The sequence below is a fragment of the Lagenorhynchus albirostris genome, chromosome 15 (genome assembly GCF_949774975.1).
Source record: "Lagenorhynchus albirostris chromosome 15, mLagAlb1.1, whole genome shotgun sequence".
NCBI classification, from domain to species: Eukaryota; Metazoa; Chordata; class Mammalia; order Artiodactyla; family Delphinidae; genus Lagenorhynchus; species Lagenorhynchus albirostris.
In genome coordinates, this window is record NC_083109.1 from 15078482 (window position 1) to 15148401 (window position 69920).

The window sequence follows — 69920 nt, forward strand, 5'->3', positions numbered from 1 at the left end:
GCTAAACCAGCATAATTAATCTCAATTTATAGATGAGAAAACTGAGGTTCAGAGAGGTTAAATGACTTGCCCACATCAGGAACACCTGAACTCAAAGGTACAACCTCAGACTTTGAACCTGAGGCTCACTAAAATCCCACCAAAGCAGACTGGCTTTGTCTTCCAAAAGATCGGATCTCTGGAGGATCCGAGAAAGCAGGTCGGTGGGGAATGTGCTGGACCCTGGTGATTGGGGTGATTCTCTAGACAGAATGATTCTCTAAACCAAAAAAAGTTGGGTCCTCCTTCTACACAGTAATGTGTGTGTTGTTCCCACAATTCTTTGGGAGCCCCCAGATGCCGGGGAGGCAGCATCTAAGACTATGCCTGGCATGCTGTGGGAACTCGGTAAGTGTTTGTTGAATGAATGAGTGACACAAGTTTATTGGAGCTGAACAGACAAGGGTCCCAGTCCTGGTTCTGAAATTCACTATCCATGTGATAATGGTCAAGGTAGCTTAAACTCTCCTCACTTACAAAATGGGGGTTCTAAGCCTTGCAGGGATCCTGTGTGGATTCAAGTGAGGTAATGAATGAAGAGTATTTTAAATGGTGCTTGGAAAGGTAGAGGCACTCAACAAATGGTAGCTGCTGTTTTATTATTGTTTAACGGGCTCACACCATGAAGTGTAGTAAAGTGGCCTTTGATAAATTCAGATCAGATAAGGCCAAAGGAGGAAGACAGAGCTGTGCTTTGGATGGACATTCTGTTCCAGGGGTAGATCAGCCTCATGAACAGCAGAAGTTAGGGATGAAAGAGCTGGATGTGGGATCAGGCTCCTCCTCCTTGGTCCCATTTCTCCCTAAAATGCCAACCCAGGCTGGGCCACTTGCTGGGTGGCACCATGCAGCTCTGGGTCTCTCCCTCGCTTCTCCTGCTCTTCACCTTCTGCCAAGAACTTCGATCAGAATTAAGACAAGGTTGGTATGGAACATGGGAGCTCCAAAAATAGCCTGGGAATAGGGCCAGGGGCCCAGCAGCCCAAAGAAATTCTTGACCCAACACCTTCTAGCATGACATTAGGAAAGGCATTTCACTTCTCTGACCTTAGTTTCTTCATGTAAAGTTGGCAGTCCTAATATCTACTTTGAAGAGTAATTGCAAGGATAAAGCTATTCACATAACAGGAACATAAAAGGAGAGTTCAAGAAACTTGTAATCCTGCCTCAGAGGATCTCGTGGCATTTTTTTCTCCCCATTAACAAATATTTACTGAGAACTCAGAGCCAGGCCTGTGTTAGGTATTTAGACTGCGGAAAAGAGTATGATGAGATTCCTGTTCTCAGTCTTCTTGGTGAAGGAAGGGAAGGAGTGATTGAGAGCAGCTCCTGTTTATTGATGCTTTTCTATTTATCAGGCTTTTCATTGGTTACCTCTCACCCTTCAGTAAGCCTAAAATGTGCATATTACACGCCCATTTACAGTGAAGGAAACTGAGTGCCAAAGATATAGGTGATTTGTCCAGGCTCACACCGCTAGAAAATGATGGAGTCAAGTTTCAACCCTGCTCTCAGATTGAAGTCAGTTCTCCTCTCACTATCGGATATCTACTCCAGAATGACAGTGAGACAGGGGATGGAAGCCTGAGAGACCTTACTCATCAAATCCTAGGCAATCAGATCTGGAATTGTGCTCAGAGATGGTGGAGTTCAGCTCCCTAATTTTACATATGAAAAGATGGGAATTTGGAGAAGTTAAGTCGATACAACATCACACAGTAGTATGTGGCAGGGCTAGGATTTGTATCCACTTGAATTGGAGTCTCAAGTCTCGGGTTTTCACCACATCAGGTTACTCCCAGGAGTGAAAATCTCAACTTCTGTGCAGATGGAGAAGGCCCTGGCTGGGTGGGCCAGGTGGTCTGGATGGGAAGAAATACACAGCTCAGCTAATATTATGGACAGCCTCGCATTTGTGGTCAGGGCCATCCCAGCCCCCTAGCATATGGGACCAACAAGCGGAAGGTGATGCGGCCTCTCTCAAACCACTTTGTCTCTTTAGGCAAAGCTGTCTCCGCAAATGTATGCAAACTTCGTATGGAGAATGGCCTTTGTCGAGGCTCCATCCTGTGCTGATTCTACAACTGGAGAACTTATGAATGTGAGGTTTTTTATTATGGAGGTTGTAATGGCAATGGCAACAACTTTTTGAGGAAAGAAGCATGTGAGAAAGGCTGCAAGAACACCTGATTTTCTAGTAAGAACACAGCCCTCCCTGGAGTCAGAGTTGCTCTAGGGCAATAGAAGTTATTTTTGTGAACAAGAGATGCATTCCTCCACTTCAAATTTATTCTCCCTGCCTTGTTCTTTAAATCACCCACCTCTGTGCCCGAAATTCTACAACTATCACCAACATGTTTAAAATCTCAAGACTTTATTTTTAAAATACGTACATACATACAAATATACTGGGGGAATTAAGAGTTAAGAGTCATTCACACTTAGTATGAATTACTGCTTAGTGAATTGAAGGATAGAGGTTTTGGAGGAGGGAGGGTGAATTTGAAAACTTGGGGCATGGTATTGGAAGGGCCCACATTGAACAAGGAAGTAGACCTTTGCGGGTAAAAATTCAATTAAATTTTATCCATAGGGATAAGATTCAATTATCATCTCAAAATAACATTCCTCTGCATATGCCTTCATTTACTTTCTCCCTCCCTCTCTCTCTATGTGTGTGTGTGTGTGTGTGTGTGTGTGTGTGTAAATTGTATAGTATTTTCTATCAGGATTTTTATGTAGCATTTCATTATAAACATTTAAACGTTTTCCCAGATCAGTGAATATTCTTCAGTGTCATTGTTAATGGCTATATAATATTCTAAACTATTTACAAAGCACTGTAATTTACTTAGCCAACCATCTGTTGTTGAATGTGTGCTTCCAATTTTTCATCATTGTAAAATAACACAAGGTTAAACGTAAGCATGGTTTTTAAACACCTTTGAAAAATAACATCCTGAGTGCCATCAGAAAGGCGGGGCTGAATAAGATGTCCCTCTGCCTGATCATTTGGCATCCATCCATGGGCAAAAATGCCTTTGTGGCAGCTTTGAGGTCCAGCTAGGAGACTGTGAAATCCAGTGCAGTCCAAGACCCAGGAGAGCCATTTGAGAAGGCAGGCCCGCACCCAGGTGGTTGACTCACCTATCATGGTCCCAACTATAGACCCAGAAACAGCTCCATACCCCTGAGGACTTGGCTACAGCCCCATTTAGCTTGGTCCTCTCCCCAGCACCATGTGCCCGGGGATGCATATGCATGACCATACGTCATGCTCCCCCAGGCATCAGGTTAACAGGCATGGAGGAGTCAGTGAGTGCTGAAATGGCTTGTGAACAGCCTCCAGCCCCTCTCTGCCACTGCCTAGGAGCCCCTGCACGTAAGCCCACCAAACTAGCTCAGACTGTAGATTCTGAAAGTGCCCTGAAATGGGGTCTAGCTCATCCCACCCACAGGCCCCAGACAGCCCCACTGGCACAGGGACCCAGCAGAAGGCGCTCCCATCTGTGCCCCCGGGGATCCTGAAAGGCCTTAGACTGAGTTCCTGCCCCTTCCAGCCACAGATTTTGAGCAGTCTTGCCGGCACAGGGACCTGGCGGGAGACACATCTGTACCTTGGGAGATACAGAAAGGGCCCTAGACTTCACTCCAGCCCTTCCAGCCACGGTCAGGGAGCAGCGCAGCCCAGCCAGGGACCTGGCAGGAGACACACTCATCCGTGCCTGTGGAACCAGGGCTACAAACCTCAATCTTGGCTGTTGAAACTGAAATAGCCCTGGGGCTTCGTTCCAGTCCCTCTCGGCCACCGTCCAGGGCCAGTCTCGCCCACCCAGGGACTCATCCTGTGACCAGGCAGCGGTCCTCCCAGGGACCTGGTGGGAGCCACACCTATCTCGCACCTGGTAATAGGCTCACTGACTGAGGACCTGACCTTGGACCCTGAAGCAGACCCCTGTCCCAGCACCTCCCTACTGAACAAGGTAGTAGAGGCAGTCCCACCCACCCAGGGACCAGACGGAACCCATGCCCACCTGAGCCCCTGATAACAAGCATGTCAATCACAGACCCCATGGCAGACCCAGCAACAGCCTCAAAACCGGTTCCAATCCAGCACAACTGTGATTCTGGCGGTAGTCCTAGTAGGCTGGGGAAGTTGTAGAAAGTTCTTACATGCCAAAACAAGTCTTTCAAGACTGGAAGAGGAGTTTGCTCCTTCAAACGCACAGACACCAACACAGGGCCACACGAATCACAGAGAATCAGAGAAACATGGCACGACCGAAAGAACTAATGAAGCTCCAGTAACCGGCTCCAAGGAAATGGAGATCTACAATCTGCCTGCCAAAGATTTCAAAACAATCATCTTAAAGAAACTCATAGAAACACAAGAGGATATAGGTAGAAAAGTAACCAAAATCAGGGTCTTTTACAAGGATGCAATCTAGGTGTTGTCAACCGGCTGAAGCTGCATTGTCATCTGAGGTTCGACTGGGGAAGGATCCACTTCCAAGCTCACTCACTTGGTTGTTGGCAGGATTTAGTTCCTCGAAGGCTATTGGCCAGGGGCCACCTTCAGTTCCTTGACAAGTGGGCCTCTCCAGGGGGCAGCTCACCACATGACAATGGGCTTCATCAGAGCAAGCAGTGGGAAGAACCAGGATGAGTGCTGGCAAGGTAGAAGTCACAGTCTTAATCTTGGAAGTGACGCCCCATCACTTTTCGTTACATCACTGCTCATTAGAGACAAGTCACTAGGTCCAGTCCACACTCAAGGAAGGGACTACACAAGGACATGAATCCTAGGAAGTGGGGATCACTGGGCCACCTTAGCAGTCTGACTGCCCCAGGGAGGAGCTTGGCCAGAGTCACACAGCAGTGACTGCTTAAAGGCTCGGTTCTTGGGTCTCCTTCCTCTCCCTCCTTCTTCCCTGATATTTGTTCACAGGTGAAAGCTGAAAGCTCATAGTGCCTGGTCCCTATGAGTACAAATACGCAAGAGGTCTTATATCACCAAATCTGGATTCTGAGAAATGTTGTGTTATAAAAGTTGCTTAGGCGAAAAGATAAACAGAAACTACCAGAAAGAAGAAACTACCAGAAGGCCATTCGGTGCCAGATAAGCTACAGAAGCACAGGAAATACCACTGTTGACATAGTGTTGAGAGCTCATTAAATTTCTTAATCCACATATGCTGGAGGAAAATCTTCCAAATAAGCAAGCTCCTCAGGCCTTTAAAAAACTTTCTGGGAATAATGGAAGTGAACAACTTAGGAGCATACATTAATACAGATTTATAACCTGCTTTTACCAGTTAACAATATTGGGTGAAGATTTTCCTATATCGTTAAATATTCTGCAATGTAATTCTAAAAGGGGTAGAGCTTTCTGGGTATCGCTGGATCATAATTTATTTAAACAAGTCTTCTCTGATTAAATGTTGAGAGTATTTATGCTTTCTCAATATAATTAATGTTGCAAGTACATCAGTGTGAGCATTTCTGACTGTTTAGTGAGGATAGATGATAAGAAGGGGAACCTCTAGGTCAAAGAGGACATGCATTTGAAAAGCTTTCAATACATAATACCTTCTATTAAAATTCTCATAATTGCCACTTATGGAACACTTATGATACGCCAGGAACCAAGTTACCTGCTTTACATACATGATCTCATTTAATATTTCCAACAGCCTAAAGAGGAAGATTCTATTAATATCTGTATCTTACAAATGAGGAAGTTGAAAGTCAGGAAGATAAATTACTGGCCCCAAATAGCAAACCGGCAAGGAGTGAAGCTGGTGTTTGAATCAAAGTGTGACTCTAGGACCCATATTCTTAATCAGTTTGCAATCATTAAAGTTCAGCTCTACTGAGCAGCCCAGTCTTAGCTTACCTCTCCATCCTATAAAGCCCCCTGACATCTCCATATGGACTACACAGAGATATTCTGGGCCTGCCTGCTTCTACCTTTTCATGGTCATATTTTGTGGGCCCTTGAAAGTTGGGATCTTGCCTTACACATTTCTACCTCGAGCCAAGAAAAGTGATGTGTACAAAGTAAATACTCCACAAGTACCTGTTGATTAGTTTTGTAGAAATTACACCATGGAGGAAAGGAGGGACCCAGGATTTATTGGGTTGGCGAAAAAGTTCGTTCGGGTTATTATGTCTGATTACAGAAAACCCGAACGAACTTTTTAGCCAACCAATATTTTTCAGGTTTTTTTGTTTTCTGTTTTAAATTTTATTTATTTATTTATCTATCTATCTATCTATCTATTTATTCTTGGCTGTGCTGGGTCTTCATTGCTGTGCGCGGGCTTTCTCTAGTTGTGGTGAGTGGGGGCTACTCTTCGTTGCAGAGCACGGGTTCTAGGCGAGTGGGCTTCAGTAGTTGTGGCACTCGGGCTCAGTAGTTGTGCCTCGCGGGCTCTAGAGCGCAGGCTCAGTAATTGTGGCGCACAGGTTTAGTTGCTTCGAGGCATGTGGGATCTTCCCGAACCAGGGCTCGAACCTGTGTCCCCTGCATTGGCAGGTAGATTCTTAACCACTGCGCCACCAGCGAAGTCCTGCGCTACTGTTTCTGGGCTGCTCCTCCCTTGTCTCTGCATCCCCTCCCTTCCCTGATTAGCAACTGTTTGAACCTGCCCTTTGGGTCTCAGGGAAGGTCATGGAGGCTGGAGTCTGTCCCCTACAAACAAGGAACGGGGGACACAGAGAGGCTTCCATGCCCAAGAGCCCCTACAGGGTCCTGCTCCGTTTCATTACATGTGCACTCCCTATGGCATTTCAGGGAAGGCCATGGCAGCCACGTGGCACCCACATTTTCATTTAGCCCTGTGCCTCATAAATTAGGTAGCTGGTCCTGTCTGTAGATTAGATAATAGCACAGTGTCAATGTTAATTTACTGAATTTGATTATTGTGCTGTGGTTATTTAAGAGAATGCCTTTATTTCAGGAACTTCACTGAAGTACTTAGGATGTCTGCAACACACTTTCACATGCTTTAGAAAAACATAATATGTGGTGTGTGTGTGTGGAGAGAGAGAGAGAGAAAGAAAGATGAAAGTAAATGTAAAATGTAAGCATTTGATGAATATGGGTAAAGAGGATGCAGGAAATCTTGGCACTATTCTTGCAACTTTTCTTTAAGTCTGAAGTCATGTCAAAATTAAAAGTTGGGGCTTCCCTGGTGGCGCAGTGGTTGAGAGTCCACCTGCCGATGCAGGGGACACGGGTTCGTGCCCTGGTCCGGGAGGATCCCACATGCCGCGGAGTGGCTGGGCCCGTGAGCCATGGCCGCTGAGGCTGTGCGTCCGGAGCCTGTGCTCCGCAACGGGAGAGGCCACAACAGTGAGAGGCCCGCGTACAGCTAAAAAAAAAAAAAAAAAAAAAAAAAAAGTTGAAAGAATAAATCAAGCATAAAAAAGGAAAAAGTCAAGGAGAAATCACTGCAACCACATCAGAGCTACTAGGAGAGTGGGATATGGTGTCCCATAGGCAAATGGAAGAGATAACAGGGAAACCTTACAAGTGTACCACAGCTGAACCGGATGAGACCAATGGAGAACTGTCCTTGTGATAAGCATGAACGTGCCTAATTTGTACATTAATATGTTGAGAGGTTAATGCTATTTCAAACCAGAGCCTCTGGCCCTACAACAGAGATCATGAGTGAGCCAATCTAGAAAATTCTATGCTCCAAATCACTCAGCCCGCCCAGGCACTCTGCCCCAGAGTCTGTGTATATTGCTACCTGGAGGGTGGTTAAAGGGGGTCCTGTGGGCACCATCCAGGCCACTTGGAGCTCTGCCTGTGGAGTGAGGTACCAACCTTCCATCAGTGAGGGGCTGTTGTTTTCAGATTGATCGCAAAGGTCGGCTGCCTTCCATTGTCTATTCCCCTGGTAGTGCCAAGAGTCTAACCATAGTCCTAAGCCTAACCCTAGCCCATAATATAAACCACAGGCTTTGGGTCGTTCATCTGGTGAAGAATCCCCAGAGGGCTGTCCAAGACTGAGGGCTGCAAATAATGGGGTTTCAGTAGGTCTAGAGGGTCCCATCTTTTTATGTAATGAACTCACCCCAGTAAACCTGGTTCGGCTGGGCCCTGGGCTTCTTTGGGGTTGATATCCCAGCCGTGGGGGGTATGCAGAGACTTCTGGGTCTAGGGCCTCTATGCTCTGCAGGCAGGGCCTACTAATGCTATGCTGTTCTGTGGCTCAGGGGGGCGCTGCAGCTCCCACCAAGTACCATCTTTAAGGGCTAAACAAACCAGACCCTCACCAACAGATTGCAGCACTGAATGGAGAGCTAAAGAGTTGTCAGCCATCACTCTGTTTTCCTCACCCTCACAGTTTTGCCATCAACTTGTAGTAGAATGATCAACTGGGTAAACGTGATCATGGGGCAAGAAGGGGAGTGTTTGTTGTGTTTGCAATATGATTATTTCACGAGTTAGTTTTTGGAAGCTGCATCAATGGACAGGACAAATGGAACCACAGAGCAGTCACAGGAGCCCTCATAGCTGGTGCAGCCCTAGCTCCCGGGGCATTAGGGCTGGCAGTTTGGGGGTCTCATACAGATTAGTAGATGAAGAGGCAAAAAAAAGTCGTTTCTCCTATGTCCTGTTGGGCAGCCTAACTGCTCTTCCTGCTTCACATTGCCCCCAGAGTCTATTCTTCATATAACAGCCAGAAGGATCTTTTCCAAACATAGGTAAGATGACATCATCGCTCGCTCAAACCCCTCCTATGGCTCCTAAATTCCTCAGAATAAAAGGCAAAGTCCTGTAGTGACCACAGGGCCCTCCATGATCTGAGCCCGCACTACTTCTCTGACTGCATCTCCCTTCATCCTCCTGAGCCCTCAGCACGCCAGCCATGATCCTCAAGCATCTGAACTCAGGTCCTTAGCCCTAGAAGCTTCCTTGGTCTGGACAGCTCTTCCCATGGGTTCCGTGTGGCTCATGTCCTTCACTCAGCTCATGACTTGAATGACACCCTGAATACCCTCTGCAAAGCAACAACCCCCTACCTCTTACCCCATCCCCTGGACCCACTAGTCCTCTTACCCAACTTTATAGTTCGCCATAATCTTTCTACCACCTGACATGTTAAACCTGTGTTGGTTCATTCATTTAGTGACTGTTTCCCTCACCCCACACGCGCGCGTGCGCACACACACACACACACACACACACACCCCTCACCTCCTTGATGTCAAATCCCCACCACCTAGAACAGAACCCATAGTAAGTGCTCAAAAAAGGTTTCCTGAATGAGGAATACCTCTGCTTACGCTGTTCCTCAGGCAGGGCTGTCCTCTACTGGTCTGGCTTTAGAACTTCATTTTTCAAGCTCCGGCTCCCTCATGTGTAACTAACTTCCTATTATGTCTCCAATCACCAACCTGCACCTTGCTGGAGAACAGATGTTTGTTTCTACAGGGTTTTACCGTACACAGCCGTCTGGACTGGAGATGGGGTTTAGAGGCAACAGCGAAGCAGCGTGTTGCCAGAGATGGGAGAAAGTAAGCGCAGGAAGAGACCCTGCCCTGAGCTCCGGAAAGGCAGCAGTTTACCAAGTTTCTGGCCCTGGGAGCCGTCCTTCTAGCTCAAACTAGCATGGCTGTGGTCTGGCTACAGAAAACATAGCCCATCAGGATGCCGTCCACACACAGGCTCCTGGAAAGGAGGAGAGCAATTTGTGGCATGGTGCCGATGGAAGAAATAATGGCGTGCATACAAAGGCATACCTCTGCCATCCCTGAGTTAAACAAGGCCCTGCCCAGGGCTCTCTTTCAGAAGGCAGAGCCGGGGAAAGCAAGGAGAAAGTGGAAGGGGTGGTACCCACACATTTAGTCCCTAACGACTCTACCCAGCCTATCACTTTGTTTTTGCTTAGAAGGGTTGGGGAGACTGGAGCCTGGACAGGGATAGAGATTGGAAAAGGGAAAGCTAGGAGAAAAGCGATACTGCCACCCACCTACCTCCAAAGGCAGCCTTATGCAGTGAGCACCCCCATTCTCATACAGGAGACGCGTTCCCACATACCCCCAGGGGGATGGATGGACAGCCAGGTTCTTTGCTGGCTCATGGCCTGGGGCAGAGACCCACAGGAGGATGAGAAAGATAAGGCTGGCCAAACACCAAGCTCCCAGCTTTCTGTCTCCACACAAACGCACTCAAGCTGCCTTGACCTCTCACGTTCCACGGTGGGTGGAGGAGCAGGGAAGGACATAAACCATGTCCTGGGGGCTGAGTCTCTGCCATGACTTCGTTGCTTTACCCCCTCCTCACCCCAAAAGGCTAGGCATCGCCTCCCCACCCCACCTCAGGGATTAACGTGAAAAATCACTGCAGTAGAGTCAGCATGGGACTCTGGTGTCATCAGATGACTCAGGTTCAAATCTAAGCCTGTAAAAGGTTGAAAGCAACCTAAATAGTCACCAGTGTAAGTGTGGTTAAATAAACTTCGTACATCCCAACAATGGAATACTATACGGGCAGAGAAATGAACGAAGAAACCTTTTATGCTGTGAGTGATCTTCAAGATATACGAAGTGAAAAAAGCCAAGTACAACACAATGTGTATAGTGTACTACAATTCTGTAAAAAGGTGGGATAGATGAGAATTTTTTCCCCCCCCGCGGTATGCGGGCCTCTCACTGCCGCGCCCCCCCCCCCCGCAGAGCACAGGCTCCGACGCGCAGCCTCAGCGGCCATGGCTCTCGGGCCCAGCCGCTCTGCAGCATGTGGGATCCTCCCAGACCGGGGCACGAACCCGTGTCCCCTGCATCGGCAGGCGGACTCTCAACCACTGCACCACCAGGGAAGCCCTAGATGAGAATTTTATATCTACATGTCCCTGGAGAGATAGATGATAGAAGAGGAATAGAGAGGAAGAGGGGAGGTGAGAAGGAGAGGGAGAGAAAAAGTAGGCATAGAAAGAAGGGAGAGAAGGGGGGAATAAAGAGAGGGGCTACAGAGAGAAGAAAGGATAGAGGGAGTGAGCTGGAGCTCTCTCTTGGGAAGAAGACACAAGAAACTGATGGCATTCGTTTCCTCTGTAGAAAACAACTGAGTGGCTGCAGGTGCAGGAAGAGGGTCACGGGTGAGAGATGTTTCACTGCGTATTTTTACCTTTTGAATATTGATCCATGTGAATATTATTTATGTAAAATAACGGTTTGATTTTTAAAAAGCAGCTACAACGAACGACCCTGGCTTTGCCACCTTCTTTCTGTGTGGCCCCAAGCAGGTAACTTGGTGGAGTCCCAGTCTGTAACACAGGACGTCATCAACTAATTTGAGGGTTGTTTTGGGGATCCAGAAGATCTCACAAGTGAATCTCCCAGCCCTGTGTCTGGCACACAGTACATGCTGCTGCTGTTCTCAGAACCCCCAGCAACGAATCCCAGTGGCTTTGGAAGGATTCCAGCATCTCTCTGAGCCCCAGTTCTCTCCTCCAAAAGCCTGGGAGAATAACGGACAACTACACAGGGCTGGTGGGCGGATTCACCCAGGGAAGCGCCAGCGCACACAGAGGAGCCCTGAGTTTATGCTCATCGTGTCAGAGCTGATCTCAGACTTTGCGCCTGGATGATCTCGTTGCACCCTGCACCCCCATGCCCGCACCTCCACCCAGAGCCGTGGGACGAATGAGCCAGAATAATAAGAACAGAGGCCACAGCCCCATCGGTGCTGGAAGTGGTCACTTTATTGGTTGGAAAAGAAGCAGCTGTGGCCGCTCAGGAGGGGAGCACAGAGGCCAGGAAGGGAGGAGGGCAGCTGGGCTGGAGCCAGACGGGGCCAGGCAGACACTTCCACTCCCCCACTCCTCAGGCTGGTGGCTGGAGGTGGAGGAAGAAAATCACAATAATACCGTCAACAACAGTATCCATGATACTGGACAAGAATGCCTGCAGCTTAAATTCTGGGCCAAAGCTCCCCCTACCCCACCACATCCCCCCTTAGCTCCGTACCCCCGCCCCCAGGAAAGCCTCACCGTCTTGAGGCCCTGGGGCTCTGCCTGCACTTTTCGGAAAGTCCTAGACTCATCTCTTCTGCTTCTGACCATCCCCGGACACACCTGGGTATACCATGGTCCCCACTGACCATTGTGACATGACCTTCCTGAGGGGCCACTGTCATTTATGTCCCTAAGAATCCTTCCACCACTAGGAAGTTCCACCATGCCCCTATTCCTTTGGCTAAGCTGGGTTAGCTGATCAAAAAGATCTTATTATTTTATTTATCCCATTTTATAAGCAAAATATTTGCAGTTCAGGGAGGTGAAAAAGGCTAGTTAAGTGTCAGAGCTGAAATCTGAACCCAGGTCTTCCTGACTGCAAAGCCAGCCCATGCAGCTGACACTGATGGAGGCAAGAGGCGGAGAGCTCTGGTCCCTGGGGAGACCGTGGTTCTCTCTCAGGCACTGAATTAACAACCTTGGGGCCTTGAGCACGTCCTCCCCTCTCTCTGGGTCTCAGTCTTCACATCTGGGCAATAGGTTCCATCACTGACCTGCCAGTCCCTTGGCTGAGAGCTTATCAAAATTATTGCACGATCAACAATGAGATTTCAACGAAAGGGCCCTTCCAGGTTCTTGCTTGTCCGGTTCCCTCTGTCTGAAACAGCCTCCCCGCTGCTGTACTTCACCAGACTACTGACCTTTCGTTCATCCTTCCGGATTGGCTCAGGGTCCCTTCTGGGAAGCCTGCTCCCTCCTTTCCCCACCCCCACCTGGGTGAGGCTTTCCTCTTCTATGTCCCCATCACACCCAGCCCCTCCCTCCATTGCAACACCGACGACAGGCACTGGGGGCATCTGTCCATCTGTCTGCCTCAGCCACTGGGCTGCAAGCTCGGTGAGGAAGGGCGGTGGTCACCTTCCGTCCCAGAACCTGGCACAGAGCTGGCGGCACAGTGCTGGATCCTGCAATGGCCTGACGATGCATGTTCTTTGGTTTTGCTTCTCTTTATTTTCTTACACTTGCTTTATGACTTAATATTGTTGTATTTTTAATCATATGTGGGGAAAGAGAGGCTGCACAATCTTTCCTTCCAGCGTCAGAGCCCCTCGAGGTGGCTGACTGTAGCCCTGCCTGCCACAGAGTAAGTGCTCAACACACTGGAAAGGGGCATTTGAGAAACTGAACTGAAATTAACTGATCTCTACCAGCTCTGTCCTGAAAAGCCAAGCTTTTTGGCGAGAGTAAAGATCAATTCTTCTGCCTCGCACTGGCCTATGCAAAGAGCTTCCTACTTCCCCAACCCATCAGCCACCACCCACCCTCCCAGGACACAGCTGCTCCTCCAGCCACTGACTTATTTACGTGGGTGTTAAGGAGAAAAGGAGTAAATCTTCTCACAGCCCAATTCGTCAGCAAATATTGTCCCATCTACCTTCACATAGATCCCAAATGCAAACACTTACGTCATCATCTCACACCTGGCCTCTTGCAGGAGCCTCCTCGCTGGTCTCCCTGCTTCTGACACTGTCCCCTAGGGCCTCCACACAACACCCTCAGCAATCTTTGCAAATCTAAGTCAGAGCTTGTCCATTCCCAAGGACCCGACATCTCTGGGTCAAGACCATGGGTCAAGACCAAAGTCCTTACATGGTCTGTCAGGTCCCTCCGCTTACCACCTACCTCTCGGACCCTCTCCTCTATTGCTCTCTCCTTGATCAGCAGACTCCAGCCTTCTGGCTTTTTCTGAAACTCACCAGGGAGGCTACTGCGTTACACCTGCTGCCCCCTCGGCCTGTAACATTCTCCCTGATATGCTCGCGGCCCCCTCCATCATTTCCATCAAGTCTGTTCATGTGCTGCCTTCTGGGAGGTCCCATGAAAAAATTGCAGTACTGCTCCCTGCCGCCCCCCATCCCCGCTCCTTATCCCCACTCTTTTTTATTTTTCTCCAGGCCACTTATTTCCCGCTAACATTTCACAGAGTATACTTGCATATTTATTTTGTTTATCATTCACTAGCATTTAAACCATCAGAAAGAAATTTGTGTCCGATTTGTTCACACACGGAGCATCCCCAGCACCTAGAGCAGTGCTTGGCACGTGATAGACGCTCAGTGAATCTGCTGAGTGAATGAAAGTAAATCAAAGGACAGAGAAGGGAACAGCAGTGTGTTAGCTCAGGTTCTCCTTTTCAGCCTCCTGCAGGTGTCATCACATCTGGGCATCAGTGCACCCCTCCCCCCAGGCCACCTACCTCAGAAGACAGGTGTGACACAGGACACCTTCCCGCAACCATTGTGGCAGCATTTCAACAGACCAGGACACTGGCTGTCCACCTGGCACTGGTCCACGCAGAGGCCAAGCTGGGGGAAGGTGATGTCCACCTGAGGGCAGGAACCCTTCTTTTCTGGGTGGAAAAAGGGGTGGGGGGGTGGGCAGAGGGGAAGCAGGGAGCTGAACACGTCTCCACAGCACAACCACACACCTGGATTCACAAACAAGAGAGCTGCCTGCCTAAGTGGATCTTAGGGGCTGGAGTGGATCTCAGGGGACCTTGGGAGAGCACCTGCAACCTCCCTTCCTTCTGCTCTCTCCCTGAGTGTTTTGGGATCATAGGGCCCTAGTTTGCGTCCCAGATCTGCCTTTTCCTAACTCTGTGACCTGGGGCCAGAAATCTCCCAGAGCCCCGTGTCTTCAGGTGTCACATGAGATCCGTGCTGCCCATGTCGTGGGGCCGCTGTGGAAGCAGTGGAGGCAACAGACATGTATTCCTTCTCCCTACACAAAGTCCTTGTAATAAGAATAATAATGAGTAAGGACAGCAGTTAACACTTAGCTGCTTCTATGTGCCAGGCATTATCCTAAGCATTTGACGTATATTAACTGAGCTAATCCTCACGATAATCCTAAAACAGGGTGCGAGGAACTGTTACTATTTCCTTATGTTACAGATGAGGAAACTGAGGTATCAAGAAGTTAAGTATTTGCCTAAGGTCATACAGGGTAGGGACAGGATCTGAACCCGGGAATCTGGCTTCAGGTCTGTGCACCATGCACCCTGCTGCTTTGTCAGCTGTAAAGTGCAGTGCACGTGTGAGGGGTTACACGCCCACAATCTCTTCACTCACTCCCATCTATTCACGCCCAGTTACCACCATCTAGCACCAAGGCCCCCATACAACCTCACTCATCCACACCCAGACAAGCATTCTTCCACTAACACACACACACACAGATAACACCACAGATATGTGCTGATTACAAAGCCCTTAGTGTAAATTCAATTTGTCCTTTAAACCTCCACATCAACTCTCTCTTCTGTAGGGGATATTTCTACCCTGCTGCTACTACAAAGGAGGAAAATTAGACCCAGAGATGTGAAGGCATCACCCAACAGCACACTGCTGATCATAAGTAAAACCAAGACCTGAGCCTAACCTTCCAATATCCACACACACACACACACACACACACACACACACACACACACCACACACACACACACACCACACACACACACACCCTGCGCTCCACTTCCAGGGTCAAGGAGAAGGGAGCTGGCTCAATGCCCAGAAGCCCCAGGAGCAAGCCCAGCCAAGTGTCAAGCGGGCGCACAGCTGGGTGATGAGCTGCAGAGGGCGGGAGGGGCTGTCTTCCTCGCACAAAGTCACCCTTTCCACTGAGAAGGGCAGGAGCTCTCAATACCGAGCTGCCCCCGGACAGAAGGGCTTCAGGAGCGGGGTACCCACAAAACAAGCCACTGTGTGTGGAGGGTCTGCTCTCTCCTGAGACATTTCACATGTATGATTTCATTTAGCCTCATGTCGACCCTACAACATCTGAGATTCTCATCCCATTTTGCCAGCGAGAAAGCAGAGGCTCGGAGAGGTGAAGCGACTTGCTCAGGACCCACAACCAGCAGACGGCACAACTAGGATTCTAGCTCAGGAGGCCCTCTGGTCCTGCCCCTCTTCCTGCCTCAGTCTGTCCATCTGAGACCAGGGAACAGCAGAGACTCCCCCTAACAGCAGAGATTCCTCTTTTTTCCGTCCTCCTCTCTCATCTGCCTGTCTGCCATCCTCCTTTCTCTCCCAGTGTCCTCCTCTCCTTCCGGTCCTCCTCCCTCTGGTCCAGGTTAGAGGTCCCCAGACCCAGAAGCCCCCTGATGGGCCTGTCCTCCCTCCACCTCCAACCTCCCTGCTCATGAGTGACTGAATCTCCAATTACAAACCTTCCCAGCCCCTGTGGGCATCTTCAGAGAAATCACAAGGTGGGGGCATCACAGAGGGTTTTTTTCTGGATAAAGACAAGTGATCCCAGCACCTTGGGATCCAAGTCATATCCCTGGTCTAGTCCTCAGTCTTTCCCTCTGAAAAATGAGAAGCTTGGATTCCACAGCTTCCTGCTCTGATAGGAGCCCCCATGGCCTACTGGACAGTCTTCAGCTCCAGCAAGTACTTTTTATGACAGGCCAGCTTCACACACTTTCTCTCTCTCACTCAACCCTTAGAGTGGAAGAGAGTTTTAAAGATGAAGAAGTGGGTGGGGTGCTCTGGGAGGGGTCCTGACATTCTTCAAACCACTCAGGCAGAAAGGAACCCCCTGCATTATGACTCCTGCCCAGCCAGAGATGGCAATGTGACCTTGGACAAGAACCTTGCTCTCTTTTGTAGCTCACATCCACATCTTTAAGATGGGCTGGGTGCTCTCCTAAACCTGGAAAGTCTCCATCTGGACAGAGGGATTCGGGGAGTCCTGCCAGCAGGCGTCCCAAGTCCTTCCTCCTGGGTTGGGGAGGCCCCAGGGTAGGGACGCTAATGGGGAGGAGCGCCCCAGACCTTGGGGTCCAGCCCATTGGGCAGCCCTAGGCTGCCCCGCGGCTGAACCCAGACAGGAGGAAAATCCGAACCACGTCCCCTGATCTCAGAGAACAATGTTCCGGAACAACGTCCCCGCGGTGCGTCCCGGAAGTCCGTCATGCCCCAGAGCAATGAATCCGGCCAGGAGTGGGGGACCTCCCTTTCCCCTGGCTGCACTTCAGCGACGCCTAGGTTTCACCGGAGCCATGGGAAGGAGAGCACGGGCTGATCTGGCTCCATCCGCCTCGACCTGGTCGGGGACCCCTGGGTCGGTCGCGCCCCAGATCCCGGAACAGAACTGGGCACTCCCTCCCCCTCCCAACCCCCGCTGCCCCGCCCCGCCCCGCCCCGCGTGGGTCCCCCGGGGTTACCATTGGGCATCTGGCAGACGGTGGCGCAGCCGGCCCGGCAGCACTTGAGATTGTCCGCGCATTCCCCATCCGAGAGGCACTCCTGCGTGCAGTTCAGGTCCACCTCTAGCGCGGGGCACACGCCTGATTTCTCTGCTCCTGTGCCTGGGAGGCGGACGCGCAGTGGGGGACTCAGTCCCGCTCTCAGAGGATGCCCGCCTCCTGTCTGACGGCCCCAAATCTCAATCTCCCGGGAATTCTGAGTCTCAGTCCCTGCTCCCCACACCCCACTACAGCCTTGAGAGAGCCCCACCTCCAGGGCCGGGGTCCCTGATACCTGGGACGACAGGAGTGACCAAACTCTTGGCTTCCGAGCCCTCAATTCTTAGGGGACCCCCGCACAACTAAGCGTCTAGGAGCTTCCCATGTCCAGGCAGAGGGTCCCCGCCTCTGGCCAATGAGTCTCCACTGTCAGCAAAGAGTCTCCCCGTCTCCCCCCGCGCATATGTCAGGCTTCAGTGTCTCCCCACCTCTAGCACATTGGACCCCACATCTAAAGCTCCAAGGGTCACCACTTTTAGGCACCAGGGATCCCCGCATTTTGGCCTTCATGGGACTCCCCACTTCCACCCCGGGAATCCTCACTTCTCTGTCCCCAGAGAGGCTAAGCTTCTGCCGGGCTCCTTCCCGGCTCTCCTGGTTCGGCCCCTTTGGGCGCCAGGCCTCTCCCCGCCCCACTCACCTGTGACCGGGGGGAGGCCCAGCAGCAGGCCAAGGAGGAGGGCGGCGACGAGCAGACCGAGGCGGCAGGTAGGCATGGTGCTCGCCGGGGCGGGAGTGAGGCGCTGCCCGGAAGGGGGGATTTAACCGCTTTCCTGGGGGGCGTGGGGTAGGGGCGGGGCCGAAGCCGTGCGGGTAGAGGGCTCAGCGGACAAGGCAGGCGGGCCGGCTGCAACCTCTTGCCGTTTCACAATCCCCCAGGATCAGGTGTCACTCTGGCCCCAGTGGGAACTAGGAACCTCAGCTGCTTCCAGGCCGGTGAAGCTCGACCAGCTGCAGCTGGACGCTTGTCCGCTCCTGCTTCCCCACCTCCCTCCTGGGGCCCGTGGGCAGGGCAGCAGGAGGCCAAGGGCTAGACACAGGGGTTCCCATTCTGAGACTCAGGGGTCTCCCGGTAATGCCCGCTGTCGGTAAAGGAGGGGGAAAGGGCAGGACCCACAGGGAGGAGCCTGCGGATGAAGTGGGTGGATTTGGGGTCAGCAGATCAGAGTGAAAATTGCTCTTTAGAGATTCATGGTGGAGCTGTTGTGTAGGGATACACAGCACGTAGTAGGAGCTGCAGGAAAAATTATTCATGAATGAACCGACTGGACACAAGAAACTGAGGCCAAGGAAGGTGAAACGCCTATTAACATCTAGAGCCATTTCATGTGTGTTTCTCCCTCCCTCTCTTTTCCACACCAACACTCTCTCAGGGCTCCCTGGGTGCAGCCCTGTGTCCAATGTCTCACGGAGTCATGGATCTTCCCAGACACCTGTGAACAGACAGATATTGTTGCCGTCAGCTGTGCCTGACAGATGGACTGGATGTGCAGAGGGGGTGCCCTCCCACCCAAGGTCCCGTGAGAAGCTGTAGAGACAAGGTTTGATCCCAAGTCGCCATCCCTCCAAGCCCTTATCTTTTCCATTCCGTCATAAATGTACGTTCTTCGTGACACATCTAGGGCACACAGCTGGTGTAGAGAAAGGAATTAAAGGAGCCTTCGGCACTGGCTTTGGGTGACGGGGTCTGGGTTTGACTCCCACCCACCTCCAGCACCTGCCAGCTGAGGGACCTTGAGTGAATCACTTCCCTGTTCTGAGCTGCCGCGTTGTCCCCTCCAAAGATGGTGTCTCCTGCTAGTAAGGAGACTGCTGGGTACACACCAAGCTTTAACGTGCAGGCTGCTAAAGGCCAAAACACACTTACCCAGCAAGAGGTGCCTTCAAACATCCTTCCTGACCCAAACTCTGAGGTCCTTAAGCCCCAGGAGCTGCTGGAGGGCACAAGGGGGCGGGGGCAGTGACCATTGGGATGACAGGTGAGTCGGAGCTGGTGACAGAAGCACATCCAGCCACTGTCCCCACAGATGGGTCCCGGGGGAAAGAGGGGAGAATGCCTCCCCAATTCCCATGTTCAGCCTGGGGACTGGAGACAGGTGCTGGTTGGGAGGGGCCAGGGCTGTTTACTCTGAGCACAGGGAACAGTCCACAGCCATGACGCAGGAGCCAGGTAGGGGCACAGCCCAGGGCGGCTCCTGGAACTCAGTCTAGGGCAGCAGAAGAGCAAATGGTCTTAGCCTGTGGACCCAGCTGCCTACGGGACCTTCAGCCTCAGGCACTGCTGCTGACAGCTTTCTTCTGGCACCTAGCCAGCTCCCCAGGCCAGGAAGCTACTCGGCCTTACCCCTCCCCAGCCCTCTTGGGCTCTCCTGGGGATTGACTCTCTCTGACAGAAATGGGGATTAGTCTGAGGCCAAGAGGATGGGGCGGGGCGCACGGATGGAGGATAAAGTTTCATAGGCCAATGATGTTTAGCTTTTGCGATGCTATCCTGTGTGCTAGGTATATTCATATAGTTTGCTTCTACATAAAATGTAAAAAGGGCAGAGGCTTTAAAACCAAATGCATTCAGATCCCCATCAGGGGTTGGCTACTTCCTGGCTATGTGACTTATAACAGCACCTCACTTTTTGGACCTACATCTTCTTCTTCCTTAAAAGGGGTATCATGAGGCAATTCCCTGGCGGTCCAGTTGTTAGGACTCCATGCTTTCACTGCTGAGGACCCAGGTTCAATCCCTGGTCAGGGAACTATGATCCTACAAGCTGCGCGGCGAGGCCAGGAAAAGGAGCGAGAGGAGTATCATGAAAAGTGTTTTGTAGGGTTAGTTTAAGGTTTAAAGGGAAAAGCATAAACCAGAGGTTGCAAACCTGGCTAGAATATTGTATTGTTAGCCCACACAGTACATTTTAAAATTTGAATTAGTTGGTAAATTTAAGAGTGGGGGATTTCACAAGCAAGTAAAATTCTGGCATCTTTCAGAGAAAGGAAACAATCTGGGAACACAGTCTTGCAACATTCCATGGCAACCGTCTACGAAAACAGTGGGCCTCAAACCTGAGCAAGCATCAGAATCACTTAGACGACTTGTTCAAGCACAGTTTTGAGAGCTCTAGCTCCAGAGTTTTGATTCAGTAGGAGAGGGGAGGAACGTGAGAATCGGCAGCTAACAGGTTTCTGGGGCCGCTGATGGTGGTGCTCGAGGGACCCCACTTTGAAAACCATGAATAAGCTAAGTAGAGCTGCTCTCTTGTTATGAGAGGAGCGATCTCTCCAGTTTCCATAATCCCCACCGTCCCCACCATTGTCTCCCCTGTCCCCACTCCCACTCCAAATACCTTCATCCACATCACTTGCCTGGCCGGGAAGGAATTTAAAATTGTGACCTCTCGGGTGGGCTCACAGTAGGTGTTCAGTAAAAGGTAACTTGTTTTTATTTAACGATCTTATAACAAACTTAATAATTAGGTATTATTCTCATTTTACAGATGAGGAAACTGAAGTGCAGCTAAGGGAAAGTGACTTGCTGACGGAAACAGCAGTAAATCAGAAGGCAGACGCTTGCAAAGCCTTTTAGTTGTGTGGCTGCAGTTATTTCAGTGTTACACACATACACACACATACACACACATACACACAGAACTCTATCTGAGGTTAGCATAAATGATGCATCAGAAATTTGAACGTGACTTCATGAGTGTAAAATCATATTTATCAAGGAAGAAAGGAAAGAAGAAAAGGTTGAAACAGGAAGTGATATGAGTCAGCTGCAGCTGACTGCAGCTGCCCGCTCTTAGATGACTGTAAGCAAGTGAACATTGAAGATTTTAGAAATTCCCAGGAACGAACAGGGTGTCTTTAACCATACAATGGGGCTTTGTCCTCTTGGACTGTTGGACCCATTCAAACTTCCTTCACTCCAAGGAAACCTCTCTCTCTGAGTGTATTGGCTATTTTGTTGTTTTGTCAGCTAGCATTCTTTTGTCCTTTTTCTGATAACAGTAGCCTGATTTTGATTTGGGAAATGACTCTTCCTCCACCCATGACAGGTGGGGTTGGAGGGGACTGCCAGTCAGAGTTCCTGCCCTACCCCCAGACCAGGATTGGCCAATCAGATGCTCTCCCTGGAATTTTAATCTTGACCAATGAATGACAAAAGTTCTGAAAATGTATGACACTCATTCAAAAGTGGCCTGAGAAGACCTTGGTTCTGTCTTGTTTACCATCCTTTCCAAGCATGGTTCTTTTAGCATTACCTTCAGTTTCATGAGCTAAACTAAATCAGCGCTAGAGGTTGCCAACAAAAGATTCCAGTGGGATGTAACTGAAGGGTACAGTTAGGAAGGGAGAATGCTTTCCTACACACCTTTTCTGGAAATGGCGGTTCATTTCCAGTCTCAGTATGAAGAGATTCTTCTCCTTCTTTGGAAATATTTTTCCAGTGTGATTTATATTCAAGATTTGTTATCCCTTCCTATCCTTTTAGCATGTGAGGTTATATGAGTGAATACATTTTCTAAACTGAACAGCACTAGACAAATGGAAGGACCCTTTATTTTATTTTATTTTATTTTATTTTTGGCTGTGTCAGGCCTTAGTTGTGGCATGCGGGCTCCTCGTTGAGGCACACGGGCTTCTCTCTAGTTGTGGCGTGTGGGCACAGTTGTTGTGGCGTGCGGGCCCCAGAGCGCATGGGCTCTGTAGTTGTGGCGCATGTGCTCTCTAGTTGTGGCCCACGTGCTCAGTAGTTGTGGCACATGGGCTTAGTTGCCCCACGGCATGTGGGATCTTAGTTCCTCAACCAGGGATTGAACCCACGTCCCCTGCATTGGAAGGTGGATTCTTAGCCATTGGACCACCAGGGAAGTCCCAGAAGGACCCTTTATGATCACTTGCTGAGACAGACACTCTTCTTTCTGCATCCCTCATCCAAGCAAGAATTTTAAGGAGAACTTAATTAACACACCACTTTTTTTTTTTTTTTGTGGTACGCGGGCCTCTCACTGTTGTGGCCTCTCCTGTTGTGGAGCACAGGCTCCGGACGCGCAGGCTCAGCGGCCATGGCTCACGGGCCCAGCCGCTCTGCGGCATGTGGGATCTTCCCAGACCGGGGCACGAACCCGTGTCCCCTGCATCAGCAGGCGGACTCTCAACCACTGCGCCACCAGGGAAGCCAGCCTTCCCCAATTTTGCTTCCACCACCAATCCCTCCTTCATTCCAACATCAACTCACTATGTCACTCACCTCTGATGGGTCTGTTTCTTAGGGGCGATAAAGGCAGCTGCCTCACTCCCCTCAGGAGCTGGGACTCTCAGACGGGACCAGGAAACTCGAGCTTTAGGACAAGAGCTCTCATGCAAATGAGGTGCTTCCCTCATGTCTCCTGGGTATCTCCTCTTCCTCTGCTCTCTAGCGAGGGGACTCCCAGGTCCATCTATGTTCAGTGTTGAGTGGACTTTGACGAACACTTTGGGGTCTCCTCATGATGCTCAACAGCAACTTGGAAACCAGTACAGACTCCAGTCTGGGAAATGGATGAAAGTAGAATCTTTGTGCTCATCTCTGCCTCTTTGTCTTACCCCAAAGTTCATGTTTCTCCTCTTCTCTCTACCTGATAGAATCCAATTCACCCTTCCAAACTCAGCTCAAACCTTGCCTCTTCTGGGAGGCTGATCTTGACCTCACAGGTGACAGCCAGGGCCTCCACCTTGGCTTCCACAGCATGTATGTTTCTGAAACTCTATGTCTGCCTTCTAGGCTGGGCAGGGAGCTCTTTGCAGGTCAAGACTGTCCTGGTCCAGAGATACTCTAAGTGGGGTGCACTGGGGGACAGGAGAAAACATCTACACATTTCTGCTTGTTTCTCTCTAGCCTACCCTTTATTAAAATTTATATTATTGGGACTTCCCTGATGGTCCAGTGGTTAGGGCTCTGCACTTCCACTTCCGGGGGCATGGGTTCGATCCTGGGTTAGGGAACTAAGATTCCACGTACCATGTGGTGTGGCCAAAAAAAAAAAAAAAAATCTATATTGTTGAAAACTTCAAGTGTACATACTAGTGCAACAGGGTGCATATAATTATAATATAGAGATGGGATTTGAACACTCAGAATATTTACTGATGTGGGTGTGAGTAATCACATAGATTCGGAAGCTACTCACAGAGATTTGGTCATTACTGTTTCCCTGGTTCCTATCACAAAACAGACAGTAAATATCAGTACATGTTAGAGTGACGAATGAACGAAGGAATGAGTGATGTTGCCGCGGTTTAGTCTCTTGTAATGTCTCATAGCTGTTAGCTGGGTGACACTGGGCAAGATACTCCCCTTTCTTAGGCCCTAAATTCCTCACCTATGAAATAAGCACTTTGGATCAGTTTCTGTCCCACATGCCTTCCAGCATTAATTCTTCTAGGTGAGGTTGGAGTCACTCCTCCAGTGGAGGACAGCATAATTCAGTCAGTAATTATCCTAGCAAGTGTTTAAATTGCACTAATTACATGCCAGGCTCTCTGGTCTAAGGGCTCAGCATGTCCTAATTCATTTATCCTCACAACAACCCCACGTAGGAAGAAGACAGGTGCAGAGAGGTTAAGTAACTTGTTCAAAGCCACAGGGTGTGGCAGATGTGCACCCACCCGACCACTGACCACTGCCACTCTCAGTGTTGCTGGCTGACTTCCAGCTGCCAGTATCTGCAGCTCTTTGCCTGAGGGATTTCTTGGAGGCACATGAGAAGCCTGTGCACAGAGGAAGCCAGAAGTCCCCAGCCAATGAGTGACAGGGAGTTGGTATGTTGGTGCTCTTGTATCTCTTGGCGGAGGCAACCACAAGGAAGGTGTTGACCCCATCTGGCCCATCCCCCACGGGAGCTCATCACTGACAGTGCCAATGGGCTTGCTCACTCCATTTTAGTTGCCTGCCTTTCCTGCCCTTTCTTACCCGCCCCCATCTTACCCAACAAACTACTTTCCCTCTGCTTCTTAGGAACTGCAAATTAAGGCAGATCCAGGCTCTGGATCTTACAGACTGGCTGGGGAGTTGGGCTCTTAACTATCTTCCTCCCTGCAAAGGACAAAAGCTTTGGGGCAGTCTGCTAGGCTGTCATGGTTGGGGTCCTGCCATTTATTCACTGTGATGGGTTCCGCTGTGTCCCCCACCCAAAAAAGAAATGTTGTAGTCCTAGCCCCAGGAACTCAGGATGTGAGCTTACTTGGAAATACGATCTTTAGTGTGGTGATAAGTTAAGAGTTCATTAGGGAGTTCATTAGGGTGGGCCCCCATCCAATATGACTGGTGTCCTGATAAAAAGGGCAAAGTAGGTCACAGACCTGGAGAATGCCATGTGAAGCCTGGACTTATGCTGCCACAAGCCAGGCCTTCCAGGAGCTGGGGGAATGGCCTGGAATAGATCATTCTCCAGACCCTTCAGAGGGAGCATGTTCCTGCTGACACCCTGATCTCAGACTTCTAGCCTCCAGAAGTGGAAGGGAATAAAAGTAAATAAATAAACCACTCAGTTCATGGTGTTTTGTTACAGTAACTCCAGGAAACCAACTCATATCTCCATACCTCCATTTCATCTTCAAAGGATTCTCAGAAGATTAAATGAAATAATGCCAGAAATACGCTAAGCACAGAGCCTGGCACATGGCAAGCACTCACTAAATGGGTAGATGCTTTTCTTTAACTGAAGTAGCAATCCCCACCCTACCACAGGACCTCAGGGAAGGAGGTTCCTTGGGTAAGTAGACAGTTGAGTCTCATGCTCCTTCCTTTCTCCTTCTGAGAGTCCAGGAGAACAACCTGTCCCCAAATTTGACCTGGTCCAAGAAGTGAAGAACGAAAGCTTTCATGTTGAGGTGTCTGTCACCCAGGTTTTTGTGTAGCTTGGGGTGACTATTAAGAGGTAGATGGTGCTGTAATGAGTGTGCTTCCTATACCTGGTAGGGCCCAGTCTGAGGACAGGAAAAGGGGAGGTGCTGGCTGCTCTGCAGAATAATGAGAAGGACCACCATTTCCATGGACCCTAGTGGTGAAGGTCCTTACTTGCAAACAACAGAATCCACTCCAGTTAGTTTAATTAGGAAAAGAATTTATTAAATATAAGATTTAAGCCACAGACAGATAAATATTCAACATCACTGTGGGGAAAAGCGGTTTCTTTATTGAAAAGTCCTCTGCCACCACTGACGCTCGGAACTGGATGCCAGAACTTCCATCGCTGCCCCCTCCAAGGAGTGCAGTGATGGTGGAGAGTGGAATGAAGGTGAGGAAAGAGGCAGGGTTCTGTTGAGGAGGGTAGGTCTGAGAAGGAAGCAGAGGAAGAGGCTCAGCTCTTTCAGAAGGCAGAGCCCAGCGCTGTGTGGGGCCTCCTAGGACTTCACCATCTCAGGGGAGCCCAGCTGCCCGGCTCTCTGCAAGAAGAAAGGAACTTGTTGATTGCCATCACTGAAGCCCCTGACCTTGATAGTCTACACCCTGACAGAGCCTTGACCATCACAGAAATGAGAAAGCACAGTACTCCTGACACTAGGATGACCAACGAGAACAAAACCAGCTTGCCAAGCCTAGGTGGGGCACTCAGGAGCACTGCAGACCCACTGTGGAGGGTGGCTGCCTCAGTGTTCCCATCTGAAAAAGGAGAGGAGAGGAGTGGCTTCGATTATCTAGAGGGCGATTCCAGTTGTGACCGTCTGCCAAGCTGGCCCGTGGAGGATGTGCTCAGTCTGTGGTTTCACAGGACACTGCAGCCACTTCTCCTGGGCAGCAGTGAGGGGGAAAGACACTTGTGCGGGTGTGAATGGCGTGTGGCCCCCTGAGCTCCACCTCTTTCCCCAGCCCTTCCCCTCCCATCCTGCCCTGCCCCTGTCTTACCCCGGGCCCTGTTGCGGCCACCACAGGTGCTGATGCAGTCCTCCTTATCCAGGAAGTTGTTTTGCTTCTTTCTGCACCCACCGTAAGCAAAGGTCTCGCAGAGCCCAGACTTGGCGTTGTAGAAGTATCTGATGAACAGGGCCCTGCAGGGACCCGTGTAAGAAGGCTCCAGGCAGAAGGCAGGGCGCAGGGCTGCAGGGACTGGGACGGGCTCTGGGTCAGTTATGAGAATGGTGATCACAGCTCGGTCTACAGGGTCGGCAACTGAAACCAACAGTGTCTTGAAATAGAATGATGGGGCTGGGGGTGGGGCATTAGCAGAGCTTGAAATGTGAAGCCTTCATTTAATGGTCTGCATTCTGAGGCATTATTATTACTGTTGTTAGGTGTGAGGATGACATGGTGATGACGTAGAAAACCATACACCCTTCATGAAGTATTTATGGAATGACTGGCATGATGCCTTAGATTAGCTTTAAAAAACTCTGGGGGAAAAAAAGGACATACCTAAACAATATTCCCCATATGTTGATAATTGCTGAAAGTGAACAATGTGTACATCGGGTTTGCTATATAATCTTCTGTACTTTTGAGTATGGTTGAAATTTTCCACTATTAAAAAAAGTGTGAAAGAATCATGCTGTAGGGCTTCCCTGGTGGCGCAGTGGTTGAGAGTCCGCCTGCCGATGCAGGGGACACGGGTTCGTGCCCCGGTCCGGGAAAATCCCACATGCCGTGGTGCGGCTGGGTCTGTGAGTCATGGCCGTTGAGCCTGCGCGTCCGGAGCCTGTGCTCCGCAACGGGAGAGACCACAACAGTGAGAGGTCCGCGTACCACAAAAAAAAAAAAAAAAAAAAAAAGAAAGAATCATGCTGTAATGGAGAAAGGCATAGAAAAATATACAGTGTATTTACTTTGGCTATCTCATGGGGGCGGGAATACTAGAATTTTGAGGGGTGTGATATGGTGATTTATAATAAGAAATATATATTTGGTCTTTGTTCCATCCTGGCACAGAGCTTCTAAAACACTTGGAATTTCCTAAGTGAGGAGAGTAATAAAGGTGTATTCAGTTATGTGAAGAGGGTGACTTTTGGAAAGCCCCTAGGTAACCCAAGGATGGGGACTGGTTGCCAGGGGAAACAAGTGCCTGATCGGATGGTTGAACTTTAACCGACATCCCAAAGCTCCTACCTCCAGGGAGAAGAGAGTGGGTGGAAGTTTTTCAGTCACCAACGGTTAATGATTTAATCAGTCATGACTATGTAATGAAGCCTCCCATAAAACGCAAAAGCATTGAATTTGGAGAGTTTCCTGGTTGGCGAACAGGAGATTTGGGGAGTGTGTACTGATGAGAGACAGCATGGAAGCTCCGTGCCCTTTCCCCTTACCTTGCCTTATGCAGCCTTTCCATATGGTTGTCCTGAGCTATATCCTTTTATGATAAACTGTTAATCTTGTAAGTAAAACGTTTCCCTGAGTCTGTGTCGCTCAAGCAAATTAATTTAACTCCACAGCGTTTGTGGGAACCTCTGATATGTAGTTGTTGGTCAGAAGCATGAGTGACAAGCTGGACTTGTAATTGGCATCTGAAGATGGAAGGAGACCTGTGGGACACAGTCCTTAACCTGTGGAATCTGACACTATTTCCAGGTTCCTGGCCTTAGAACTGGTATGATGGTAGGAAAGCCAGTCAGTGTTCCCTGAGAATTCAAGAATTGCTTGGTGGTTTGGAAAAACAAACACATAGCAAGAAGAGGAGTCTTAAAACTTTCCTTACACATCTTTATATCTTCTCAAGTTCTTTTTTTTTTTTTTTTTTTTTTGCGCTGTACGCGGGCCTCTCACTGTTGTGGCCTCTCCCGTTGTGGAGCAGAGGCTCCGGACGCACCGGCTCAGCGGCCATGGCTCACGGGCCCAGCCGCTCTGCGGCATGTGGGATCCTCCCAGACCGGGGCACGAACCCGCGTCCCCTGCATCGGCAGGCGGACTCTCAACCACTGCGCCACCAGGGAAGCCCTCCTCTCAAGTTCTTATGAGCATATATTCCTTTTGCAATTACGAAAGAAGAAATATTTAAAATAAAATATACCACAATTTTTATAGTGAGTACATTTATATTGTAGAAGAATATGTATTGACATCAGAAAATGGTTGCAGCCTATTGTGGAGTAAAAGAAGCCCTCCATCCAGTGACATATTAGTTTTGCAAAGCTCAAAACTCCTGTCGCGAAGATATGAGTGTCAATCCCTTTTTTAGCAGCAGATCCCTTCTTTCAAAGGAAAACTTATTGAAAGAAACCTGGGTGTTGGGTTGGAGCCCCATCCTCAGCGCTCTCACTACCTACCCCCAGCCATTCTCTCACCCCTTCCTACCCCAGTACCCCCAAGTCTCAAGGAACATCTAGTGCAAATCCCTGGGCTATATTCTTTAAGGTCTTAGAGGACCCACTCTTTGGCTGTGTGACCTTAGGGAAGACAAGTAACCACTCTGAGCCACAGCATCCTAATCATAGAAATGAGCATAATAATCTCAACCTTAGGGACTTGTTGGGAGGATTACAGATGATGTCCGTCAAGTAACTGGCAATCGATCAATACTCAATAAATATTAGTTATTAGAGTAATTGTTAGATGCACTCATTCAGTTTTAATTTAATGTTCCAGGGCAGTGTCCAAGCTAAAAATCACCTCTGGACACAATTGCCCATTAAAGCCCTTCAACCCACCCACACCAATGCACAACAGACGAGTCCCCAGGGACCACCCTGGACATCAACACAGTCAGGTTTTGCAACATTGGGACATATGATGCTTCTTTTCTGGAACCTCAGATTAAGTAAATGGTTTCCTTTTAGAACTGTAGTATATCAAGGACACATTTATTCTATGTAATGTTTTAAAACGTGTATTGGTCAGAAATTGGAAAAATAATTATATATTTTAGACATAAGTTGTCAACATGTAAAATATCTCGATGAAACATTTAAGATAGGAACTCAAGTTCTCTGCATCATTCAATGTGTCTGTTCAGCCACAGACTTCTCTATCCCTCAATTAACCAAAAAGAAAATCCTGCGGAGCACAGGCTAATCACATAAATGGCCAGAGAGCAGAGGGAAAGCTCTCATTTATGAGAAAACCTTGGCATCGATTAGAAAGTTGCTTTCTTAAACATAAGGAATGGCAAGTCTCTATTTAAAAGAAGAGTTTCCTCTTTGAAGCAGAAAATTACATCTGATAGAAGATAATATTTTCACTTGAACTTGCAATCAGGAATGAGGCGTATTCAGGTCTCAGTGTAAAGCTCTTGGTCTCAGCCGAGCAGGGCCAGGATTAGAGTGAAGCAAACAGGCAGGTCAGGCAAGTGCAGGGTCACATCCTGTCTTTATTTAAAACATTCACATTGAGTGCACGGTGGATTTTTGCATTAATTTTTGATTTTTTACACTATTGCAATCAATTATGATTTATCTGCATTATAAGTTTTTTAGCCTCCCTTTAAATTCTGCGCTGGAGGTGAGTGCCTCTCACCTTGCCCTAGTCCCAGCCCTGCCACGGAGGTGGAGCACGTCCTCTCTGGAGGCTGAGGAGGTGAGGAAAGGGAAGGCTGTGCTTCCAGAGGACACGGGGCTGCACTGTTCCCTCCTCATCTCTGGATGAGCAAGTCAATTCGTTCCTGTACATGAGGACCTCAGAGTAGAAGGATGTATCCGTAACCTTTGGGTTGCAGGATTTGGAAATCTTGATTTCCTTTTTTATGTTTTTCTTTATTGTCTAAGTTTTAGATAATGAACACATACTACTGCATTTATGTATCAGGAAACAGCAAAGGAAAGATAATTAATTGTTTAATCAAGGAACAGAATTATCCTCTACAGAGCAACTCATTCATGTTATTCAAGAGAACTGAGATCAACCCAGGGAACAACATAGGTACACACTCCATCGTGGCTCACCTGGACCACAGCAGCAGCCTGCCCATGGGCCTCTGTCTCTGCCCTTCGCCCCCTAGAGGCCACTCTCCGCACTGCAGCCCCACGGATCCTGTTACAACTTGAGTCCTAACCCATTGCTCCCGTGACCAATCCCTCAGTGACTCCCCATCTCTCTCAGAGTCAAATTCTGATTCTTATAAAGTCCTACAAGGCTGGCCAGGACCTGCCCCCATGGCCTCTCTGCCTCATCCCCTTCCACTCCCCTCCCCTTCACCCACTTATCTCCAGCCACCCTGGTCCTGACTGTGGCTCAAACACACCAGGCACGTTTTTCTGCAGCCTCTGCTCAACGCCTCCTTATCACAGAGGGTTTCACTGACCCTCTACAGAAAGAGCACAGCCTCCCGTATCCCCATCACTCTCTACCTTCAAGACACTTGCCATGACCTGGTATACTATTTCCACCTACTCAATTGTCTGTCTTCCTTCTAGAGGGCACTGGTTCTTGTGCTATGTTTTATTCACAGCTGCGTCCCCATACCAAGAACAGTGGTTGTAGGGCCTTGATAAATATTTGTCAAATGAATGAATCTCCCATTTCATGCTCATGCCAAGTGCACCGACACTGAGTAGAATGAATATAATTAAATTCTTGTTAGTTAAATGTCTATTTGATGAGGGGGCACTGAAACTGAGCAGGACCCTGTGGGGTTCTGGGCACAAAAGCCTTTCTGTGTCGCCCTCCACCTCCATTTCTTATTTGCAGGAGAAAGCCTTCAGCCTCCTGGACCTTCCAGAATACCAAACAGCAGATTCAAACAGTTGCTAATCAGGGATGTGAGGGAATGCAGAAACCAAGGAGAAGCAGTCAAGAAACAATAGTGTCCAGGTTCCTCCAGAAGGAATATACTTATCAATATCTCTGAGTTCTTCTGCAGGAACTAAGTCCCTCACCCAGGTGGAGGATGGTAACTTCTGGCTGAGCACAAGATTCCTGGAACACTGCCCTGTTACCTCACCACCAACCAATCAGAAGGAAGTCACACACCCTGCAGCTCTCATCCCAAATTTTGCCTATAAAAACTTCTCCCTCCCTGAAAACCATGGGGGAGTTTGGGGTTTTTAAGGCATGAGCCAGCCTAGTCTCCTTGCATGGCCCTGCCATAAACCTTTCTCTGCTTCAAACTCACACGTTTCGGTTTGTTTGGCCTCACTGTGTGTCGGGCAGACAAATGTGCATTCGATAGCAGCACGCCTGGATAATTATGAATCTAGCTCTAGTGTTCTGTATCCTGAGAGGATAATAAAATAATAGTCAGACATGGGGGGAAGGGCCTTGAGTTTTTACTAATATTCTAACAGCCTGGGAGAAGCACAGCCTTGACCCCCAAGAGCAAAGTCACAGAAGTGTTGCATTTCTTGCAATAATAATGGAGAAATAATGTCATTATTGACCCCTAAATATTTTTTCTTGAAGAAAGGAGGTAGGTAGACAAATCTTTTCAGACTAAGACATCTTGGTGGAAAAAGGACATTATTGGGCATGAAATGTGAAAAGACTCTATATTCATGATGGATAATCCCTTGTAAGAACTTGTTTGGTAGTTATCTCTTGTACAGGTGGGGAAATTGAAGAAAAGTGACTGACCTCAGGTCCCAGAGCAGGTGAGTAGTAAGGTCAGGGCAGTATATGATCCTGTTACAACCCATTTGATGAAGCACCTGACATCTGCAGGGAACTCTTAAAATATAGATAACAGGTAAGAATTTCTGGGAGCACTGCCCCCCACTTTTACTCCCCTGTACCTGAGCCTCATCCCAGCCACCAAAGCCCAGGGATGTATGAGTCTGGATTTCTTCCCTGACACCAAATATGTAGTGTCTCTACCAACACCCACTAATCCTCCAACGCCAACTGGGTGGCCCCCAAGTCAACTCACTTCAGACACTAAATCCGCGGAGTTAACGGTGACCCCAGCGGTTGAAGGCTCAATGCCATCAGAGAGCCACCACTTCAAATGACAGCTACGTGTCCCTGGGTCACACATACTTCTGACCAATTGGCTATAAATCTGGGGGCTCTGGGACCCCACTTTCAACTTTCAATAACGTACTAGAACGACTCACAGAACTCAGGAAAGTCCTTTACTGACAGTTCTGGGTTATTATTGATAGAAAGGATAAAACTCAGGGACAGTTGAATGGAGGAGATACATAGGGCAAAGGGGGGTTGAGGGGTGCAGAGCCTCCATGCCCTCTCAGGACAGTCCCCCCTCACGTCACCTCGAATGTTCACCACCCTGGAAGCTCTCCGATTCCCAAAGCTTAGGGTTTTTTTTAATTGAGGTTTCAATAGGTAAGCAATTTGATTGAATTATTGGCCACTGGTGGCTGAACTCTCCCTCAGTACCCTCCCCTTTCCCCAGAGTTGCTGGGGGTTGAGGGCTCTAACTCTCTAATCACCAAATGGGATTTTTCTGGAGTCCAGCCCCATCCTGAAGCTATCTGAGGTCACTTTTCATTACCATACAAAAGACAGTAAATTCCAAGGGTTTCAGGAGGCCTGGGCTTGGAACCAGGAGAAAGATCAAATATTGACCTTTTTATTACACTACAGTGAGGTTCAGGGACACAGCAGAGACCAGGAATAGAGAGTCTCAGAGATGGGGTCCCCAGGCTTGTAGAGTTAGGCAGGATAATTTGTTTTAAAGCTGAAAGTGTAATGATTTCTTTTTTACAGTCATGAAATATCCCTGGAGTTTAAGCTGCCCAACTTCCCAGGAGAAATCCAGAAAAGACTGGCGGCACCAAGCCCACCCCTGCTCCCCAGCCCCTTCCACGGACTCCCCTCCCCCCTCCCCCCAGCCTGTAGAGGAAAGGTGGGCCGGGACTTACCTTGGACCTGGTTGCTGGTTTCACCTCCCGGTGTGCCGGCCACCAGGGTGCCCAGGAGGACGAGGAGGGCGATGGAGAGGCAGAGTCGGCTCATGTTCGTGGCCTTGCAGGAGGGCTTCTGAGGAAAGCTGGGGGCTGACAGAGCTTTTCATATCCCAGCTGAGGGGTGGGACAGGCATTGAGGAGGGGAGTGAGGAAGGGGTGGAGCTGGGCTGGGTCCTGTTTATTGTGCAATCTCCCCACCTCCCCTGGTCCTGCTTCTGCCTGCTGGGGCCAAATGCCCAGTAATAGCACTTCTCAGACTTGACTCTGCCTGTGGGTCTTGTGGAAGTAAATACGCATTCTGATCCCCCAGGTCTGGATGACGCCTGAGAAGCTGCATTCCTAACAGGCTCACCGTTACAGGTGTGTCCCCAGCCCCAGTTTCCCCTCCTATAAGATGGTCCACAATTTGATAGCAAGCCTGGAGGAGACTCACAGGGGCGGAGGAGAAGGGTAGCAGGCGCAGGGAAAAGCTGCCTTTCCCACGCACCTTGGGAAGTGGAGCAGAGAAGCCAAGGTCGGGAAGAGCTGAATCTCAGGAAGCCCCGCGTTCTCTCCCACTAACCTGCGCCTCTTCCTAATTCTCTGCCTTCACCTTAATTCATTGCAATGATCACACACTGGTGGCCTGTGACAGGTACAAGTCACTGGACTTCTTTTGCAGAAACAAACGTGAGTCTCTCCCCATCCGCTGAGGATGAAGTGATAGATTAGATTTCCACGTGCTGGCAGCACACCACACCGTGTGCACAAGTTTGTAGGCTCGGAACGACCATGTTGCCCCCGCCCAGTTACTACCGAGACCCTACGGTCTGGATGTGAGTGAATTGCCAGGACCCTCAAACCAGTGGCAAACACCCTTGGGAGAGGAAAACCTCGATTCCTATCTTATGCTGGAGAAAAACATACCTGGGATGTTGGACCCCATGGCATTATTACTGCATGTTTCACCATGAGGAGGAACGGATTACGTGCTCCCCCTCAAAATATACCACATGGCGTGTTGGTTATTTTGAGCTGAAGACATGCAAGGCCCAAAAGACTCAGGAAGAGACGATTACAATTCCCTTAACTGCCTAAAGGATTTAGATAGAGGGCCTGTATCAGGAAGAGAGCTAATCCCAGATAACTTTTAGTATCAGTAACACTTATCTACCTGCCCAGCATGGCAAACATTTGTTAAGCAGATATCTGCTTTTCTCATCTTCCTGGAATTTATCTTCCTCCCCTTGGAGCCCCAATCCTTCCTTCCTTCTCCTTCACTCAGGATGGCATATAAGCCTCAATTGCCTGACGGTCTTTGGGTCCCATGTCTTTGGGGATGCTCTACCTATGAAATTTGGTTTTCTCCTGTTCATCTGTCTTATGTCTAGTTTGTCTTGCCAAACAAGCCAAGGAACCTAGAAGGGAAGCAAAGAAAGGTTTCCTCCCCAACAACAGTAGGAGGACCTGGGTTTGGCAAATTACTTAGTGTTCCTGGGCCTTGGCGCCCTCATCTGTAAAACGGGATTGTTTATAAAATCAACCCCATTTCTTTGGGATGCTGTGAACGCATTTGAGACTGATGAATAGAGAATGCTCAGCTCTGTGCCCCTGGGTGGTAAATACTCAAAGACTCAGGGCTCCTCTTGTGATCATCAACATGACACCCAACTCCCAGTAGGAACGTCTGGATCTGATCTCAGGCCTGTGTTGAAATAAATATCTAGATTCAAGATGAACCACTCCGGCCTGGGGTGCCATGTCAGCAAACCAAAACCTAACTTTGGGTCCTTGTAAATGCTCTGCAGTTCTCTGGACCCTCGGGGATGGAGACTTCCCACTTCATGAAGTGTGAAATAAAGTCAGTATCACCTAAATTGTCTTCTTTAATCATTTTAAATAAGGGAAATGCCTGCTTTCCCTCTGGGGTCTGGGGCTTCCCTAACTGAGGTCAGCCGTGCAGGCAGTATACGCCCATATGACTGACCACAGTCAAAACCTGACTCCCAGGCAGGAGCGAGCTTCCCTGGTTGGCAACTGCTTGGACGCATTGGGCTGAGGGAAGCAAGCAGATTCTTTGCGACTGGACAGGGAAGAGACATGTGGAAGCTTGTGTCTGTGTCCTTCCAGCTTCACCCCGTGCATTTTTCCCCTTTGTTGATTTAACTCTGTGTCAATTTCCTGTAAACCTAAGTATTACACCTTAGTGTCCTGTGAGTCTTTTTATGAATTAAACCTGAGTGTGGTCTTGGGGATTCCAAACACAGGTAGTTTCCATCGTTATCTCCAAATAGAAACTATATCCACAGAAGTTAAATAACTTGTCTGAGGTCACACGGATAGCAAAAGGCAAAGCTGGAAATTAAATCTTTCCTGTAGACATGCTTTTAACAACTACTGGATGACAAGTGAAGATAATCTAACATAATTGATATCTCAAATAGGAAACTCAACAACTGGAAGAGAAAATTTATTTCAAGACGTAATAGAAGAAAACTTCCTTTAAAAAATCTGTAGATTGAATAAACATTCCATGTTCCGGTAAAAAAAAAAGAAACAACGATGCAGAATGATACCAAAATATCCTTGTTCAGTTACTGAAACTCAAGGATAAGCAAGGAGGTTTTAGGCATTCCGGTACAAAGAAGTAACCTCGAAGGGAGAAAAATATTTAGGCCATTTCATAGCAACCTCAGAAGACAGGCAGAATTCAGTGGACACGTCCACAATTATTCTAGCAAAAGAAAGCCAGCCTTCTGGCTTTTCCTGAAACTTACCAGAGATGCTCTCACTTTGCACCTGCTGCCCCCTCTGGCTGTAACACTCTCCCCTGATGGCCTCATGTCTCCCTCTGGCATTTGCACAACTCTCTGTTCATAAGCTGCCTTCTTGGTGGTGCCCTCACTCGTGGTCCCAGGTAGAAACTGCAACACCATTCCCTGCCCCCTTCCTCCACCCTAGTACTCCTTATGCCCTTTCTGTTTTCTTTTTTCTCCAGGACCCTGATCTCCCTCTAACATCCACAGAATATACTTGCTTATTTATTTTGTTTATTGTCCAGTAGTGCATAAACTGCCTAGAGAGAACTTTCTGTCTGATTTGTTCACTCACAGAGCATCTTAACACCTAGAGCAGTGCATGGCAAGTGATAGAGACTCAGTGAAGAGTCGTTGAGTGGATGAAAGTAAATCAATGGGCAGATACATAAACAACAGTGTGTTAGCTCAGGTTCTCCTTTTCGACCCCCTGCAGGTGTCATCACATCTGGGTATCAGTGTGCTTCCCCCCACCCCCAGCAACCTCAGAAGACAGGTGTGACACAGGACACCTTCCCACAAACATTGTGGCAGCATCTCAACTGGCCAGACACGTGCTGTTTACCTGGCAGTGGTTCAGGCAGAGGCTGAGCTGGGGGCAGGCGATGTCCAGCTTGGAGCAAGAAACCTGCTTTTCTGGGTAGAAAAAGGAGTAAGGGGCGCGGGCAGAGGGGAAGCAGGGAGATGAACGCTTCAGAGGATGACCTCCCACCACCCTTCACCTGGTTTCACAAACAGAAGGGCTGCCTACTTGAGTGGATTGCAGGGGAGTAAGAAGATTGCCTTAAAGAAGATTGCCTGCAAATCTCTCCCCTCTGCTCTCTCCACCAACAGTTTTGAGATTATTGGACCCCAGTTTGAGTCCCAGCTCTGCCTTTTCCTAACTTTGTGACCTGGGGCCAGAAATGTCCCAGAGCCCCGTGTCTTCAGGTGCCACATGAGATCCACGCTGCCCACGTCGTGGGGTTGCTGTGGAAGCAGTGGAGGCAACAGACACGTATTCCTTCTCCCTGCACAGTCAAAGTCCTTTGTTGTAATAATTACAACAGTTAATACTTACTTAGCCTCTTCTATGTGCCAGGCATATAGCATTTGATGTACATTAACTCATCTAATTCTCACAGTAAGCCTAAAAGAAAAGGAGAGGAATTGTTAATATTTCCTTATGTAACAGATGAGGAAACCAAGGCATGAAGAGAGTAAGTAATTTGCCTAAAGTCACACAAGGTAGAGACAGGATTTGAACCCAGGAATCCGGCTTCAGCATCTGTGCACCATGCACTCTGCTGCTTTGTAAGTGGTAAAGTGCAGTGCTGGTGTGAGAGGTTACACACCCGCAGCCCCTTCACTCACTCCCATACATTCACTCCCAGTGACAGCCACGTAGCACCAAGCCCCCCGACCCCAATCACTCATCCACACACAGACACGCATTCTTCCACTAACACACACACACACACACACACACACACACACACACACCCTGCACTCCACTTCCACGGTCAAGGAGAAGGGAGCTGGCTCAATGCCCAGAAGCCCCAGGAGCAAGCCCAGCCTAGTGTCAAGCGGGCACACAGCTGGGTGAGGAGCTGCAGAGGGCGGGAGGGGCTGTCTTCCTCGCACAAAGTCACCCTTTCCACTGAGAAGGGCAGGAGCTCTCAATACCGAGCTGCCCCCGGACAGAAGGGCTTCAGGAGCGGGGTTCCCACAAAACAAGCCACTGTGTGTGGAGGGTCTGCTCTCTCCTGAGACATTTCACATGTATGATTTCATTTAGCCTCATGTCGACCCTACCACATCGGGGATTCTCATCCCATTTTGCCAGCGAGAAAGCAGAGGCTCAGAGAGGTGAAGCGACTTGCTCAGGACCCACAGCAAGCAGACGGCACAACTAGGATTCTAGCTCAGGAGGCCCTCTGGTCCTGCCCCTCTTCCTGCCTCAGTCTGTCCATCTGAGACCAGGGAACAGCAGAGGAGACTCCTCCCAACAGCAGGGACTCCTCTTTTCTGCCCCCTCCTCTCTCATGTGTCTGTCTTTCTCTCCCAATGTCCTCCTCCCTCTGGTCCAGGTTAGAGGCCCCAGACCCAGGAGCCCCCCGATGGGCCTGTCCTCCCTCCACCTCCCACCTCCCTGCTCAAATGACTGAGTCTCTAGTTTCAAACCTTTCAGCCCCCTGGGGGCATCTTCAGAGAAATCACAAGGCGGGAACATCACGGGGGCTGTATTTGGATAAAGAACAGTGATCATGATACCTTGGGACCCCCAGTCATATGCCAGCTTCTAGTCCTCAGTTTTTCCCTCCGAAAAATGAGAAGCTTGAATTCCACGCTGTCTAAGGCCCCTTCCTGCTCCGATGGGAGCTCCCATGGCAGTCTTGAGCTCTAGCAGGTACTTTTCATGACACCCAAGCTTCACATACTTTCTCTCACTCAATCCTTAGAGTGGAAGAGAGTGTTTTAAAGATGAAGAAGTGGAAGGGGTGCTCAGGGAGGGATCCTGATTTCTTCAACCACTCAGGCAAAAGCTGCCCCTCGTGGCTTGGACTCCTGTGCAGCCAGGGATGGCGGCGTGACTTTGGGCAACAACGTTTCTCTCTCAGATGTTCACTCCACATCTTTAAGATGCTCTCTTAAATCTGTAAAGTCTATTTCCATCTGGACAGAGGAGTCCAGGGAGTCTTGCCAGGCCAGGCACCCCAAGTCTTACCCCCAGGGCTGGGGGAGACCCCAGGGGAAGAATGCTGATAAGGATGTGCTCCCCAGGATTTGGGATCCAGCTCTCTCACTAGGGCGGCCCTGCAGCTCCAGCTGGCTGGGGAGGTCCCCTGACCTCCGAGAACAATGTCCCCACAGTGTGTCCTGGAAGTGGGTCCTTCTCTAGAGCATTGAATCCAGCCTGGAGTGGGGATGCCTCTCTTTACCCCTGCTGAGCTTCAGCGATGCCTTTGTCTCGGGGCTGTGGGAGGGAGAGCCCTGGCCGGACCTGGTTCCATCCGCCTTGACCTGGCCAGGGACTCCTGGGTCGGGAGCACCCCTGCTACTGAACCGGGAGCTGCAGTCACTCCAGCTCCCGCTCCGCGTGGGTCCCCCGGGGTTACCATTGGGCATCTGGCAGACGGTGGCGCAGCCGGCCCGGCAGCACTTGAGATTGTCCGCGCATTCCCCATTCGAGAGGCACTCCTGCGTGCAGTTCAGGTCCACCTCTAGCGCGGGGCACACGCCTGATTTCTCTGCTCCTGTGCCTGGGAGGCGGACGCGCAGTGGGGGACTCAGTCCCGCTCTCAGAGGATGCCCGCCTCCTGTCTGACGGCCCCAAATCTCAATCTCCCGGGAGGAATTGAGAAATCTCAATTTCTCCCCAGAAATCTCAGTCTCTGGCCCTGGCACCCCCTACGGCCTTCAGAGAGCCCCACCTCTAGGCAGGGGTCCCCAACACTTGGGAGGGCTGGAGTGAACTAACCCTTGGCTTCAGAGCCCTCAGTCCCTAGGGGACCCCCGCACGGATACCCACACCGCACAGCTGAGCTTTGGAGCTTGGGCAGAGTTCCTCTCCTACCACTGTGTCGCCAGCCTCAGCACAGGGTCTCTCCCCAAATTTCAGCTTTCAGTGGTCTCCCCACCTCCAGCACATTGGACCTCACACCTGACAGTCCAAGGGTCACCCCCTTTAGACACCAGGGATCCCCGCATTTTAGTCTTCATTGGTCTCCCCATTTCCACGCCAGGAATCTTCATTTCTCTGTCCCCAGAGAGGCTAAGCCTCTGCTGGCTCCCTCCTGGCACTCCTGGTTCGGCCCCTTCTTGGAACAGGCCTCTCCCCGCCCCACTCACCTGGGGCCTGAGGAGGGGGAGGGGCAGCAGCAGGCCAAGGAGGAGGGTGGCAACTAGGTGACCGAGGTAGCGGCAGGCAGGCATGGTGCAGGAGTGAGGCACCTCCGGATGGGGAGGTTTAACCGTGTGCCTGGAGGCGTGAGGTGTTGGCGGGGGCCCAGCTGGCTTGAGTGGAGGACTCAACAGGCACCTGGGGCAGGCTGCCACCTCCTGTCATTTCACAATCCCCCAGGATCAGGTGTCACTCTGGTCCCAGTGGGAACCAGGAACCGGGTGCAGCTCGACCAGCTGCAGCTGGACGCTTGTCCACTCCTGCTTCCCCACGTCCCTCCTGGGGCCCGTGGGCAGGGCAGCAGGAGGCCAAGGGCTAGACACAGGGGTTCCCATTCTGAGACTCAGGGGTCTCCCGGTAATGCCCGCTGTCGGTAAAGGAGGGGGAAAGGGCAGGACCCACAGGGAGGAGCCTGCGGATGAAGTGGGTGGATTTGGGGTCAGCAGATCAGAGTGAAAATTGCTCTTTAGAGATTCATGGTGGAGCTGTTGTGTAGGGATACACAGCACGTAGTAGGAGCTGCAGGAAAAATTATTCATGAATGAACCGACTGGACACAAGAAACTGAGGCCAAGGAAGGTGAAACGCCTATTAACATCTAGAGCCATTTCATGTGTGTTTCTCCCTCCCTCTCTTTTCCACACCAACACTCTCTCAGGGCTCCCTGGGTGCAGCCCTGTGTCCAATGTCTCACGGAGTCATGGATCTTCCCAGACACCTGTGAACAGACAGATATTGTTGCCGTCAGCTGTGCCTGACAGATGGACTGGATGTGCAGAGGGGGTGCCCTCCCACCCAAGGTCCCGTGAGAAGCTGTAGAGACAAGGTTTGATCCCAAGTCGCCATCCCTCCAAGCCCTTATCTTTTCCATTCCGTCATAAATGTACGTTCTTCGTGACACATCTAGGGCACACAGCTGGTGTAGAGAAAGGAATTAAAGGAGTCTTCAGCACTGGCTTTGGGTGACGGGGTCTGGGTTTGACTCCCACCCACCTCCAGCACCTGCCAGCTGAGGGACCTTGAGTGAATCACTTCCCTGTTCTGAGCTGCCGCGTTGCCACCTCCAAAGATGCTGATAATATAAAAATCCCATGAGAACACAAATGGCGTGTTCCTGAATGGAACAGCTGTGCCCTCCTTCAGGGCTAGATACACACTGACTGATACTGGACCCCCAGCTCTGGCGCATAACAGGTCGTAGCTCAATGGCTGTGAATACTTCAAAACTGGTGTCTCCTGCTAGTAAGGAGACTGCTGGGTACACACCAAGCTTTAACGTGCAGGCTGCTAAAGGCCAAAACACACTTACCTAGCAAGAAGAGCCTTCAAACATCCTTCCTGACCCAAACTCTGAGGTCCTTAAGCCCCAGGAGGTCTTTGCTGCTGGAGGGCACAAGGGGGCGGGGGCAGTGACCATTGGGATGACAGGTGAGTCGGAGCTGGTGACAGAAGCACATCCAGCCACTGTCCCCACAGATGGGTCCCGGGGGAAAGAGGGGAGAATGCCTCCCCAATTCCCATGTTCAGCCTGGGGACTGGAGACAGGTGCTGGCTGGGAGGGGCCAGGGCTGTTTACTCTGAGCACAGGGAACAGTCCACAGCCATGACGCAGGAGCCAGGTAGGGGCACAGCCCAGGGCGGCTCCTGGAACTCAGTCTAGGGCAGCAGAAGAGCAAATGGTCTTAGCCTGTGGACCCAGCTGCCTACTGGACCTTCAGCCTCAGGCACTGCTCTCCACAGCCTTCTCCTGGCACCTAGCCAGCTCCCCAGGCCAGGAAACTGCTTGGCCTCGCCCTTCCCCAGCAATCTTGGGCCCCCTGCAGGCTGACTCTATTTTACAGGAATGTGAATTAGTCTGAGTCAGAAGGATAGGGTAGGGCTGAAGGTTGGAGAAGAAAGTTTATTAGGTCAGTGGCCAGAGGCAAGCAAAAGCCTGTTAGCTTTGTGTGATGCTAGGCTCTGTGCCAGGTACATTCACATATTTTTGCTTCTGCATAAAAAATAAAAAGAACAGAACCCTTAAAACCAAATACATTCAGATCTGGGTCAGGGGTTGGCTACTTCCTATCTATGGGACCTGGAGCAACACCTCACTTTTCAGACCTACGTCTTCTTCCTTAAAAGTGGTACCCTGATAACTGTTTTGTAAGCTTATTTTAAGGATTAAAGGGAAGAGCATAAACCAGAGGTTGGAAATCAGGCTAAAATATTGTAATGTTAGCCCACATAGTACATTTAAAAATTTTGAAATGCTTGCCAAGATTTAAGATTGGGGGATTTCACATAAAAGTAAATTTCTAGCGTCTGTTGGAGAAAGTAAACAATTTGGTAACACAGTCATGCAAACTCCCATGGCAAAGTTCAACTAGAGAAGTGGGTCTCATATCTCAGCCAGCATCAAATCACTTAGAGGGCTTGCTAAAACACAGATTTCGAGAATCCCACCCCCAGAGCTTTTATTCAGTGGGACTGGGGCGAAACGTGAGAATCTGCATTTATAGCTTTCCAGGGATGCTCATGGTGCCACTCAAGGGACCACACTTTGAAAACCATGAACTACGCTAAGTAGAGCTGCTCTCTTGTTATAAAGGGGAGCGATCTCTCCAGTTTCCATAATCCCCACCATAACCTATTGTCTCCCCTGTCCCCACGCCCACTCCAAGTACTTCCATCCTCATTGCTCATCTGACTTGGAAGGTGTTTAAAATTGTGACCTCTGGCGTGGGCTCACAGTAAGTGTTCAATAAAAGGTAACTTGTTATTATTGAACGATCTTATGCATTAGGTGTTATTTTTCCCATTTTTACAGATGAAGAAACTGAAGTACATCTAGGCAAAGTGACTCACTGGAGGAAACAAGGCAGAAAAGCAGACTGAAGACCTTGCCAAAGCAAGTCATGTGGTCCCGGTTATTTAAATGCTACACACACACACACACACACACACACACACACACACACACACACACACACACACACACACACACACACACACACACATCTATCTGAGATTAGCATAGGTGATGCGTCAAAAAGTTTGAACATGATTTCCTAAGTGTAAAATCATGTTTATCATGAAGAAAAGGAGGAAAGGAGATAGAAAGGAAAGAAGGAAAGTTTTGTAATGGGAGGTGATATGAGTCAGCTGCAGACATGCCCACTCTAAGGTGATGGTAATCAAGGGAACATTGAAGATCTGAGAAAGCCTTAGGAAAAACACAGTGTCTTTTACCATACAATAGGGCTTTGTTCACTTGGAATTTTGACCCATTCAAACTCCCTTCTCTCCATGGAAACCTCTCTCTCTCTCTCTCTGCGTGTAAGGGCTATTCTGCTGCTTTGTCACCTAGCATCCATTTGTCCTTTTACTGATAACAGTAGCCTGATTTTTGATTTGGGGGATGACTCTTTCTCCACCCAGAACAAGGGGGGTTGAAGGGCTCATCAATCAGAACTCCTGACTTACTCCCAGACCAGGAGTGGCCAATCAGATGCTCTCCTTGGAATTTTAATCTGGAGCAGTGAATGACGACACCTGAAAATGCATGGAGCTCGTTCAGAGGTGGCCTGAGAAGACCTTGGTTCTGCCTTGTTTACCATTCTTTCCAAGCTGGGTTCTTTTCAGCACTCCCTTCAGTCCCAAGAGATAAACTAAATCAGCGCTATTGGTTACAAGCAAAAGACTCCAACAGGATCTCACTTAAGGGTACAAGCAGGAAGAGTGAATGGATGCCCACTACATCCCCACACCATTCTAACCAGTTCCTTCTCTGCTTCCAATATAGCCAGACTCAGTTTCTGTTGCTCACAGCCAGGGAGATTTGATGCCTTTACCAGGGTCACCGTCAAGTTCCTCATTTCCAAATCCAGGGACCTCTTCCCAGCCCTCATCCTCCTCTAACTCACAGGTTGGGTCCTACGGCATAAATGCAAAGTCTTCACAGAAAAAAAGTTTTCTACATCCTCTCCGTGCAAAAAACTATGAAAAGGAGAGCATCCATATGTGATGTAGCTTGAGCCCCCTCTTGGGAATCTACAGCGTCCTGATGGCATTGCTCTCAAACCTCTTTGAGAGGTCAGTCTTTTTTTTTTTTTTGGCGGTATGCGGGCCTCTCACCGCTGCGGCCTCTCCCGCTGCGGAGCACAGGCTCCGGATGCGCAGGCTCAGCGGCCATGGCTCACGGGCCCAGCCGCTCCGCGGCATGTGGGGTCCTCCCGGACCGGGGCACGAACCCGTGTCCCCTGCATCGGCAGGCAGACTCCCAACCGCTGCGCCACCAGGGAAGCCCTAGAGGTCAGTCTTTAAAGTCAGAGAGTCTTGAGTTCGAATCCCAACTCCTGCCATTATTGGTTATGTGACTTTTGAAAAGAAGTTAATCCCAGCTCTATCATTTCCTAGCTCAGTGACCTTGGCAAAGTTATTTCATCCTTCTAAGCTTTAGTTTCTTCATCCATAACATGAAATAATACTTCTACCCTCTCTGGTGGCGCAGTGGTTAAGAATCCGCCTGCCAATGCAGGGAACACGGGTTCGAGCCGTGGTCTGGGAAGATCCCACATGCTGTGGAGCAACTAAGCCTATGCGCCACAACTACTGAGCCTGCGCTCTAGAGCCTGCGAGCCACAACTACAGAGCCCGTGTGCCTAGAGCCTGTGCTCCGCAACAAGAGAAGCCACCGCAATGAGAAGCCCACACACTGCAACGAAGAGTAGCCCCCACTGGCTGCAACTAGAGAAACCTGGCACGCAGCAATGAAGACCCAACACAGCCATAAATAAAAATACAAATAAATAAAAAAAATTACTTATACCCTCATAAAGTCCACATGGATTAGGAGACAATTTTTTTTCAAAGCATCAAGACGGCGCCAACTCGTGATCAACAGCTGTTTTCAAAATGCCCCGTAGATGCTCTGAGCTCTGTCTACCTGGCCCTGCTTCATCCCAGTGGCTCCAAGGATGTCATCTACCTTCATGCTCTGACAGCTCAGGTTCTGGACCAAAGACTCTGCGCCTGCACTCCCAGCAGTTCAGGGTGCCTGAAAGTATTTTGTCTTTGCCTGGGAAAGTCAGGCGTTATGGTTTCTCTGCCTGGTCTCCACAGGGAGAGAAACTGTAACAGACTCTCCCAGGTATCAACCCAACGGCCTTTCCTCTTTCTTCCTTCCTAAGAAAGAAAGCTCGATGTTGTGTGTGGCAACAAATTCCCTCCTAAAACTAGCCATTAAATATATACCTGAGAAATCTGTCAGTATAAGGCTATCTATGTGCTCTTAGGATGGAGATCAGTAATAAATATTTAGCGCTTTAAGAGTAAACAAAGTAAGAATCAAACATGAAATTCTAGGAAACTGACAAATGATTCCAATGAAATCTGATAATGAGTAAATAAAGAGCACATGCCAAACACAGAGTTAAAAGAAACATATAATCTGTGATGTAAAGTAGTTGAAAGGAAGAAAAAAAAGAGAAATGAAGGAAAGAAAGAACCTCCCTCTTTCTCCCTTCAACATCCCTTCCCAGGGTTTATCTAATCTCATCCTCCATATAGTCATGAGAGGTGGGCAGGGTAGATTTCATCATGCCCACTTTATAGAGGAGAAAACGGAGGCTGAATTGGCATCCCGAGTCCAGGGAGCACAGCACAGGACAGGCAGGGGCAGAGTGCACGCACAGCCAGTATGTACTCCAAGAACTAGTGTGGAATGCTTCGTAGAATTGTGTAAGGAAGGAACATCCTTGTAAACCAGATTTTTACAGTGGTTGTTATTCATCTGCATTATTACACAGGACCAGGCACCAGCCTCCCTTGTAAATGGACCCACCTCCAGGGTCGACCCACCTCCAGGGTCGACCCACCTCCAGGGTCACATGGGGAGGCAAGAGCAGAGCTGTATTCTCCCTATTATTGTTATTCTGCATGCTCCCTGGTTACATCATCCAGTCCTCTTATACCATTTTCCATTAGGTGAATAATCTCCGATCTCCATCTCCGACTGACCTCGTCTATCCTTGGCGGGTTACACTTTCTCCTGTGGGACAGTGAGTGGTCTCTTAAAAAGTAAATCAGATCCCGATATTTCTCTGCTCCAAGTCCTCCAGAGGATTCCTCCCATCCCAGCTCCCACCACCTCCACACTTAGCCAAGTCCCCTTCTAACTCTCCCATCACACCCCAGTGCTTTCTTCTCACTAAGGGACATTGCATTTCTCATTAATCACTTCTTAAATATCTCACACGATTTCTAGTAAACTGTACTCATGAGAGCAGAGACTGGGTCTGTCCTGTGTATTAAAGATGCTTCGTAAAGATTTTATATTAATTGTTTATATTAACTAAGGCACACATAGACACGGGGACACACACACTTATTTTTTATTTATTTATTGGTTACACTGCAGCTTGCAGGAATCTTAGTTCCCCGACCAGGGATTGAACCCACGCCCCCTGCATTGGAAGTGCAGAATCCTAACCACTGGACCGCCAGGGAATTCCCCACAGACACACTTTTAAAACCCAAAACCTAGGAGTTCAATTTTGCCATATCACAGTAGAGGTGGTATGTGCAACTTCCAGCGAAGCTCGCACTTCCTGATGCTGCCACCAGGGGGCAGGCAGTGCCTTCCTTAAAGAATTGTTCCTAACGTCTGAGGAACAGGTTACTTGATTCCAAAGAGAATCAGCAGAAGCCCCCGCTTCCGCCTACAGTTTTGAGAGACCAGAGGGTCAAATAAAGGGCGTGGGGTGGGCAAGGGACTGGACCTAGCTGAGATCTACCTCTGTAGCAAGAGGGCTTTAGGTTACCTTGGAAGAAGAAAGGGACCTTTTTAGGAAGCAGACTGTGATACTCCCTGGGCACTGAGAAACTTCCTGAGGTGGGTTTATGAAAGGTGATACTACAAACACAATGCTATATACTCCTTGCTTTAATGCAGTGGACGGCACATATTTTTTTTTTTTTTTTGCGGTACGCGGGCCTCTCACTGCTGTGGCCTCTCCCGTTGCAGAGCGCAGGCTCAGCGGCCATGGCTCACAGGCCCAGCCGCTCCACGGCATGTGGGATCCTCCCGGACCGGGGCACAAACCCGTGTCCTCTGCTTCGGCAGGCGGACTCTCAACCACTGTGCCACCGGGGAAGCCCTGGACGGCACATTTAAAAAGCAGTCAGAAGGCAAGGAAACTAAAATCCTACGTGCTTTTAGGCAAGTGCTTTGGTCTGTGGTGTGTTCAAAGCACTTCAGCACCATGATCAATGTAGTCCTCACAAAGAAACAAACTGTGAATTTCTTAAGGGAGAAGAATTTTCTTTATTTTGCAAAGAAAGAACCTTTGGCTCAGAGAGAGGAAGGGACTTTCCCAAGATCACACAGCATCATCCAGAGCTGCTGAAGCCAATGTCTTCTAATTAGTACCAAGTTCTTTCCCATTAAACTGTTATAAATTAATAATTATTAATAATAATTAAATAATAATTAAATAACATATCATTAATAGTATTACTATTACTGTTTTCAGAACTGTCATTCATTGAGGGGTTACTCTGCCAGGCACTTGTGCAAAGCATTTTACAAATATCCTTTAATTTATTTAAAAATTTAATTTATTTTTTGGCTGCACTGCGTGGCTTGCGGGATCTTAGTTCCCCAACCAGGGATCGAACCTCTGCCCCCTGCAGTGGAAGCGTGGAGTCCTAACCACTGGGCCGCCAGGGAAGTCCCTCATATCCTTTTAATTCTCACCATAATGCTATGAGGTTGATAAAGAAAGAGAAACAACCTCTGGCTTCCAAGAGCTGACCTGGCACCGCAGTTGGTCTTATGTTCCCTTGCTGAACATAAATATTTCGCAAAACATTAACAGCAGACGACGTCATTCTGTGTCCATGATGGATTAAGACAAAAAGTGGACACCCTGTAATCATGCTTGAACACAGACAAAATGAGCTATATTATATAGGCCACCAAAATGACCAAGCATCCCCCTATCCTGCCTAATATGAATGACTGCTGCTTCTTTACCGAACATAGCTCTAGCCTTTATCTAGTCCCTTCTTACAGTTAAGATAGTTAGAACTTCCCCACTTCCTGACAGCATCCATCCAGAGCAAAGCCAGCTTGCTGAAACCCTCCCTAAAATCACCTAACACAAGCCCACATCCTGTAAGTCCTTTCTAACGTTCTCTTAACGAGACACCGTGTGGTTCCCAAGGGTGACTGTTGTTTCTTGCTGTAGTGAGTAATAAGCCCAACTCATTCAACTAGAAACAAGAGCGTTTCTAGTGCTCTGTGGCTGTAAACATTGACAGGTACAAGCATTATCCTTATTTTATAATGAAAGAAAGTAAAACTCAGAGACATTGAGAAATTTGCCCAAGAGGACGAGGTAGTGAGTAACAGAATGAACACCATCTATGTTCTCATTTATTTAACTGCTATGATTTTTGAGGTCCCTATTCCTTAACTTCCTTGTATGTAATAAGACAGACTCTGTTCTCCAAAGGTGCCCCATTCCACATCTTCCCAGAGGCAGGACCATGAAAAACTGTCGAGGTGGCTGTACTTGGGAGAGCCGGCACCTCCCTTTGAGGACTCACTAGATTCTGAACAAGTCATTTATCACAATGCCTTGCAGCTGGGAAGGTCTAATATGAAATTGAAATATGGTGCATCCTGGGAAATACCTACATTAGTCTTGGACCCCTGTCCACCATCTACATCCTGCCCTGCCTCTCAGCTATCCTCTTCTGTTTGTTCATATTTCCACATAACCAATTGCCACAGCTCTTGCCCAACTGGGGGAGGCAAGTTGGGAAGGTGACTTGGGTGCTCTGACCCTACGGACCACCCTCCTATTCTTACACCAACCTCTCTCCTTCAACCCAGTGAGCGAGCACCTCATGAAGGTAGCTACCATCCTATTAGCCTCTGTATAAATTGTAGGGAGTGAAAAAGCTGGATTCCCTCAAATTGAGTCCTGAGAATCTGAAAGCTTGTGGAGGGGACTTAACAAAATTTTGCACAAGGAATTGAAAGACACTTTGTGCGCGGGGGCTACTTTTTGATTGCCATCTCCCAAAGTCTGTATGCTCTCTTGGGACAAAGACAGTAGAACTGGTCAGAAGGTTTCTTGGGAGAAGACTGAGCACCAGTGTGGAAAGCCAGGGCCTAGGGGCCTTTCCATGTAACTCTTATGGTTAAATGGGAAGAGTGTACTATTGATGAATTCTGTGAGCTGGCGCCTGACGCCAAGAGAAAATGAGGTCCCCATGGCGGGGTGTATAAAAACTGCGGCTGGGTGACTAACTGTCTTCTATGAAATTTTAGCACTTATTCAGTAGCCTTCTCCGATTTATTTTCCAACACAAAATTTCTCCTCTGTCCAAACACCCACTCACCTATGTCACTCAGCTCTGATGGGTCTGTTCCTGACAGATGATAAAGGCGACTACCTCGCTCCCCTGAGGAGCTGAGATTAGCAGAAGAAAGCAGGAATTGCAAGCTCTGGGGCCAGGGCTCCCACGTAAATAATGTGGTTCCCCTACCCTGCCAGGTAACTCCTCTCCCCTACTCTGTACAGAGAGGACTCCCAGGTCCATCTGTGTTCAGGGTTGGGTGGACTTCGAGGAACAACTTGGGGTCTGCTTGTGATGCTCAAAGGCTACTTGGAAATTGATACAGACTCCGATCTGGGACATGGATGGAAGTAGAATCTTTGTTCTCATCTCCACCTCATTGTCTTGCCTCAAAGCTCATTTCACCCTCACTCTACCTGGTAGAATCCAACTCACCCTTCCAAACTCAGCTCGGACATCGCCTCTTCAGGGAAGCTGGCCTTAACCTCTTCAGGTGACAGCCAGGGCCTCCACCTTGGTTCCCACAGTAGCCCCAGGAAACTAATCCTCTAGCTAAGTGACATCTCCGTGCTCCCATTTCCTCCCTCCCAGGATTCTTAGGATGATTAAATGAAATCATGCAGGCAAAATGCGACCACAGAGCCTGGCGCATGGCCAGAGCTTACTAAAGGGTAGTTGCCCTACTTTAACTGAAGTAAGAAGCCCCTCCCCACACGTGACCTCAGGCAAGGGGATTCCTACTGCAAATGGACAACTGAGTCACAGACTCCTTTCTTTGTTCTTCTGAGAGTCCAGGAGAGCAACCTCTACACCCAGATTTGACCTGGCCCAAGAAGTAAAGAAAGAAGCTTTCATGCTGAGGTGTCTCTCACCCGGGTTTTTGTGTCGCTTGGGGTGGCCACTCAGAGGTAGATGGTGCTGTAATGGGGGTGCTTCCTATACCTGGCAGGGCCCAGTGTGAGGACAGGAAAAGGGGAGGTGCCGGCTGCTCTGCAGAAGAGTGCGAAGGACCCGCACCTCCGTGGACCCTAGTGGTGAAGGTTCTTAGGGGCAAACCACAGAATCCAGTTAGTGTAACTGGAATTTTTTTTGCCGTCCGCGGGCCTCTCACTGTTGCGGCCTCTCCCGTTGCGGAGCACAGGCTCTGGACACGCAGGCTCAGCGGCCATGGCTCACGGGCCCAGCCGCTCCGGGCATGTGGGATCCTTCCGGACCGGGGCACGAAACTGCGTCCCCTGCATCAGCAGGCGGACTCTCAACCACTGCGCCACCAGGGAAGCCCTGATTGACATCACTGAAGTCCAAGGCCTGAACACTGTATGTACTGACAGGTCCTAGACCATCCCAGAAATGAGCAACCACAATCCTCCCAGGACCAGGATGATTAACAAGAAGGAAGTGAGTTTTCCAAGCCTAGGTGGGGAGCTCAGGAGCACTGCAGACCTGCTCTGTAGGGTGGCTGACTCAGAGTTCCCATCTGAGAAAAGGGGAGCATGTGAGGAAGCTCAGATTCTCATGACGGGGCTTCTAGGGTGACCTTCTGCCAAGCTGGCCCGTGGAGGATGTGCTCAGTGTGCGGTTTCAGAGGACACTGAGCCACTTGTCCTGGGAGGCAGCGAGGAGGAAAGACACGGTGGCGTGAGGTGTGTGGCCCCCTGAGCTCCACCTCTTTTTCTCAGCCCTTCCCCTCCCACCCTGTCCTGCCCCCTGTGTTACCAGAGAAGGGGATAATAGCCACGCAGTTTCTCGTGCAGTCCTCCTCCTTCTCGAAGTTGTTCTTCTTCCGTAGCTGCCAAGTATAAAGGGCTCGCAGAGCTGAGAACAGGCTCTGAAGAACTACCTAATTATCATGGCCCTGCAGGGACCCCGGTAGGGAGGCTCCAGGCAGGAGTCAGGTGGCAGGGCTTCAGGGATGGAGGGGCTCTGGGTCAGCTGTGAGGCTGGTCATCACAGCTCAGTCTACAAGGTCAACAGCTGAACCCACCAGTTTGTTTGCAATAGAGAATGGTGGGGTGTCGGGGTATGAAATGTGAAAATTCGGGGGGGGACAGGGCATGGATTTTGAGTCAATCACCATGGCTAATGATTTAATATTCATGATTGGAAGATGAAGCAGCCATAAAAACCTTTATGCTTCTTTTTTCTCCAGTCTGTGGCTTGTTTTTTCACCTTCTTTAACAGTATCTTTAAAAAAAAAATTTATTGAAGTAGAGTTGATTTACAATGTTGTATTGATTTCTTCTGGACAGCAAAGTGACTCAGTTATACATACATACTCTTTTTCTTATTCTTTCCCATTATGTTTTGTCAAAACCTCTACGGAGCAAGTCATTCATGTTATTCAAAAGAACTGACATAGACCCAGGGAACAACAGAGGTTCGGCAGCGCTCCATCATGGCTCACCTGCACCCCCGCAGCAGCCTGCCCATGGGCCTCTGTCTCTGCCCTTGGCCCCCTAGAGGCCACTCTCTTCACTGCAGCTGCAGGGACCCTGTTAACAACTTTTGAGTCCTATCCCATTGCTCCCATGACCAATCCCTCAGTGACTCTCCAGCTCTCCGAGTCAAGTACTGATTCTTATAAAGTCCTACAAGACTCCTCACGACCTGCCCCATGGCCACTCTGGCCTCATCCCCTTCCTCTCCCCTCCACCCCCCGCCCCCCTCAGCTCCAGCTACCCTGGTCCTTGCTGCTGCTCAAACACACCAGGAACATTTTTTTTTTTGCAGCCTCTTCTCAACGCCTCCTTATCACAGAGGGTTTCGCTGACCAGTTTACAGAAAGAGCACAGCCTCCTTTATTCCCATCATTCTCTTTCTTCAAAACACTTGTCATGACCTATACCATGGCGTAGTATTTACCCCTTTATCTATTTTCTGTTTCCCTCCTAGAAAGCAAGTTATTTTGCTCTATTTTGTCTACAGCTATTTTCCCACACCAAGAACAATGTTTTGTAGGGCCTTGAGAAATATTTATCAAGGGATTGAATGTCTCATTTCATGCTCATGGGAATTGCACATTGTTTAGAGTGGGTATTATAAAATTTCTGTTAGTGAAATGCCTTTTAATGATGGGGAACATCTACATAATTATCAATCTAGCTCTAGACTTTATATCTTGATAGGATCATAAAATAATAGTTAAACAGGAGGACGAAAGAAAGGACCTTGAGTTTTTACCAATGTTGTACCAGCCTGGGAAAAAAAAAACAGCCTTGGCCCCATGAGCAACTCACAGAAGTGTTGTGTTTCTCACCCTCCCTGCAGCTGCCTTGGGCAGAGCAGAAGCTCAGCTCAGTGGTCCCATGTCCTTCTGATTAATTTTTTTTTTTTTTTTTTGGCCTTACTGCGCAGCTTGTGGGATTGTAGTTCCCTGAGCAGGGATCAAACCCATGCCCCCTACAGAGGAATGCAGATTCTTAACCACTGGACCGCCAGGGAAGTCCCTCTGATTAATTTTAATAATAGAGAAATCATCATTATTTGACACCTAAATATTTTTTCTTGTACAAAGGAAGTAGGTAGACATATTTTTTTCAGATTAATACGTCCTGGTGGAAAATGGACATCATTGTCCCAGAAATGTGATGAAACTCTTTATATCTGAGACTGGTAATCCTTACAGAGAACCAGTCAGTGTAACATGGTCCCCCTAGTCAGGTGGAGAAACTGCAGATGACTTGCCCCAGGTCACACAGCATGTGTGTGGTAGGGTCAGGACCACCATGTCGCAATCAGGTGATAAAGCAGGGGTCCCTAACCCCTGGGATGCAGGCCGGTACCGGTTCTTGGCCTGTTAGGAACTGAGTCGCACAGCAGGGAGTGAGCGGAGGGAGAGCGAGGGAAGCTTCATCTGCCGCTCCCCATCGCTCCCCATCACTCCCCATCGCCCCCCACCACCCCCCACAGCCCCCCAGCGCCCCCCAGCGCCCTCCATCGCTCTCCATTGCCCCTCATCGCCCCCATCACCCCCCATTGACCCCATCGCCCCCATCGCCCCCCATCGCTCCCCATCGCCCCCCATTGACCCCATCACCCCCCATTGCCCCCCAACGCTCTCAGTGCTGTCTCAACCATCCCCCAGCCCCCTCCTTCCATGGAAAAATTGTTTTCCACGAAACCGCTCCCTGGTGTCAAAAAGGTTAGGGACCGCTGTGATAAAGTACCCGATTGTGCCAAAGTCCTTAAAGTGCAGATAACTGGTAAGAGTTTCTGGATGCAGTGTCACACGTTCATTACTCCCTTGTCCTCATGACTCACCACAGCCACCAAATCACAGGGAAGACTGGGTGTGGGTTTTTTCTATGAACGAAATAAGTCCAGTCTTCACCAACACCAGCCAATTCTCCAAAGCACTCAAGCATCCCACAAGTCGATTCACTTCTGACACTAAGGTCCCACTACTTGAGGACAGAGTCTCCCAAGAATACCCCACTTATAACGCCAACCCCCGGGTCACCCATACGTGTGACCAACTGGGTGTAAGTTCAGAGGTTCCACGATCCCACCTACCATATTCAGTAATCATTAGAACCACTCACACAACTCAGGAAAGCCCTTTACTCAATGTCCCAAGTTATTATAAAAGATAAGACTCAGGGACAGCTCTATGGAGGAGATGTGTAGGGCAAAGGGGGAGCTAGGGCTGCCGAGCCCCCATGCTCTCTCAGAACACGCCCCCCTCACAATCCCTTGATGTGTTCACCTCCCCTGAAGCCCTCTGAACCTAATGTTTATGGGTTTTAATTGAGGGTTTGAGGTAAGCAATTTGATTGAATCATTGGCCATTGGTGACTGAACTCTACCTCAGTACACTCTCCTCTCCCCAGAGGGGCTGCGGGTTGAAGGTTCTAACCCTCTAATCACCAGGTGGGATCTTCCGGAGTCCAGTCCCATCCAGAAGCTATCTAGGGTCCCATCTTTGACTCATCTCATGACCTACGAAGACAGTAAATTCCAAGACTTTCAGGAGGTCTGTTTTAGGAACCAGGACAAAGATCAGATATGAATCTTTTCTTTACATTAAAGTGAGGTTCAGGGACAGGCAGTGACCAGGAATAGACAGTCTCACAGATGGGGTCCCTGGTCCAGTACGGTTCGGTGGGCTCCTTTTTTTAAAAGCTGAAACATAATGATTCCTTAGGAGAGTCATGAAATGTCCCTGGAGTTACAACTGCCCAACTTCCCAGGAGAAATCCAGAGAGGCTGTCAGCACCCACCCCACCCCTGCTCCCCAGCCCCTCCCATGGACTCGCCTCATTCCCTCCCCACTCCCCCCAGCCTGTAGAGGAGACGTGAGCCGGGACTTACCCTGGGCCTGGTTGCTTGTTTCACCTTCCAGGGTGCCAGCCACCAGGGTGCCCAGGAGGACGAGAAGGGCTGCAGAGAGGCAGAGCCGGCTTATCTTCGTGGACTTACAGGAGGGCTTCTGAGGAAAGCTGGGGGCTGACAGAGCTTTTCCCACCCCAGCTGAGGGGTGGGAACAGGCGATAAGGCGGGAAGTGAGGAGGAGATGATCTGGGGTCAGTGTTATTCCTAGAAATCCCCCCACATAACCAGGCTTCCTGCCTCTGCCTGCTGGGGCCAAATGTCCAGTAACAGCGCTTCTCAAACTTGACTCTGCCTGTGGGTCTTGTGGAAACACAGATTGTGATTCCACAGGTGGAGTATTTGTCTGATTTGTTCCTCACAGAGCATCCCAGCACCTAGAGCAGTGCATGGCACGTGATGGCCGGTCAGTGGGTGGATGAGAGCAAATCAAAGGACAGATAAGTGAACAGCAGTGTGTTAGCTCAGGTCCTCATTTTCAGCCTCCTGCAGGTGTCATCACATCTGGGCACCAATGCCCCACCTCCACCTAACTCAGAAGACAGTGTGACACAGGACACCTTCCTGCAACCATTGTGGCAGCATCCCAGCTGCCCGGAGGCATGCTGTTACCTGGCACTGGTCCAGGCAGAGGCCGAGCTGGAGGAAGGCCTTCTGTATCTGGGGCAGAGATCCTGCTTTTCTGGGTAGGAAAAGGAGTAAGGGGCGTGGGCAGAGGGGAAGGAGGGAGCTGAACACCTCTCCACTGCATGACTTTCCACCACCCCTCACCTGGTTTCGCCAACAGGAGAGCTGCCTGCCTGAATGGATCTCAGGAGCTGGAGTGGGTCTCAGGGGAACTTGGAAGATCGCCTGCAAGTCACCCCCCACTCTGGTCTCTCCACCAGTGGTTTTGGGATCGGAGGACCTCAGTTTACGTCCCACCTCTCCCTTTTCCTAACTTTGTTAACCAGGGCCAGAAATGTCCCAGAGCCCCAGTGTCATCAGGTGCCACATGAGATCCGTGCTGCCCACGTCGTGAGGTTGCCGTGGAAGCAGTGGAGGCAACAGACATATTCCTTCCCCCTGCAAACTCAGTCCTTGTAATAAGGATAATAGTGAGTTATATGACAGTTAACACTTAGCTCCTTTGACCAGGGAGTCAAATAATGGCAACGTGGGGTGGGAAAAGGACAGGACTGGGGTAAGGTCAATCACTGAAGCAAGAGGGTTTTCGGTTACCTCTGACGAAGAAGGAGACCTATTTGGAAGAGAGACTGTGGCTCTCCTCTGGCACTGGGGGAATTTCCTGAGGGTGGACTTCTAGAAGGGGACACTGCAACAATCAGTGCTATTTGTTCCTTTACTACAGTCGACAGCACATGTAAAAAGCAGTCAGGAGCTAAGGAAACTAAAACTCTATGTGCTTCTAGACAATTTTCTTTGGTAAATGGTGTGCAAAGAACTTTAGCAGCCTAATCAACATGGTCCTCAAAAGGGCCCAAACCTGGGGATTTCTTAAGGCAGATACCATCATCCTATTTTACAAAGAAAGAATCTGTGGCTCAGAGAGGTGAAGTGACTTGCCCAAGATCACACAGCAACACAGTGAGTTATTTTTTTTTCACAGTGAGTTATTGAAGCCAAACTCTTTTCATGAATACCAACTCATTTCCCCATTATACTTATAAATTAATAATCATTAATAATAATTAAATAACTTAAATATTTATAGTATTACTCTTACCATTATCTGATCACACATTCACTAAAAGTTTACTCTGCCAATACTTGTACAAAGCATTTAACAAATATATGTTTTTAATTCTCATCACAACATTATGAGATTGATAGAGAAAGAGAAAAGCAACCTTTGAGTTCTAAGATCTGAGCTGACTTTACAGTGGGCCTTATGTTCTCCTACTCAACAGAAACATTTCAGAAACCTTCAACATCAGACAAGGCCATTCTGTGTCCATGAAAGATCAAGACAAAAATAGGACATTCAGTAATGATGTTTGAACACAGACAAAATGAGCTACGTTATACAAACCACTAAAATATCCAAGCATCTCCCTATACTGAGTGACTGCTACTTCTTTACCAAGTACGGCTCTAACCTCTATCTAGGCTTCCCTTCTTAGAGTTAAGATAAAGGACACATTCAGAGAACTGCCCCACTTCCTGACAGCATCCACCCAGAGCAGAGCCAGCTTCCTGAAACACCGTCCCCAAATCACCTAACACAAGCCCACCTCCTATAAATCCTTCCTAAAATCCTCTTAAGGAGAAGCCCTATAGTTCCCCAGGGTGTGTAATAAACACGATTCATTGAGCTAGGAACAGGAGTGTTTCAGGTGGTTTGTGGCTGGAGATATTAACAGGTATAAGCATTATCCTTCTTTATTACATAAGGAAAGTGAAACTCAGAGATGTTGAGAAATTTGCCCAAGACTTCAAAGTAGTGAGGACAGAGCAGCTCTGTTAGTGTTCTCTTATTTAATAAGCCCTCTATTTGAAGGCTCTAGGCCTCCATTATCTCATCTGTAGTGAGGTATTTAGGTCCTGCTCTACAAGGGTCCCTCCAGCTCACATCAGCCCAGAGGCAGTGGCATGAGAATATTGTCAAACTGGCTCCACTTGGGAGAGCAGGGACCTCCCTTCAGTGGGGACCCACTGGAATCTGAACAAGTTATCCAATAATCCCTTGCACCTGAAAGGTCTTATAATAAACTAGAAGAGAGGTGCATCCTGGGAAATACCTCCCTGAGCCATGGACCCCTGCCCACCATCTACTCCTACCCTCTCCTCTCAGTCATCTTCATTCACTAGTTCATATTCCCACAGTATCTGATTTCCTTGTTCTTTGCCCAAATGGGGGAAGCTAGCCGGAGGATGACTTGGGAGCTCTGACCTTACTGACCAGCCTCTTCTTCTTACACTAACCTCTCTCCTCCAACCCAGTGATGGGGCACCTCCTGAGGGTGGGTACCATCTTATCAACATCTGCATAAATTGTCGGAAGTGAAAAAGAGGGATTCCCCGAACTTTGAGGTCTAAGAATCTGAAGCTGATGGCGTGGACTCAGCACATACTACATAAAAATCTAAAAGACACTTTTTTTTTTCCCCCGCACATATGGCATGTGGAATCTTAGTTCCCCAACCAAAGATTGAAACCGTGCCCCCTACAGTGGAAGCGTGGAGTCTTAACCACTGGATCCCTAAAAGACACTTTGTGGGAGACAGGGGAACCACCTTGATTGCCATGTCCACGTCTCTGTAGAACTGTCTTAGGACAAAAACCCAGAATGGGTCAATTGTGTTATTGACAGTACAGTCAAGACCAAAGCGATAAAGTAGGGTCAGAGGAAGCGGGGGAGCTCTTATTGGTTCAACGGGACAAAGGGGTGTTTTAATGATGAATGTTGCCAGCTGACACCTGCTGCCCAAGTGATAGTAGACTCCCCATCAGATGAGGTATCAACCGAGGCTGTCTGATAGGTACCTTCAGTGAAATTCTGGCTTTTAGTTATTCAGAAGCCTTCCCCAGTTCTCTTTCCAGCACCAAGTCCCTCCTTTATACAAACATCTACACACCTATGTCATTCAGCTCTGATGGGTCTGTTTCTTAGCGATGGCAAAGGTGGCTGCCTCAGTCCCCTCAGGAGCTGGGACTGGCAGAAGGGAGCAGGAAACTCAAACTATTGGGCCAGGGCTCTTGTGTGTGGTTCCCCCACACCCTGTGATGTTCCTGCCTTGTGATTTCTCTGAAGATGCCCGCAGGGGCCGGGAAGGTTTGTAATTAGAGGCCTCATCAGGGGCAGCTTCTGGGTCGGAGGGCTCTAACCTGGAGCAGGTTAGAGAAAGCCAGAGGACACTGGGAGACAAAGCCAGAGGACACTGGGAGACAAAGCCAGAGGACACTGGGAGACAAGGCCAGAGGCAGACGGACACATGAGAGAGGAGGGGGAGAAAAGAGGAGTCTCTGCTGCTAGGGGGAGTCTCTGCTGTTCCCTGGTCTCAGATGGACAGACTGAGGCAGGAAGAGGGGCAGGACCAGAGGGCCTCCTGAGCTAGAATCCTACTTGTGCCACCAGCTGGTTGTGGGTCCTGAGCAAGTCGCTTCACCTCTCCGAGCCTCTGCTTTCTCGCTGGCAAAATGGGATGAGAATCCCAGATGTTGTAGGGTCGACATGAGGCTAAATGAAATCATACATGTGAAATGTCTCAGGAGAGAGCAGACCCTCCACACACAGTGGCTTGTTTTGTGGGTACCCCGCTCCTGAAGCCCTTCTGTCCGGGGGCAGCTCGGTATTGAGAGCTCCTGCCCTTCTCAGTGGAAAGGGTGACTTTGTGCGAGGAAGACAGCCCCTCCCGCCCTCTGCAGCTCATCACCCTGCTATGCGCCCGCTTGACACTTGGCTGGGCTTGCTCCTGGGGCTTCTGGGCATTGAGCCAGCTCCCTTCTCCTTGACCCTGGAAGTGGAGCGCAGGGCGTGTGTGTGTGTGTGTGTGTGTGTGTGTGTGTGTGTGTGTTAGTGGAAGAATGCGTGTCTGTGTGTGGATCAGTGGGGGGGGGGTGTTGGTGCTACATGGTGGTAACTGGGAGTGAATAGATGGGAGTGAGTGAAGAGACTGTGGGTGTGTAAGCCCTGACACGTGCACTGCACTTTACAGCTTACAAAGCAGCAGAGTGTATGACACACAGACACACTGAAGCCAGATTCCTGTGTTCAAATCCTGTCTCTACCCTGTATGACCTTAGGCAAATTACTTAACTTCTTGTTACCTCAGTTTCCTCATGTGTAACATGAGGAAATAGTAACAGTTCCTCGTCCCCTGTTTTAGGATTATCGTGAGGATTAGATGAGTTAATATACGTCAAGAAGGAGCTAACTGTTGTCATTACTTATTATCCTTATTACAAGCACTGACTGTGCAGGGGGAAGGAATACATGTCTGTTGCCTCCACTGCTTCCACAGCAACCCCACGACGTGGGCAGCAGGGATCTCATGTGGCACCTGAAGACACGGGGCTCTGGGAAATCTCTGTCCCCAGGTCACAAAGTTAGGAAAAGGCAGGGCTGGGATGCAAACTGAGTTCCTCTGAACCCAAAACCACTGGGGGAGGGAAGGGGGAGGGGGGATTGCAGGGGGTCTTCCTAGCTCCCCACAGATCCACTCCAGCCCCTGAGATCCACTCAGGCAGGCAGCTCTCCTGTTGGTGAAGCCAGGTGAGGGGTGGTGAGTGGTCGTGCTGTAGAGACGAGTTCGGCTTCCTGCTTCCCCTCTACCCACTGCCCCTTCTTCTTTTTTCTACCCAGAAAATCAGGGTTTGTGCCCTGGATGGAGATAGTCTTCCCCCAGCTCACCATCCTCTGGAGCAGTGCCAGGTAAAGAGCTTTTATCCATCCAGTTGAGATGCTGCCACCATGGTTGCAGGAAGCAGCCCTGTGTCACAGCTGTCTTCCGAGGTAGGTGGGGTTAAGGTGAGGGGTGAAGGACATTTTTTAAAAAAATAATTTATTTATCTTTGGCTGCGTTGGGTCTTCATTGCTGCATACAATCTTTCCTTAGTTGTGGCGAGCGGGGGCTACTCTTCATTGGGGTGCGCGGGCTTCTCATTGTGGTGGCTTCTCCTGTTGTGGAACACGGGCTCTAGGTGCATGAGCTTCAGTAGTTGTGGCACGCAGGCTCAGTAGCTGTGGCGCAGGGGCTTAGTTGCTTCGCGGTATCAGGAATCTTCCCGGACCAGGGATCGAAACTGTGTCCCCTGCATTGGCAGGCGGATTCCTAACCATTGCACCATCAGGAAACTCCAGATGAAGGGCATGGTTGCCCAGGTGTGATTGACAGCTGTAGGAGGCTGCAGAGGAGGACCTGAGCTAACACACTGCTGTTCACTTATCTGTCCTTTGATTTGCTCTCATCCACGCACTGACCGGCCATCACGTGCCATGCACTGCTCTAGGTGCTGGGATGCTCTGTGAGGAACAAATCAGACAAATTCCACCTGTGGAATCACAATCTGTGTTTTCACAAGACCCCCAGGCAGAGTCAAGTTTGAGAAGCGCTGTTACTGGGCATTTGGCCCCAGCAGGCAGAGGCAGGAAGCCTGGTTATATGGGGAGATGCGCATGAACAACTCTGACCCCAGATCCTCCCCTTCTTCACTCCCCTCCTTATTCCCTGTTCCCACCCCTCAGCTGTGGTGTGAAAAGCTCTGTCAGCCCCCAGCTTTCCTCAGAAACCCTCCTGCAAGGCCACGAGCATGAGCCGGCTCTGCCTCTCCATTGCCCTTCTCGTCCTCCTGGCCACCCTGGTGGCCGGCACTCTGGAAGGTAAAACCAGCAACCAGGTCCAGGGCAAGTCCCGACTCACCTCTCCTCTACAGGCTGAGGGGTTGGGGAGGGATGAAGCGAGTCCATGGGAGGGGCTGGGGAGCAAGGGTGGGTGCTGACAGCCTCTCTGGATTTCTCCTGGGAAGTTGGGCAGTTGTAACTCCAGGGACATTTCAAGACTCTCAAAAGGAATCATTATGTTTCAGCTTTTAGAAAAAGGAGCCCACCGAACCGTACTGGACCAGGGACCCCATCTGTGAGACTCTCTGTTCCTGGTCACTGCCTGTCCCTGAATGTAAAGAAATGTAAAGAAAAGATTCACATTTGATTCTTGTCCCAGTTCATGGCCCAGGCCTCCTGAAAGTCTTGGAATTTACTGTCTTCGTAGGTCATGAGATGAGTCAAAGATGGGACCCTAGATAGCTTCTGGATGGGACTGGACTCCGGAAGATCCCACCTGGTGATTAGAGGGTTAGAACCTTCAACCCGCAGCCCCTCTGGGGAGAGGAGAGTGTACTGAGGTAGAGTTCAGTCACCGATGGCCAATGATTCAATCAAATTGCTTACCTCAGGGCTTCCCTGGTGGTGCAGTGGTTGAGTCCGCCTGCCGATGCAGGGCACATGGGTTCGTGCCCTGGTCCGGGAGGATCCCACATGCCATGGAGCGGCTGGGCCCGTGAGCCATGGCCGCTGAGCCTGTGCTCCGCAACGGGAGAGGCCACAACAGCGAGAGGCCCGCGTACCGCAAAAAAAAAAAAAAAAAAAAAAAAAAAAAAAAAAAATTGCTTACCTCAAGCTCTCAATTAAAACCCATAAACACTGGGTTCAGAGGGCTTCAGGGGAGGTGAACACATCAAGGGATTGTGAGGGGGGCGTGTTCTGAGAGGGCATGGAGGCTTGGCACACCTCTACTCCCCGTTTGCCCTGCGCATCTCCTCCATAGGGCTGTCCCGGAGTTTTATAATAACTGGGGACAGTAAGTAAAGGGCTTTCCTGAGTTCTGTGAGTGGTTCTAATGATTATTGAATATGGGAGGTGGGGTCATGGAACCCCTGAATTCATAATTTATAGCCAGTTGGTCACGTGTATGGGTGACCCCAGGACTTGGGATCGGCACTTGACGTGGGGGCCGTCCTCAGGGACTGAGCCCTCAACCTGTGGGGTGTGGGCTCCCTCTGCAGATTTAGTGTCAGAAGTGAATTGACTTGTGGGCCGCCCAATGGGTGTTGGTAGGGACGTCACATATTTGCAGTCAGGGACAAAACCCAGACTCACTCTTCTCTATAATTTGTGGCTGGGGTGAGGTCTGGGGACAGGGGACTATTGTATGTGGGACAGTGCACTCAGAAGTCCTTAGCAGTCATCTGTAGTTTCCTCACCTGAACATGACCATGTTACATGACTTCTTTGAAAGGATTGCCATTCATGAGTATAAAGAAGTTACCCATTTCATGGTCAATGATGGCCATTTTCCACCAAAATTTCTTAGTCTGGAAGACTTGTCTACCTACGTTTCCTCACCAAGGCCTCCCAAAGAAATTTATGGGTCAAATAATGATCATTTCTCTATTACTAAATTAATCAGAAAGTTCAGTGACAGCTGAACTTCTTCCCTTCCTGAGGCAGCTTCAGGGAGAGCAAGAAGTGTGGTACTTCCGTGAGTTTGCTCGTGGGGGGAAGACTGTTTTCTCCAGGTTGGAACAGTATTAGTCAAAACTCTAGGCCCTTCCCCTTGCCCTCCGTCAGACTATTATTTTATTTTCCTATCAGGATATAGAATGTTAGAGGTAGACTCATAATTATAGAGACATGCCCCATCACCCAATAGACTAACAGGAATTTTACTATATGCAGTCTCTTCAATGACGGTGCATTTGGCATGAGTATGAAATGGGAGATTCATTCCCTTGACAAATATTTATCAAATATTTATGCTTTTTGTCCCTAAAAAGCGTAGGTCATGTTGTAGGGAAGCAGCTGTAAACAAAATATAGTAAAATAATCTGCTTTCTACGAGAGAGAGACAATAAAGAAAGGGGAAAATATTAGGGCAGGTCGTGCTAAGCGTTTCGAAGAAAGAGAGTGATGGGGATACGGGAGGCTGTGCTCTTTCTGTAGAGGGTCAGTGAAACCCTCTGTGATAAGGAGGCGTTGAGCAGAGGCTGCAGAAAAACGTGCCTGGTGTGTTTGAGCCACAATCAGGACCAGGGTGGCTGGAGCTGAGTGGGTGAAGGGGAGGGGAGTGGAAGGGGATGAGGCAGAGATGCCATGGGGGCAGGTCCTGACCAGCCTTGTAGGACTTTATAAGAATCAAAATTTGACTCTGAGAGAGATGGGGTGTCACTGAGGGACTGGTTATGTGACCAACAGGATAGAACTCAAGTTATAACAGAATCCCTGTGGCTGCAGTGTGGGAGTGGCCTCAAGGGGTCAAGGGCAGAGACAGGCCATGGGCAGGCTGCTGCAGTGGTCCAGGTGAGCCATGATGGAGTGTGTACCTATGTTTCCTGGGTTGATCCCAGTTCTCTTGAATAACATGTATGACTTGCTCTGTTGAGGTTTCTATGGAGGCTTCATCACAAATCATGAGTCATTAAATCTTTAGCCATTTGTGATTGATTCAACCTCGAACCCCTCTCCGCTCCCTGAGGTGTGGGGGCAGGGAAAGGGGGAAAGTGGGAGTGAAAATTCCCACCCGCTAATGAGGCACTTGTTCTCCTGGCAACCAATCCCCATTCCTGGCTTAGGTTGGGGCTTTATAAAAGTCACCTCCCTCACATGATAAAATGTCCCTTTTTGCTCTCATCTCTTAGAAAATTCCAACAGTTTTAGGAGCTCTGTGTCAGAAATGGGATGAAGACGAAATTAATATTTTTATATGTCACAATATCAATATTCCATCAATAGTCCATTTTTCCAGTCCTCATGAGTTCATCAATGTAAACACACTGGTGTCTTTTCTTCCACGCCTTTCTCCATGACAGCATGATTCCTTCACATTTTCTTTTTTAATGGTGTAAACTTGCAACAACACCCCAAGTACCGAGAATAGTATTATAAAACCTATGGACCCATTGTGAAGGAATTATACAGGAGCAAAACTCGTCATGACTGCAGTGACTGTAGAGCCTGGGATTTGAAGCCAGGATTCTTGTCCTAATTTTCTTCCTCACTGCATCCTCACCTTCATTCTCCACCCACCATCACTGCTCTCCTCGTGCTGGCAAATGTAGAATTTGTGGCATCCAGTTCTCAGCATCGGTGGTGGGAGTGGTCTTTTCACTAAAGAAGCCCCTTTCCCCACAGTGATGTTGAACGTCTGTGTCTTCAAACAGTGTGGCCTTATGTTTAAATCAATTCATATTATAATTAAACCAACTACAGTGGATTCTGTTATTTGCAACTAAAACCTTAACCAGTAGGTTCCATGGAGATGCTGGTCCTTCTCACTCTTCTGCAGAGCAGCGAGCACCTCCCCATTCCCTGCCCTCAGACTGGGCCCTGCCAGGTATAGGAAGCCAACCCCTTATGGTGACATCTACCTCTTAATGGCCACCCCATACACAAAAAACTGGGTGACAGATACCCCAACATGAACGCTTTTGTCCTTTACTTCTTGGGCCAGGTCAAACTTTGGGGCAGGAATTTTTCCTGGATTCTCAGAAGGAGAAAGGAAGGAGCTTGGGGCTCAAGGAACCCCCTTCCCTGTCATCATGTGCGGGGAGGGGCTTCCTACTCCAGCTCAAGAAGATCAAGCTCACGGTTAGTGGGCAATGGCCATTTGTCAGGCTCTGTGCTTGTCATATTCCCCAAATTGTATTCTTCCCCCTCCTTTCCACTTTGGTAACCATAAGTTTGTTTTCTATGTTGGTGAGTCCATTTCTTTTTTTGTTTTTTGTTGGTTTGTTTTGTTTCTCTGTTTGGCCACACCGTGCAGCACGTGGGATCTTGGTTCCCTGACCAGGGATCGAACACAAGTTCCCTGCCTTGGAAGCGCAGAGTCTTAAAAACTGGATGGTTAGGGAAATCCTGTGAGTCCATTTCTATTTTCACACCACACTTCTTAAGCCAGTCCTCTGTTGATGGGCACTTGCATTGTTTACGTGTCTTGGCTATTGTAAACAGGGCTTCTATGAACATTGAGGTGCATGTATATTTTCAAATTAAAGTTTTCATTTCTGCAGATATATACGCAGGAGAGGAATTGCTGGATCATATAGTAGTTCTCTTTTTAGTCTTTTTTCCCAGCATTATTTCTTTTATTTATTTTTAATTAATTTATTTTATTTATTCATTTTTGGCTGCGTTGGGTCTTCGTTGTTGTGCAAGGGCTTTCTCTAGTTGCGGTGAGCGGGGGTTACTCTTCGTTGCGGTGCGTGGGCTTCTCATGGCGGTGGCTTCTCTTGCTGTGGAGCACGGCTCTAGGCGCGGGGGCTTCAGTAGTTGTGGCATGTGGGCTCAATAGTTGTGACTCACGGAGTCTAGAGCGCAGGCTCAGTAGTTGTGGCGCACGGGCTTAGTTGCTCTGCAGCATGTGGGATCTTCCCAGAACAGGGCTCGAACCCGTGTCCCCTGCATTGACAGGCAGATTCCTAACCACTGTGCCACCAGGGAAGGCCTCTTTTTAGTTTTTTTAAGGAACCTCCATACTGTTTTCCATGGGGGCTGCACCAGTTTACATTCACACCAGAGTGTACGAAGCTTCTCTTTTTCCACACTCTCTCCTGCATTTATTATTTGTAGACTTCTCAATGATAGCCATTTTGACTGCTGTGATGTGATACGTCACTGTGGTTTTGATTTCCATTACTCCAATAATTAACAATGTTGACATCTTTTCAGGTGCCTGAGGCCATCTGCACGTCTTCTTTGGAGAAATGTCTGTTTAGGTTTTCTGACCACTTTTTGATTGGATTTTTTGTTTTTTCAGTATTGAGTTGCATGAGTTGTTTGTATACTTTGGATATTAACCCCCTGCTGGTCACGTTTTTTGCAAATATTTTCTCTCATTCGGTAGGTTGCATTTTTATTTTGTCGATGGTTTCCTTTGCTGGGCAAGAGCTTTTAAGTCTGATGAGGTTCCATTTATTTATTTTTGCTTTTATTTCTTTCGGCATGGGAGACTGATCCATAAATATATTGCTACGATTTATGTCCAAGAATGTTTTGCCTATGTTCTCTTCTAGTTTTATGGTGTCATGTCTTATATTTAGGTCTTTAATCCATTTTGAGTTTATTTTTGTATACAGTGTGAAGGTGTGTTCTAATTTAATCGATTTACATGTAGCTGTTCAGCTTTCCCAACATCATTTGCTTAAGAGACTGTCTTTTCCCCATTGTGTATTCTTGGACTGAACAAGTTGGGTTTATTACTCACTGCAGCAATGGACAATGAATGATATGGCATCTCATTAAGAGGATGTTGAAGGACTTACAGGATGTGGGTTTCCATGAGGTTATTTGCAGGAGAGTTTCAGGAAGCTGGCTTTGCTCAGGATGGATGCTGTAAGGAAGTGGGGCAGTTCTATGATCAGGTGTCTTCATCTTATTCTGAAGTGAACTTTCAGCTGAGAACTGAGGAGGTACAACCAACAGGCTTTGCTATGAGATTGCTCATGGTGGGTGAGGAAAAGGTAGAATGAAGGACAACACCCAGCCTTCTGGGGGAAGGTAGGGGAAGCAAGTCTTTAGAAGGAAAGACAATAAATTCAGTTTGGTCAACGTTGAGTCCATGGTGCTTGGAGAACACATAGGCAAAGAAGTTGAGTAGACATTGATTCATTCATTCACTTGTTCATGAAATGTTTATTAGGGATAAAATATGTGATGACTGAAACCTTTGATCAGACTCCATGGCTTCAAACTCTGGCTCTGCCAATTTACTAGGGGTGTGTCCTAATCAATTTGCTAGTGCTTTACATCTGTGAGCGCAGATAAACTTTGAACGGTATCCACAGAGATGGAGTCATCCTTCCATTTATATAGGAGGAACCTGAGGTTCAGAGAAGGTGGGGATTGCTAGTACCTCAGAGGGTGAAAGTAGCAATGTGGATTCCCTGTCCTGATGTGCTGGTAAAAGTCACTGAGTCGATGAGAATGTCTAAGTAACTCTGAGAGAGGTAGAATTAATAATTAAAACACCCATCACCACTATTGACAACCTACTATGTACCAAGCCCTGTGCATACATCTTCAGCTCTAAACACCACAACAACCTTAATAGGTTTTTCTTCCATTTTAAAGTCATTCAAGCTGAAGCTCAGAGGTTTCATCCCTTCTCCAAGGTCACATAACCAATACTGGCAGGGGCTGGGATTCAAACTCAACACTCTCTGTCTCCTATGCTTTTCCTTGAAAGAGGTTTAAAAGCTGTGTCTTCAGAAGCCGCGACGATTCACCAGAAGAGACTCAAAGTTCTTCACATAGGAAGCTCTGCTTTTCATCATTATTTTATGCTGAGACCAAGTGGAAACCAATTTTGGTAAAGAATTTTGTTCGCATTTATGCCATGAGGGCCTTACCTGTGAGTTAGAGGAGGAGGATGGCTGAGAAAAGGCCACTGGATAGAAAAATGCGGAACTTGGTGGTGACCCTGGTAAAGGCAGCAGATCTCGCTGGTTATGAGCAATAGAAACTGACTCTGGCTATTGGGAGCAGAGAAGGAATTTGTGACAACGGTGTGGGGATGTAGTGGGCATCCATTCTCCCTTCCTGATTGTACCCTTAAGTGAGATCCTTTTGGACTCTTCTGTTGGCACCCATAGCACTAATTGATTTAGTTCAGCTCACGGACTGAGGGGAGTGCTAAAAGGTCCCAGCTTGGAAAGGATGGTAAGCGAGGAAGAACTAAGGTCTTCCCAGGCCACCTCTGAATGACCTCCATTTTTAGGTCTTTTGGGATTCATTGATCAAGGTTAAATTCCAGGGAGAGCATCTGATTGGCCACTCTTGGTCTGGGGGTAAGGCAGGCACTTTGATTGACAGGCGGCCCAATCCCACCAGTCCTGGGTGGAGGAAGAGTTATTCCTCAAGCAAAATCAGGCTACTGTATCAGGAAAAGGACAAAGAGACGCTAGGTGACAAAGCAACAAAATAGCCCATATATTGAGAGAGAGAAGTTTCCATGGAGAGAAGGGAGTTTGAATGGGTTCAACAGTCCAGGCGGAGAAAGCTCTATTGTATGGTGAAAGGCACCCTGTTTGCTCCTGGGAATTTCTCAGGCCTTCACTGTCACTTGTTTACAGTTACCTTAGAGTAGGCATGTTTGCAGCTGGCTCATGTAACCTTCCATTTTAACTTTTTCTTCTTCCCTTTCTTGATAAATATGATTTTACTCTCATGACGTCGTGTCCACAATCTTTGATGCCTCATCTATGTTAATATCAGGTAGATTTGCCTGTGTGTTGTTTATGTGTTTGTGTATTTATACCATTGAAATTAGCGGGACCACATGACACTTTTTGCAAGTTCTTCCTTGTGATTTTCAGCTGTTTTTCATCCAGCAAGTCACTTTCCCTTAGATGAACTTCAGTTTCTTCATCTGTAAAATAAGAATAATAATACTTACTTCATAAGATTGTTAAACAAGAACAAGCTACCTTTTACTGAACACTTACTGTGAGCCCACCCCACAGGTCACAATTTTAAATTCATTCCAGATCAGTTGAGTGTTGAGGATGGAGGTATTTGGAGTGGGGCTGGGGCGACAATAAGGCATGGTGGGGATTATGGAAACTGGAGAGAATGCTCCCCTCGTGAGAAGAGAGCAGCTCTACTTAGCTTAGCTCATGGTTTTCAAACTGTGATCCCTTGAGCAGTACTGTCAGCAGCTCTGGAAACCTGTTAGATGCAGATCTTGGGTCCCACCCCTGTCCTACTGATCAAAACTCTGGGGTGGATCTCAAACGTGTGTTTGAACAACTGGCTAAGTGATCGTGATGCTCACTCAATTTTGAGACTCACTGCTCTTGTTACATTGCAGGACTGTGTAGCCAGACCGTTTACTTTTCCCAACAATACTAGAAATTTACTTTTTAAAGAAATCCCCCACTGTTCAATCTTGGCAAATGTTTCAAATTGTAAATTGCACTGTCTAACAATACTTATATTCTAGCCTGATTTGAACCTCTGGTTTATGCTTTTCCTTTTAATCCTTAAAATAATCCTTAAAAAAACAGTATTCATGATACCACTTTTAAGGAGGAAGACTATGTGGTTCCAAAGAGTGAGGTGCTGTTATATCACGTAGCCGGAAAGCGGCCACTCATGATTTAGATGTGAACGTACGTCTCACGGGGCACAGCATCACAAACAGATAACCATCTTCTGCCTGCCCCGGGTGCATTCCATCCATTTCACAAAGGGGCCTTAGATAGCATGGATTCCAAGGTTCTCATTTTTCAGAGGGAAAAACTGAGGATTAGAAGCAGAGATATGACTGGGGTCCCACAGTGCTGGGATCATACATCTTTATCCAGAATACAACCCCTGTGATGTTCCCGCCTTGCGATTTCTCTGAAGATGCCCCCAGGGGCCGGGAAGGTTTGAAACTAGAGACTCAGTCACTCATGAGCAGGGAGGTGGGAGGTGGAGGGAGGACAGGCCCCTCGGGGACCCCTGGGTCTGGGGGCCTCTAACCTGGACCAGAGGGAGGAGGACATTGGGAGAGAAAGACAGACACATGAGAGAGGAGGGGGCAGAAAAGAGGAATCTCTGCTGTTAGGGGGAGTCTCTGCTGTTCCCTGGTCTCAGATGGACAGACTGAGGCAGGAAGAGGGGCAGGACCAGAGGGCCTCCTGAGCTAGAATCCTACTTGTGCCATCTGCTTGCTGTGGGTCCTGAGCAAGTCGCTTCACCTCTCTGAGCCTCTGCTTTCTGGCTGGCAAAATGGGATGAGCATCCCAGATGTGGTAGGGTCGACATGAGGCTAAATGAAATCATACATGTGAAATGTCTCAGGAGAGAGCAGACCCTCCACACACAGTGGCTTGTTTTGTGGGTACCCCGCTCCTGAAGCCCTTCTGTCCGGGGGCAGCTCGGTATTGAGAGCTCCTGCCCTTCTCAGTGGAAAGGGTGACTTTGTGCGAGGAAGACAGCCCCTCCCGCCCTCTGCAGCTCATCACCCAGCTGTGCGCCCGCTTGACACTTGGCTGGG

General features: G+C 49.0%; 4 protein-coding genes across 4 annotated transcripts; 1 reads left to right on the forward strand and 3 right to left on the reverse strand.

The window, feature by feature from the left end:
• The first annotated feature begins 860 nt into the window (after positions 1–860).
• On the forward strand, positions 861–2229 carry LOC132505645 (kunitz-type protease inhibitor 3-like). The gene is made up of 2 exons (XM_060123810.1): positions 861–991; positions 2118–2229. The coding sequence occupies exons 1-2, from the start codon at positions 885–887 to the stop codon at positions 2227–2229; spliced, it is 219 nt and encodes a 72-aa protein (XP_059979793.1). The 5' UTR covers positions 861–884.
• Positions 2230–11742: 9513 nt separating this feature from the next.
• Positions 11743–18186, reverse strand: LOC132505452 (WAP four-disulfide core domain protein 2). Its single transcript, XM_060123557.1, has 4 exons — positions 17969–18186; positions 17248–17391; positions 14272–14424; positions 11743–11895 (listed from the first exon to the last, which is right to left on the reverse strand). Exons 1-3 carry the CDS (start codon positions 18042–18044, stop codon positions 14273–14275), a joined length of 372 nt encoding a protein of 123 aa, XP_059979540.1. The 5' UTR covers positions 18045–18186; the 3' UTR covers positions 11743–11895; position 14272.
• A 7310-nt stretch (positions 18187–25496) lies between these two features.
• On the reverse strand, positions 25497–33208 carry LOC132505737 (serum basic protease inhibitor-like). The gene is made up of 3 exons (XM_060123936.1): positions 33043–33208; positions 26210–26401; positions 25497–25749 (listed from the first exon to the last, which is right to left on the reverse strand). The coding sequence occupies exons 1-3, from the start codon at positions 33134–33136 to the stop codon at positions 25724–25726; spliced, it is 312 nt and encodes a 103-aa protein (XP_059979919.1). The 5' UTR covers positions 33137–33208; the 3' UTR covers positions 25497–25723.
• Positions 33209–36420: 3212 nt separating this feature from the next.
• Positions 36421–39797, reverse strand: WFDC2 (WAP four-disulfide core domain 2). The gene is made up of 3 exons (XM_060124343.1): positions 39710–39797; positions 38981–39124; positions 36421–36518 (listed from the first exon to the last, which is right to left on the reverse strand). Exons 1-3 carry the CDS (start codon positions 39795–39797, stop codon positions 36421–36423), a joined length of 330 nt encoding a protein of 109 aa, XP_059980326.1.
• Between the last annotated feature and the right edge of the window lie 30123 nt (positions 39798–69920).

Coding starts and splice junctions, on each gene's coding strand:
- WFDC2 (XM_060124343.1), bottom strand. CDS start 39,797: ATGCCTGCCTGCCGCTACCTCGGTCACCTAGTTGCCACCCTCCTCCTT. Junction 39,125..39,709: donor CCTCCTCAGGCCCCAGGTGA/GTGGGGCGGGGA, acceptor TCCGCCTCCCAG/GCACAGGAGCAGAGAAATCA. Junction 36,519..38,980: donor CGTCTGCCAGATGCCCAATG/GTAACCCCGGGG, acceptor TTTTCTACCCAG/AAAAGCAGGTTTCTTGCTCC.
- LOC132505452 (XM_060123557.1), bottom strand. CDS start 18,044: ATGCCTACCTGCCGCCTCGGTCTGCTCGTCGCCGCCCTCCTCCTTGGC. Junction 17,392..17,968: donor GGGCCTCCCCCCGGTCACAG/GTGAGTGGGGCG, acceptor TCCGCCTCCCAG/GCACAGGAGCAGAGAAATCA. Junction 14,425..17,247: donor CGTCTGCCAGATGCCCAATG/GTAACCCCGGGG, acceptor TTTTCCACCCAG/AAAAGAAGGGTTCCTGCCCT.
- LOC132505645 (XM_060123810.1), top strand. CDS start 885: ATGCAGCTCTGGGTCTCTCCCTCGCTTCTCCTGCTCTTCACCTTCTGC. Junction 992..2,117: donor ACATGGGAGCTCCAAAAATA/GCCTGGGAATAG, acceptor CCTGTGCTGATT/CTACAACTGGAGAACTTATG.
- LOC132505737 (XM_060123936.1), bottom strand. CDS start 33,136: ATGAGCCGACTCTGCCTCTCCATCGCCCTCCTCGTCCTCCTGGGCACC. Junction 26,402..33,042: donor AACCAGCAACCAGGTCCAAG/GTAAGTCCCGGC, acceptor CAGTCCCTGCAG/CCCTGCGCCCTGCCTTCTGC. Junction 25,750..26,209: donor TGGCCGCAACAGGGCCCGGG/GTAAGACAGGGG, acceptor TTCTTCTTGCAG/AGAGCCGGGCAGCTGGGCTC.